The 72,089-nt window shown below is 41.7% G+C and overlaps 1 protein-coding gene across 2 annotated transcripts; it reads right to left on the reverse strand.

The window, feature by feature from the left end:
• Positions 1 to 7,729: 7,729 nt before the first annotated feature.
• Positions 7,730 to 41,759, reverse strand: LOC100766045 (carboxylesterase 1E). Of its 2 annotated transcripts, none has more exons than XM_035441412.1 (14): positions 41,715 to 41,759; positions 40,699 to 40,708; positions 38,515 to 38,719; positions 36,093 to 36,237; positions 33,886 to 34,019; positions 32,084 to 32,237; positions 31,022 to 31,126; positions 30,112 to 30,216; positions 17,673 to 17,813; positions 15,805 to 15,885; positions 15,406 to 15,553; positions 9,149 to 9,280; positions 8,150 to 8,222; positions 7,730 to 7,901 (listed from the first exon to the last, which is right to left on the reverse strand). In XM_035441412.1, the coding sequence occupies exons 1-14, from the start codon at positions 41,757 to 41,759 to the stop codon at positions 7,730 to 7,732; spliced, it is 1,650 nt and encodes a 549-aa protein (XP_035297303.1). The 2 variants fall into 2 exon arrangements, with proteins under 2 accessions (XP_035297303.1, XP_027261404.1); XM_027405603.2 differs by lacking the exon at positions 40,699 to 40,708 and adding an exon at positions 20,536 to 20,574 and having other exon boundaries at positions 41,708 to 41,759.
• Between the last annotated feature and the right edge of the window lie 30,330 nt (positions 41,760 to 72,089).

Here is a 72,089-nt window from a genome sequence, read left to right on the forward strand (position 1 = left end):
CTGTGTATTTGCAATCACTGATATTGTAGTGGGTGTGTGTACTTACCAGTATGTCTCTTCAGACACATTTTGTCATGAAGTCTGTTGAGTCGGGTTTTACTATAGCTTCTCTTGCTTGCTTTCAGATTCTGTTTGTTCGGATGTCATTTCTCCACTGTTTGTGGAAGTTTTTCATGGTGAGATGAGCAACAAACTGTTGAGTGCATTAGCAATCTAATCAGCTAGTCTGTGTCTTTTAATTGGGGAAATAAGAGTGCTTACATTCTTTGTTTTTAAGCAGTCTTCACTAGTTCTGCAGCTTTGTTGTTTTCTTCTAGTTGTTTTGAGTGGGCTCTGACTGCTTCTTTCTCTTCTATTTTCCAGAGGTTTGGCAGGTCACTGACATAATAAGTGCTTGAGATTTCATGATCCTTATTTGCTTATTTTCTCTTTTCTTTTGACTCAGTCTTTCTCCTGTTGTCACAGTTGATTTTATCTTACTTCTGTAATGCTGGTTTAGCACTTACAAATTTCATTACTTATGTGTTTTGGAAGGTTTTTGTTTGTTTGTTTTCTCCTTCAAGTTTGAAGGATGACTTTGTTAGTAATCTAGATGGGCTGTTATTTTTATTTGGCAATTGCAAACAAAGGGGAAAGTAACAGAATGTACTAAAATGTTAGAAATCAGTAAATGTTTACAAATAAGTAACTGTAATGAAATGCAGAACATATCTAAGAGAGACAACTGTTAAAGAAGGGAGGAAAAATTAAACAGCAAAATAAGGGCTTGTGGGATGGCTTGGTGAGTACAGGCCCTTGCTGCCTCACCATCTGCAAATTATCCTTGTTCCTGGAGACCCACACAGTGGAGGGTGAGAACAGACTCCTATAAATTGTATTTGTACTGTTCACCATGACCAGCAGGAGACCTTGTGAGTGGAGCCAATTTTAGCTCCTCAGATACTCTGATCACCAGAATGAGCTGGGGTGGGCAACGTCAGCTGAACTGATAGGTGGCATGCATGGCAGTTGCCAGCACACATTTGTTTTGCCTGCTGGGTTGAGTGGAGTGTGGGTAGTGATAAACTAAGGTGTTACCACATATACACTGAATGTTTGGACTGGAGTGGTAGACTGAAACTGTCCCCTCCCCCACCACTCAGGTAATGACGAAAAGCCTCCCACACAATCACATGATCACTTGCTTTCCCAGAGCAAAATAAGCTCTCAAGATTGACTTCTTGGCAGTCAACCAACAGAAAGTTACTGTGGGTTCCTGCAAACAAGAAAATGCAGGGAGTTATTTCTTCCAGAGAAACAATCTTAGTTAGACTCTGCTTCTTTGTTACAGGGACTGTGTGGTTGTTTAAAATCCCCAGTCTACTCAATTTTTTCTCCTGTATGATAGTTTCTGGTTTTTTTTTTCTTTTTTTAATTTTTTAAAACAAATTAGAAACAAGCTTGTTTTACCTGTCAATCCCAGTTCCCTCTCCTTCCTCTCCTCCCCTGCCCCCACTGACTACTATCCCATCCTCGTTCTGCCAAACCATGGAGCGTAAGGCCTTCCATGGGGAATCTTCAAAGTCTGTCAGATCATTTGGAGCAGGGCCTAGAGACTCCCCAGTGTGTCTAGGATGAGAGAGTATCCATCTATGTAGAATGGGCTCCCAAACTCCATTCCTGAAATAGGGATTAATACTGATCACTACATAGTTAAACTGCTGTCCTTGTTGTATCAATGCACTTCTTTTGGGTATATGCCTAAGAGTGGAATTGCTGGATCTTATGGTAGACTGATTGCCATTTTCCTGAGGAACCACCATACTTATTTTCAAAGTGGCTGTGCAAGTTTGCACTCCCAGCAGCAGTGGAAGAGTGTTCCCCTTTCTCTAAATCCTCTCCAGGATAAACTGTCATTGGTGTTTTTGATTTTAGCCAATCTGACAGGAGCAAGATGATATCTCAGAGTTGTTTTGATTTGCATTTACCTGATGGCTAAGCATGTTGAGCACTTTCTTATGTGTCTTTCAGCCATTTTAGATTCCTCTATTGAGAATACTCTATTTATCTGTACCACACTTTTTAATTGGATTATTTGGTGTTTTGGTGACTAGCTTCTTGAGTTCTTTGTATATTTTGGATATCAGCCCTCTGTCAGATGTGGGGTGGGTGAATATCTTTTCCCATTCTTTGGGCTGCAAATTTGTCTTGTTGACTGTATCTTTTGCCTTACAGAAGCTTCTCAGTTTCAGGAGGTTCCCATTTATTAATTGTCAATCTCAGTGTCTGTGCCACTGGTGTTATGTTCAGGAAGTGGTCTCCTGTACCAATTTGTTTGAGGGTACATCCAACTTTGTCTTCTAAGAGGTTCAGTGTTGCTGGATTTATGTTGAGATCTTTGATCCATTTGGACTTGTTTTGTGCATGGTGATAGATATGGATCTATCTGCAGTCTTCTACACACCAACATCCAGTGATGCCAGCACCATTTGTTGAAGATACGTTTTTTTTTCATTGTATAATTTTAGTTTCTTTGCCAAAATTCAGGTGTTCATAGATGTGTGGGTCCATATCAGAGTTTTCAATTCGATTCCATTGGTCTACCTATTTTTTGTGCCAATACCAAGCTGTTTTTAGGATTATAGCTCTATAATAGAGCCTGAAGTCAGGGATGGTGATGCCTCCGGATGTTCCTTTATTGTACAGGGTTGTTTTGGCTATCCTGGGGTTTTTCTTTTTCCATATAAAGTATTGTTCTTTCAAGGTCTATGAAGAATTGTGCCGGTATTTTGATAGGGATTGCATTGAATCTGTAGATTGGTTTTGGCAAGATTGCCATTTTTACTACTTTGATCCTACCTACCCAAGAGCATGGGAGATCTTTCCATTTTCTGGTATCTTCTTTAATTTTTTTCTTTAAAGACTCAAAGTTCTTGCTATACAGGTCTTTCATTTGTTTGGTTAGCATTACTCCTAGATATTTTATGTTGTTTGTGGCAATTGTAAATGGTGATGTTTCTCTGATTTCTTTGTCAGCCCATTTATTATCTATATATAGTAGGGTTACTGATTTTTTTTTTAGTTAATCTTGTATCCTGCCACTTTTCTGAAGGTGTTTATCATCTGTAGTTCCCTGGTAGAATTTTTCGGGTCACTTATGTAAACTATCATATCATCTGCAAATAATGAAAGTTTGACTTCTTCCTTTTCAATTTATATTCCCTTGATCTCCTTTTGTTTTCTTATTGCTGTAGCTAGAACTTCAAGGACAATATTGAAGAGGTATGGAGAGAATGGACAGCCTTGTCTTGTTCCTGATTTTAGAGGAATCACATTGGGTTTCACTCCATTTAGTTTGATGTTGGCTATTGGTTTGTTGTATATTGCTTTTATCATGTTTAGGTATGTTCCTGTTATTCCTGAATCTCTCCAAGACCTTTATCATAAAGGGATGTTGAATTTTCTCAAAGGCTTTTTCTGCATCTAGTGAGATGATTATGTGGTTTTCTTTTTCAGTTTGTTTATATGGTGGATTACATTGATGGATTTTCATATATTGAACCATCCCTGCATCCCTGGGATGAAGCCTACTTCATCATGGTAGATACTTTTTCTGATGTGTTCTTGGATAAGATTTGCTAGTATTTTATTGAGTATTTTTTTGCATCAATGTTCATGAGGGATATTGGTCTGTAGTTCTCTTTCTTAGTTGTGTATTTGTGTGGCTTGGGTACCAATGTTATTGAAGCCTCGTAAAAAGAGTTTGACAATGACCCTTCTGCTTCTATTGTGTGGAACACTTTGAGGAGAATTGGTATTAGCTATTCTTTGAATTTCTGGTAGAATTCTGCACTGAAGCCATCTGGCCCTGGCCTTTTTTGGGAGGGGGATATTTTGATAGCTGCTTCTATTTCATTAGGGGTTATAGCTCCATTTAGATTGCTTGTCTGTTCTTGATTTAATTTTGGTAAGTGGTATCTATCTAGTAAATTGTCCATTTCCTTTAGATTTTCAAATTTTGTGGAGTATAGGGTTTCAAAGTATGACCTGATGATTCTCTGGATTCCTCAGTTTCTGTTGTTATGCCCCCCTTTTCATTTCTGATTTTGTTAAAATCCATGTTTATTCTCTGCCATTTGGTAAGTTTGGATAAAGGTTTGTCTATCTTGTTGATTTTCTTGAAGAACCAACTATTCATTATATTGGCTATTTGTATTGTTTTCCTAGTTTCTACTTTATTGATTTCAGCCCTCAATTTGACTATTTCCTGGTGTCTACTCCTTCTGGGTAAGTTTGCTTCTTTTTGTTCTAGAGCTTTCAGTTGTGCTGTTAATTCTCTAGTGTGACTATTCTCCAGTTTCTTCATGTGGGCACTTAGTGCTATGAACTTTCCTCTTAGCAATGCTTTCAATGTGGTCCATGAGTTTGGATATGCTGTGTCTTCATACTCCTTGAAATCTAGGAGGTCTTTAATTTCTTTTTTTATTTCTTTCTTGACCCAGGAATGTTGCAATTCTGCATTGTTTAATTTCCATGAGTTTGTAGATTTTTTGCAATTTGTGTTGTTGTTGAATTCTAACTTTAAAGCATGCAATTTTTTGTACCTGTTGAGGTGTGCTATGTTGCCGAGTATGTGGTCGATTTTAGAGAAGGTTCCATGTGCCGCTGAGAAAAAGGTATATTCTTTTGTGTTTGGATGGAATGTTCTACAGATGTCTGTTAATTCCAATTGGGTCATAACTTCTATTAGTTCCCTTGTTTCTTTGTTAAGTTTCTCTCTGGTGGTCCTGTCTGGTGGTGAGAACAGGATGTTGAAGTCTCCCACTATTTAAGTGTGTGAGATTTTATGTGTGATTTGAGCTTTAGTAATGTTTCTTTTACCAATGTGGATGCCTTTGTATTTTGGGCATAGATGTTCAGAGTTGAGGCTTCATCTTGATGTATTTCTCCTGTGATGAATATGAAATGACCTCCTTAATTTCTTTTGACTGATTTTAGTTTAAAGTCTAATTTCTTAGATATTAGGATTGCTACACCTGCCTGTTTCTTGTGTTCATTTGATTGGAAATTTTTTTCCCAATCCTTAACTCTCAGGTATCATCTGTCTTTGAAGTTGAGGTGTGTTTTTTGTATGCAGCAGAAGTATAGATTCCATTTTTCGTATCCATTCTGTGATCCTGTGTCTTTTTATAGGCGAGTTAAGACCATTAATATTGAGGGATGTTAATGATCATTGATTGTTCATTCTTGTTTATTTGGGATTTATTGTTGGTGGTGGTATTGTGTTGGGATTTCCACCCCTTTTTGCTTTTGGTAAAGTGGGATTTGCTTTGGCTGTTGGTAAAGTGGTATTATCTTTTGCTTTTGTTTTTTGGGGGTATATTTAACTTATTTGGGTTGGAGTCTTTCTTCCAGAAGTTTCTGTAGGGTTAGGTTAGTGGATATGTATTGTTTAAACATTGTTTTGTCCTGGAATATCTTGTTTTCTCCATCTATAGTGATTTTAAGTTTTGCTGGTTCTAGTAGTCTGGGCTGGCACCTGTGGTCTCTTAGTGTTGGCAGAATATCTATCCAGGACCTTCTGGCTTTCAGGGTTTCCATCAAAAGTCGGGTGTTATTCTAATATGTTTGGTCTTTAAATGGTGTCCCATATTTCCTGGATATTTAGTGTTGGGGATTTGTTAGAGTTCAGATTTTCTTTGGTTGATGAATCTATTTATCCTAGTGTATCTTCAACACTTGAGATTTTCTCTTCCATCTCTTGTATTCTGTTGGTTATGCTTGCATCTGTAGTTCCTGATCCCAGCTTTTCTATTTCCAGCATTCCCTTATTTTGTGTTTTCTCTATTGTCCTTATTTCAGTTTTCAGGTCTTGAACTGTTTCCTTCATCTGTTTGATTATTTTTTTTCTTAGTTTTCCTTGCTTTCTTTAAGAGATTTGTTGATTTCTTTCATTTTTTGCTTTGTTTTTTTCTTCCATTTCTTTAAGAGATTTTTTCATAGCCACTTTGAGGGCATCTATCATTTTCATGAAGGTTTTTTTAATGTTATTCTCTTCTGCTTCATCTACACTGGGATGTTTGGGTCCCTAGACTCTGGTTGTGTCATATTGTTTTTTGTTTTGTTTTGTTTTTTAATGTCTTCCTCCCATCTCTTCTTCCAGTGGGTGCAGGTGGTTTCTCTTCCTCTCCTGGTGGGTGCGGGTCCAAGTTTCCCTTCCACTGGGTGCAAACATGTCCAATACTCTGATGGCTCTCCTATTCCTGAGGGTGGAGGTGGGACTAGTACTGGGACTTTGGCAGACCCTGGATGGGCTGACATGCTGTGTCAGGTTTCCCCATATGCATGCCCCAAACCTCAGGAGGCTCTGAGTAGGGCACCTTAAGGTGGGCTGAAACAGACCCACGCCTACCTCCTCCCATGGGTGGAGGACCAGGACACTGGCAGTTCCAGTCTATTCAATTTAACACCTGTGTTATTACTCAGTCCAGATAAGCTACTCATTTATTTTGTCTCTTGCTAAGTTGGCCTTCTTTTCTGTGGCTGCAATTTTTGCATTTAATATATAATGCCTACAAGGAAAGAAACTGAAGTAGATGGTATTTGTGAGTAAACAGGAGCACCCTTGTTTTTCTGTTAGTCTGAAGAAATCCTCGTTCTTGTGTGTGTGTGTGTGTGTGTGTGTGTGTGTGTGTGTTAAAGCACTTAAAGTTTTCTAGTATAGGGTATTAGTGAGGCTTTCGTTTTGTTGTTGTTCTCTCCTTAGCTACCACAGTCCACTAACCCCTGCAAACTATGCTAATGTTAGCAGTACTTGTTTACACTTATCTAAGGGCTGATTTTGAAGGACTTATATTATTTCTTGTTTGGTGCTTAGCTTTCAGCCTGACCTGTGCATACACCCTTCACAGGAATCTCTCCCATAGTGTCATTTTGTTCAGTCAAATTTCTCATATTTGGTACCCAGTAGCTGCTCACTTGAGACATCCAATCCAGTTTCAGAATTCTTAGAGGACTCATGGTCCTGGACATTGGAATGCAGATTTCTCTGTGACCTTGTCCTTCCTGAACATCAAAAGACTTCCAGTAGCACTACCCAGGACAGTTTCCCTCTGCTCTCCTGGGGTATGAATATATTTTCTTTTCTTCAGCCTCTTTACCATGCCTTTAGAGGATAGAAAGCCTTATACATTTCCCCTTACGGATGTCATTGATCAGGATAAGACAATCTGAGCAGGGCTTTATGCAGATGCTACCACCTGCACTTGATTGGAGAGTTATGTGTGTAACTCCTCCTTGGATTTCTAGTTCCAGGGACTTTATATTCTCCTATTACCCTCCACTTAGTATTCCACTAGACCCTTTAAAATCAGGTTCTTCAAGTGCTGATGATGTCATCACTCAGAAACAGATGGAAGGTGGGTGGGGATCCCCATTTCTTTTCCCCCAGGCCTGCTTTCCTCTATTTCTGGATCATCATTCCCTGAGTTTAGAGCCATGTCCTATGATGTTTCTCTCTCTGAGGAGCATAGATTCATCTCCAATCCATGGTACCAACCTTGATTTGATTTACAAATCAGTATTTATTTCCCAAATTGAGTCCACATGTACAAGTTCTCTCTCTCTCTTTTGCCTCTGCCTACTCCCACTGTACAATTCCTAGTCTCCCCAGTAACCCGTGATTACCCAAAATAATGGAGTAGGCTCATTTGGGTTCCCCTGGTCTTTTGAGATTGACAGAGCCTTCCATTCACAGTTCAGTGTGTCCTGTCAGTGGTGGCTTCTTAGCCAGGAGCTCAGTCCAAAAAGCTACTTCCTTGTCTTTTAACCTCTGGGCTTGTTGGATGGTAGCTCCAATCTGCAGGTAGCCTTCTTTCTGGTCATACTTTGGCCAATGTGGCATCCCCTTCCCATTGGGGTTCCTGGGAACAGAATCAAATAGAATTCCTTAAAGCTGATGTGTATTCCCCACATTCTCAACCTATAGGGATGTCTGGTTTATCTCCTCCAAAGACTCGAACACCAAAGAGATGGGAGCAGCGTTGACTCAACTCTGGGTCACAGGGTTAGAGCCAATTACTTAAAATTTTAAAGCCATCTCTTCCTATTGGGTACCCCTGTTGTCTCATCTCACCTACCAACCAGGATCCATTTGGGTCATCAGACTCACCCATTCCGAGCGAAGTTTGCCCAGAATTTCATCACTGTCTTGCTGAGATTGATCTCCTCTTCTGAGGTGCCATCTATGAGTGATAAAGATAATCTTTTTGAGTCAGTTCATGGACCATAAGCTCACTAGTAGTATCACATAGGAAATCTTTAGAGAAATAGGGTTTGGGCTTTCATACCAAAGCCCTAGGATCAAACTCTCCATTGCTAGAAGATTGAGTAGGGTTGGTACCCAATTTCAGTTTGAGAATGACTTATCTAGGACACCACAGGCAAGTAGTGCATTCTGATGTGGTGATTCATGCCCAATGCCACTGATCTCCTTGATATGGAAATGCTAAAGGCAAAGAATTCCAGTGGATCATGGGATTCACAGGATTTCTGAGCCTCACATCTTTTCTTACTATTCCTCACAAACCCACAATTAGATGTACAATAGCCCTAAGACATAATCTTGGGAGCTGTTGAAGGTGTGTCATAAATAGCCAAAGGGTGGCTCAAGGCCAGTCATTAATCACAGCAACTGCTGGAAGTAAAGACATTGAAAATATTCTGAAAGGTTTCTTTAGATATTGTATTATTAATTATGATCTAGGTAAAGTATCCCATGTGGCTAGGCATGCATATGGACAGACAGATGCACGTGACACCCGGCTCACGGTCAGGAACAGCTTTACCTCATCCTCACTCTCATTCTGATATGCCATTTTGAGTGGGAATCAAAGCAGCAATGGCAATCTTGTCTTTCATGAGACACTCAGGTGACCCCTTTCTCTTGGTCTAGATCTCAACACAGAGTATTGCTGGCTTCCCATGAGTATGAACTTTCCTATGCTGGAGTAGGACCAAGGCTTGCTACTTGGCAATTGAGCTCAGCTCTGTTACCCTGAATTGGGAAATGAACATCAAGAGAGGAGGAGAAATGTGCTCAAGGCCACATGAGCAAGACTGGAACTCAGACCTCCTAACTACAAGCTCACAAGCAGCAAAACACCATAACCTCTTAAAATCGGGGCACCGAAGACAGAGTAGACTTCATCTCCATGGTCTCCTATCACCGTCTTGGGTTTCATTTCTGGTGAGAAGCTTGGGCGATATTGAAACTCATACACATAGGTGGGAGCTCCAGCATCTGGGAAGACATGGATTCATGTACAGTTCATGAGGGCATTGGAATGCAAGAGACCTCTGCCTATTGGTGCAACAGAGAAATGGTTTAACGAAAGCTTCTTGATGTGTTTACCACTATGCAGATTGTGGAAGTACAAGCGATGTTCATGTGAGGAAATGATTTATGAATGCACTGCATCGATGGGCACATTGGACCCCGTTCGTTGATAACCTACCAGTGTTCATTTATTTCAGCATCACAACTTGCTGAGTGTCCTCCACTCGGTCCCATTTTAAGCATTCTATGTGTTTTTCTCTCCTATTCAGAAAAATATAAGGCACTTCCAAGATATTTGTCTGAAATGAGGGTTTTTAAAGACAAATATTTTCAGACATGGAACACTGGTCACTTTTGTCTCAGGAATACAACATTGGAGAACACTAACCTTCAGAAGTGAGGGAATGGCAGCTTTCTCAGACCAATCAGATTTTATGAAACTCACCACTCTAGAAGTGCTTTACAGAAACCCTTAGAGTTTTTATAATTTAAGCACAAAGATAATGGTGGATAACATAAGACAAATAAAAGCATGAAAGTCAATGACACGGAACAACAAACAATATTCAGAACATCTAGCATGGCCATGACAATCCTGGTTCCTAGTACAGAGACAAAAGTATTATAAAAACAAATTAAATCATGATAGCTACAACCAAAATATTTTCATTACAAAGTGATGTACATTCTGACCTCAAAGACATAAAAGTGTATAGTAGAGGAGTGTGAAGTGGAGAGTTGTTCTAGCCATCAAAATTGTTCCTGACATCCTACACCAGAGCATCTAAGTATATAAATCAAGTGTTAGAAGATCCGAAGTGCCAGATTTTCAGATATAAAATTCCTAAGGAAACACAGATCTTGATCAGTATTTTGAAAAATCAATCTAATAGCATTGTACAAATATTCCACTCAATACCAACACAACACCTATTAGTTTCCAGTACTCACAGGACATTCTGTGGAACAGATCCCATGTGAGGACAAAACACAAATATCAGCTAATACAAGAAGACTGGAATTAGAGCAAGTATCATTTCTGATCACAATGGACTGAAACTAGCCATCAACAACAGGAGGAATTTTGGAAAATTCATTGACTCCTGAAAAGAAACATGGTCCTGAGCTACTAATATGTCTGTTATGAAACCAAGTGAAAAAAATAAATTATGTTGAAACAGGGCTGGAAAGAAGGCTCAGTGGGGAAGCTGTTGCCACACAAGAGTGAGGACAAGTGTTTGGATGTCCAACATGCATGGAAATACAGTCCACCTGTGGCATTACAGACTGATGTAATCCCAGTGGACTGCAGGCAGAGCCGGGGGATCTCCACATCAAGCTGACTAGTTAGATAAGCCTGAAGTGTCCAGGCCTGAGTTCAAGCCAAAGGCCCTGTCTCAATATGTAAGATGGAGAGCAACAGAGTTCTGGTCTTTACACACACACACACACACACACACACACACACACACACACACACACACAACAAATAGGTTGCATTAGTGATAAGCCTCCTACCATGAATAAACATCCTACTTTCTGATGACTTCATAGATGGGTGATACCAATCATAGATAAAACTAGTATCAGCCCAAACATTCTCCCCAAATTTACTTGAAAATAAAGAAAGTGGGAGTAGTTCCAGGACAGGATTACCTTCAAAATGAAATAAGACAAAGACATTGTAAGAACAACTCAATAGCAAATACACCATATCTTGAATAAGTATAGATATAAAGCACCCAAGAAAATACTAGTAATGAAATATAACAGCACATTTAAAGGCTAATCCACTTTGATGCAGTAAGATTTATCACACAGCTATGAAAATGATTCATTTTTGTGATGTGTAGCGTTACAGAATGATGGACAAAAACCAGGTGGTTATTAAGGCCAGCCTGGTATATATAGTGAGTTCCAGACCAGACTATATAGTGAGACTATGTCTTAAAAAATAAAAACAAAAGTAGACAAAAATGCCCACATTACACAAAGTGTACAATTGGTTCTGTGCAATTCCTATCAAAGTTCCAGTGACAATAGTCACAGATACAGAAAATAATTCCACATTCATATGAAATCACAAGGATGAGAGTAAACATGCGCGCACACACACACACACACACACACACACACACACACACACACACTCAAGCACACAAATGCACATACCCATGTACATACTAAATCAAGGCAATCATGAATAATAAGAATAATGCCTAATGTCTGATCCAGTACTTTCATGCTGTACTAAAACTTGAAATAAACTTGTACTAAAACTTAGACTAACCAAGTACTTGCAACAACAACAAAAAGAAAAAAGAAAAGACAAATATACTGATCAATGAAACCCTATAAGGAACTCAAAATGAAGCCAAGAGCACACAGCCAATTGTGGTTAGAATATGGCAAGACTTTTCATTTCATGAGAAAAAGCTGCGTGTGCTGTATCTTTCACCTAGAATAAACATAGTCTCTAGTTATGATGAATTCCTTATTGTTGTTATACGTTAGAAGAAAGCAAACTTAGAGTAAAGAAAGTCACTTCAGTAGTAGCTGCTCACAAAAGTGGATTTCCATATGCAGAAATGTTGGACATTTATCTCATATGATTTACAAAAGAAAAACTAAAAAAATGGATTATAGTCTAATTAACAACCAGAAACTAAAACAATAAGAAAACATACAGGAAGAAAAAATGATTACATTAGTTGGAACATGGCTGTCTGTGTTTGACATCAAAAGTGGAGATAACCCAGGCAAAAATTATGAAATGAGATGGATATCCCATTGCAAAGCAAAGGGAAAATAATGAACATTCTACACAGACAACCCATTTCTGATTATGTGTGTGTATTTGCATTTGTGCAAGTTGGGAAGTTTTTTCAAATGAATACATGCTGTAAAGGGTTGCTATAGAAATTATCTAAGGAATGTGAGTAATTCAATAACAAGCAAAAAAAAAAAAAAAAAAAAAGCAAGCAACCCATTTGTTCCAGTAAGGATCCAAACCTGGGGGAGTGTGACTGAAATCTTAGCAGTTAAGACACAGAGTCAGGAGGAGATGAAGTGAAGGGCCAGGCAGGGTTAACCTTGTCTAAATAGAGAGACTTCGTCTTACAACGAAAATAAAATGACAAGGACTTGAATAGACATTTTTTTAAAGCGGCATAAAAGTAAAAAGAGATGACAGATCAATCAAAAATTTTAACATCTAAGATCACTGAGAATTACAATGAGATAGTGTCTTTCCCAGTCTGAATATATTTTATAAAAAGCTACTAATAACAAGTAGTGATGGCAAGGATGAGGAGAAAAGGAATCTCATTCATACAATGTGCGTGCTACAAAACAAGAGGACAGTGTGTAAAGTAAGTTAAAAATGGAGTGGACATGTGACAGAGCAATCCCAGTTTTTGCATATACCTCCCCCCCCAAAAATCTGAAACTAGTGTGTTGAAAATGCAACTGTTTAGCTGTGGGTGCCTGCTTCTGCTTCGATCAGCTACAGAATTCAGTTGTAGAGAGGGAGGAGGGAGGAGCAAAACAGCCAAGTCCGTGCTGAAGAAACCCACAGAAACAGTTGACCTGCCCTAGCCATAAAGCTGGAGAACCAGCATTGGACCAAACTAAGCCCTCTTAATGTGGGTGCCAGCTAGAAGGCCTGGCCAGTCTACGGAACCTCTAACAGTGGAGCCAGTGTTTATCCCTAGTGCACAAATGGACTTTGGGAGCCCATTCCCTATGGGGGTTACTATTGCAGCCCAGATACACGAAAGAGGGCCTAGGCTCTCCCGTCAAAATGATGTGACAGACTTTGATGATCCCCCGTGGAAGGCTTTGCTATCCTTGAGGAGTGGGTGGGGTGTGGGTTGGGGGAGTCGGTGAGGGTCATGGGAGGGTGAGGGAATGGGAGGATATGTAAAATAAGATGCTTTCAAAAAAACCAAAAGAAAATGCAGTTGCTCCATGATTGCATTGCTCACCAAAGTCAAGTTATGGAGTTACTATGTGTCCATCAATAGCCAACTCCATAAAGACAGTGGGAAATACTGCAGATGGAATAATGCATGCTTTTAAAAAAGAAGATGTACTGTCATTATGACATCATATATAAAGATAGAGAATATGTTAAATGGACTAAGTCAGATCTACATAGACAAATACACACATATGACTCACCTATGACAAAAGATCTCAAACTTGCAAAGAGTGAAAGGGTCACAGGCTGGAGGTGAGAGGTGGGTGGATTGTTGGATAGTCAGAATCATTGTATTCATCTTTAAAGTGTTTTGGTATACTTGTCTATGTATTTTGTATTGGATGGGCAGGCCACAGTGCATGTGTGGCTAGAGGATGATGATGTGAGTCCCAGGCATTGAACTCAGGTCATCAGGCTTGGCAGCAAGAATGTTATCTGCTGAGCCATCTCACTGGTCCCTCCACTTTTCATTTTTGAGTAACATTGTACAATATGATAAGTGCTGTTAATAAACAGTATTTAAAAATGATGAGAGGAAATGTCAGGTTTTCACTAAGCAAAACTTGCTGAGGTAGCAAAGTTACAGTAATTATTTTACATTGAACACATAAACTGTGATAACTTTGTATTTTTATTATTTATATTATATATATATTTATTACTATTATGTATTATTGCATTTGCTGTAGATATGTATTTATATGTATATTGTCCATCAATATTCTTACATAGCCACCTTCTGTCTGTCTGTGTCTCTTCAATATAGCACTGTGTTCACCCCTTTTCTTTTTACCTGCTGCTGGGGGAACTGAAGTAGTAGCAGGTGGCTACTATAGCTAGTTTACATCATGGTTGCAAACATAATTTTAAAAACCCTCTTGGAGGACTGCATAGAGGGCTCGGTGGCTAAGGGAACTTACTTGTCTTCTAGAGGACCCAAGTTTGGTTCCCATGACCTTCTTCTGGCCTCTTTAGGGAACATAAGAAATATTTCTCTCTCTTTCTCTTTCTCTCTCTCACACACACTTACTTGGACATGCATAAAACATAAAATAAAAATTTTGAATCATCCCAGAAAGCTAGGGAGGGTAATCTAGAACAGAGAATTATTCACTGGCTTGCAGATTATGCGAGTGAAATCTTGGAGAGAAGAAGGGCTCCACAAATGGTGACCATGGAGGTCACACCACCCCTAGGGTAAGCTCATTGCCCCAGCCTCAGCCATGCCCAGCACTGAGTCACATAGGAAGGTCCTGTGGCAGACATCAGTCTGCATGCATTGGCACACTTAGATGGATAGAAGCTAGCAAAGAACACTGAGAGTGTCTATATTCCTATCCTACACAGGTCTTTCCCCTCATTGGCCTCCTTGGTGACAAGCAGCCTTCCTGATTCTTTACCTCATTCGACTCTTCCCCAATTCCATTGCTAATACTCTAAAACTAGATATGACCTCGAACCCCTTCTCAAACCTTATCTAGTAGTTGACCTCTAACTCCATATACCAGTATAATTTCAGTTAAGGAGCCCTGTGACAGAAGGTGTGTCACTTGTTCCTGTTTGCAGCCTGAATTATGTCTGCCTCCAACATCTTCTACTCTACCTGAGGGCTCTTCATCTGGCTACTACACGCTATTCTGCCTACTTGCACATTAGCCCAGCACTCAACAGAAACAGTATCTATTTGGACCAGGCTTAGCCTAACAGCAAGTGGTCACTGATGATAAATACCCTAATTCCCTACTACCTAGGTGGGATCATCCTGTGATATGAGTTCTACTTGTTTCCCAGCCCTCCCCAGATCCAGGAATTGATGCTTAGTCAGGCATCATTCATTATCCTCCGTTTCTTTTCTGAGTCACCTCCTCATCTCCCAACTCATATTTTCTGGGATCAATAACCTTTTCCTCCCTTGCATTTCAATTCTTTCCTCAGATAATGTTGTTGGCACAAATCACAGACGCCAGTGCCGAGATAAGGCCAAGAAGTCTGTTTTAGAGACTTGGTGTCCATAGTTTTCACATGTGCAGATGCCAGGAGGTATGACAGTCAGAGAGACAAGTGGTAAAATAAAGGGTCCATCTCCTGTCCAACCTCTGGGACTCACCTCTATGTCCACGGGACACAATCACAGATGGGACACCAAATGCCACATCTCCGATCAGCTCCAGAAGCTGGTGTTTATTTCTGTCTGGGTCTTCTGTGTCACCTAAGTACTTTTTGATGGCAACTGGAATCTCATCCTCAGGGAGGTTCTAGAAAAGATGAGGGAAGTGACCACTAGCATGGGATTTGTGTGGCTTCTCCGGTTCATTGACTATGAACTGCTTGAGCCCTGGACAAATCCCTCCTGGGTGGTGATGTAGGAAAGCCAGAAAAAAATGGGGACAGAAGGAAGACCCTTGTCATTTCATGTCAATCTGTCTGTTTGTATTCTGGACAAGTTCACATCTTTTCTTTGTTTCAAAGAAGTTGATATAATTGACAAATTGACCTGAGTGCTTACAAGAATAAAAGAGGACTTCTTCAACAGTGATGTAGCCATCTTCTGGTCCAATTTCACTTCAGAGGGTGGATAGTCCATCATCTGTTTAAAAACATGTTGAAACACCTGTGAATCCTCAGGAGTTAGCAGAATGAACTCAATAAGTCAAATGTACTGGGTGGTTTTGTGTCAACTTGACACAATCTAGAGTCACCAGAGAAGAAGGAACCTCAGTTGAGGAAATGGCTCAAGGGATTCCAGCTGTAATGCATTTTTCCAATTAGTGATCAGTGGAAGCAGGCTCAGTCCATGGAATATGGTGCCATCCCTGAGCTGGTTCTATAAGAAAGCAGGCTGAGCAAACCAGGTAAAGCAAGCCAGTAAGCAGCACTCCTCCATGGCCTCTGTATTGGCTCCTGCTTCCAGGCTCCTGTCCTGACTTTCTTCCATGGTGAACAGCAATATGGAAGTGTAAGATGAATAAACCCTTTCCTCCACAACTTACTTTTGAGTCATGGTGTTTTGTTGGACAATAAAAACTCTAAATAACTAAGACACCAAGCAATTAAGGCAAAGCAGAATAACATTATTGTGTTGGACAGCCATGGTCATGGCAGTTTGTGGGTTTTAAAACAGTCAGTGAAACAGATGGACTTATACAGAAATGCAGGCATGAAAAAGATTCTCTAAATATGTGCATTGATCAGGCCAAGGGCACAATGACCCTCAAAGCAGATGGGAAACACTACCTCACAGACATAACAGGAAAATCAAAAATCCTTCTGCAATGAGAGCCATGGAAAATCTCAGCCTGTCTCAGTCCTATGCAGTGACTTGATTTAATTCCAGTATAGCTTCTAGCAAGTGAAAAACCACACAACAATGTGACCTGAGTCTCCCTATGACTTTTGGAAAAGCCTGCTTCTTTCAGGAGAAATCACTCTTCTCCAGCTAAAATGTGGTTGTAGATAGACAGCCCCTGACATCTGCCTCAGAGAACTTGCTATAGAAACCTAGAGATATCCTCACTTCTCTAGCTATGAAAACCTCACACCCAAGGATCCCAACATTTGAGAATAAATATCATTAATCTTTTTGTAACATATTTGGAATGTAAACACATGGACAACCATTCTTGTTCTATCTTCCAGTCTCCAATGTTCTAACTACAGTGGTAGCTTTACTCCATCTTGACCTTCTATCTGCCATGAAAGGTGAAGTTTGAATAAGGAGCCCAATGTCTGACTATACAGATTCTCCCCTCACTCCAAAGTTTCTCTCCAAGCTCCCCCAGCCTTGAAACCTCGTCAGGTTTAGAGATGTTTATATCTAGGACTTGAGTTCAGGTCATGTTTGAGCGTCTCCCTTTTGCCACCCTCTTTTACCTAATGTTTGTATTTTGTTTTTAATCTTTGAAAAGGAAAAAAAAACCTCTTCCCTTTTAAAAGTGTATGGGGGAGTGACTCTGAATCTTTCAATGATGTGTAATGAGAGCATATGTGGAGATTTATGTCAAGCATGTTCAAGTCCTTTGTGGAAGCAGTGGTTCCTCAGGCTGACTCACTTGAACTTACAGCCATTTCCTGTTTAGAGACACCCCTTGTTTGTCTGATTGTCTGAATCTTATCTCTATAAGCTCTCTCAGCCTGGACACTTCAAGCCCCTAATTTTAATGGAATGACAAAGTGTTTGTTGAGATAGAATTTCCAGGACTGGACAATCCAGGGTTAAAGTTAGCTTGGGAAGAAAATGTCTCAATGGAAGTACCCATGGGTAAGAAGAGACAGATGCCCTAGATACAAGCAGAGGTTGGGGAAGAAACAACTCATTTGCAATAATGATGGGCAGGCAATGGGGATGTTTTATCTAAGAGGTCTGTTTATGCTCACAGTTGGCAGAATCCAGCCAAATTCTTGCTTGTTGATTCCCACAATGTAGGGCACAGTGTTGAAATTTTTCTCAGCCAGGATCTCTTCAGGCATCTTTGGCAGCAGCACTCCATCAATCACAGTGGGAATGAAGGGATGGCTCTGAGAAAGAGAGCATACATTGTCAGGAATAACCTGTTTCTCTCTCTGAGCTCCTAAGGGAGTATCTAGAATATAAACTCCATGGCTTGGGCAGGAGACACAGGAATTTGGGGTCTTAAGAAGGAAATTAAGGGACTATATGCCACTAAGGCCTAATTTGGGGTATCTCTCAGTGACAAGTTGAGGGGGGCAAGGAAGGCTCAGAGGGGCCCTTAGCTGAAATTAAACATGTATCATTGTAGAATATGTATTTCTACATCCAAAATGATTCTCTCTATTCCTGATAGTTATGCCTGTTAAAGTTGCCACAAATGCTGCATTAGTGACTCCTGAGCTAGCACTGCTGGGGAATTCCAGAGGTAGGTTCCTGGGACCCTCTACTCACAGCAATTGTCATCATATGTGGGTCCCAGTTTTAAAGACACATATATGTATATGTATGTGTCTTTAAACATGTATAACACAAATTTGTTACAAAGAATTAGCATACGTAGAATTTATTATAATAAAACACCAGATTAATAGGGCTTAACATTTCCCCAATCATGGGTCACATAAGAAGAAATTTCTTTGGCTTTGTGATTGTGATTGTGATGAGTCACAATCATGGAATCTACTATAATTTTTAAATGTACTGTCTCATGAATCCACTACCTAATAATCCATTACCTAATTTTCTGTCTATTCCTGACTTTGTCACACACTGAAGGTATCACATGACTAATCTTTAGTATGGATTCCCCAAGAGCTAGGCAATTCTCCCCTCCCCTTTTTGCGTGTATTGTCATGTTGACTCATCAATATTGACTTCAACGTTGAGAAGCACTATAACTCAAGCATGACAGAAGCCTGCCATCAGGAATGTTTCCTCCACAAGGCTCCTCACAACCTGTCTTGCCTGGGGACCCTGGACATATCAGCATCACTAGGTTCTACAGCATCTTAATCAGAGAAATCACTTAACGCAGCAAACACTGAAACTGTTTTTGTGGCTGTAACAGCCCACAAAGCTGCACATGTGTGATTATGAATGATGAGATGATAAGATAAGGCTCTGTTGCAAATAGGATGCTAGGACCACATGACTGACACTTGGCTCAAACCTCTCATTCCTCTGTGAGGGTGCTGCAGATGACCACAGTAATCCCACACCTGCAGACTTAGGGCTTATATATTCACTTTTGCAAGTAACTAAATTCATAGTTTATAGGATCTGTGATTGATGGTGAGCTCCATGTCTGTATTTATATTCTAAATTAGTTATTCTTGAGAAACAATTGGACTTTAACTGGTTGGGATATCACTAAACCATGCAATTGTTAAAAAGTAACTATAGAGAACAGAGACAAAATACTGCTGAAAGAGAGAACGACAAACTACATAAACACCATGTCCACTGCCAAGTCATGCCAAATACCTCTTCAAGACTGTCCAGACCTCAAATACTGCTCTAGGCTGGTGTAACCCACCAAAACCCTCTGCCTGTATTACTGCCATGTACAGGCCTCCCAGGTAGGCTCAGCATCTTCCCTGGCTCTTTCCTACACATCACACTATTCCCACACTGCAGCTGAGCCCTCTGGACATGCGCTGCTTCATGTGGGGTCACAAGCCAAGTCCTGTCTGCCATGTCCCCCTTCCCACATCCATGGCCAATTTAGCTTCAGACCTCTTTCTTCATCCTTGCCTTCACCCAAGCACACAAGCACCCCCCCCCCAGCAGGTCTTGGCATCTGCCCTTCCCTCTGCCTGCAGCATTCTTCCTCCAGGGTTCCCAACAGCTGGCTTCCTTGACCCCTCCAGAGCTTTATTGGTGAACTTCAGCCACAAACACTGAAAGACACCTCCTCTGACCCTGCTATCTACAGAAAACCACTGGCCGACCCTTGCCATCTCTTCCAGTTTTTAAATTTAATTCTAGTTGATAGAAACACACACACACACACACACACACACACACACACACACACACACATATATCATGTAATATATGTATTACATGTTGTTATGCACATTCTTTTGTCTTCTGCTACACACCTTGCCTATTAGGACAGAAGTCTCCAAGAAAGCAGGAGATTGTATATACTTCACTTTCATACCCAGCTGTAAAATCAGCCCCTGACACAAAGCAAGTCCTCAGTAAATCATTTCTGGATGACTGAAAGAATCTCATTTCACTCTTAAGACCCTTAAGGGAAATTCTGGGATTCCCCAGGATTTAAACAGAGAGGTCAGGACCATAGCTGGCAACAGCTGGACATTGGAAAGGTGGGAGGGAGGAGACGGAGGGTGATGTTGGACTATCTTAGGCCACAGGCAAACAGAAGTCTAGGCTCCTCTCTATACAGCTTCAATTTTGTTCCTCCCATGAAACCCTTAGCTAGGCATCTCTGACTCTGGAGAGCAGAGAGTTCTAGTGGGGCCTCTCCCTGCAGGCTCATCTTGGGAGTGAGGAATATGAACAAGAAGGGGAAGACTAGGCCCAGGGCACTGAGTTGTGGACCAGGAGCAACCTACAGAGATTTGAGGGTAAGTTCAATTCCTGCCTCTGATCACTCTGTCTGTGCTAACTGACAAGTGAATGATTTCCATCTCTCGGCCTCAGCAATGCACACACAGGATGACCAGACTTATACAAACAGAAGGATTATTCATCCTTATTTGGAGTAAAAGCACTGTTAAGACTCAAAAGAAGTCTAACCCAGAAAGCAATGGTCCTTACCTGTCTGGTGTCTTCATGCAAATCCATCTTAAAAAGATTCTGTGAAGATAAAACAGAGGCTGTGTTAAGAAGCTTTCCCTGATACTCCCTGAGCCAAGATACACTGGGGTGTGCCTAGGCCCTATCCCAAAGGATATGATAGACTCTGATGACCCCCCCCATGGAAAGCCTCACCCTCCCTGGGGAGCAGAAAGAATATGTGATAGGTAGGATTTTAGTTGAGGGGGGAATGAGTGGTAGGGGAGTAGAGGAGGGAGAGGGAACTGGGATTGACATGTAAAACAATCTTGTTTCTAATTCAAATAAAAAAAAAATCTGAAAAAAAAAGAATCTTTCCCTGCATGATATGTCACAATCAGCCTTTCCTTCCTGATTCCTCCAGTGTCCTCTGTGTTTGGGCACTGTGTGTGTGTGTGTGTGTGTGTGTATGTGTGTGTGGTAGGAGCAGCAGAGTCAGGGTCATTGGTGCTCTGGAAAGGCAGTTTCCATGAGTGCCTGTCCTTCTCTTTCCTCCTACTTGTTCTTTCTCACAACAATACCCCAAATTCCTCCACAGGAACAGTGAAAACAAAGTGATTGATATGGTAATTTGAAGGACGTTGGGGCTGAGATAAGCTAGAGTGTCAGGAGAAAACACTTTCCCAGCCCTCACTTTCTTCTTCCTTAACCTCATAATAGAGCTGCTTTCTATATGTGGGTCAGATCCATTATCTAAGATTTGAACATGGTGAATGTACAAGACGGAATGTACGGAGTGGGATGAATTACAGTGAACATAGGTTTTAGAGTCCCCAACACAAAACTAGAGCTCTCACTTCAGGAATGTGCACTGACAGAATCATGAGAGTTTAGACAACTACATGTGACATTGGGGTTACCATGAGCCCAAATATAAATAACGGTTCAAATATACCTGCCAGACAGCATAGAGTTTACACCAAATATACTGATAAAATTTGGAGAGGGTTGGCTTCCGAAAAGGTTTCATATAGCTCTTGTGTACTACTGTCTTCAACCTCCCAGGGAACAACCCTCCTGCTTATAACGTCATCCAGAAATGATGGCAAACAGAGGGAGAGAGATTGGTAGATTGGCAGATACCAAACGTGCTCTCAGCACCTGGATCTAGCTGCATTGTGAGCCCTCTGCTCCTGAATGTCTCTGGCCTTAGTTATCTGAGGATTCCTATGGGTGGAAGAAATTTTTTTTCCCATTCTGGGTATACTAACACATCTGTGAAACAGAAACCAAGGGGAAAACCTATAATCCCACTACTGTAGATGGTGATTCAGGAGAATTTAGAGGCCATCCATGCCTCTCATGAGAGTGAGGCCCTCTCATAAATCCAAAGAGAAAAGGAAAGCAGCTGTTCTTAACTGCAAAAGGCTTGAATTTCATTATTTATTGAGTCTGATGGACCAGAATCCAACACCCAAGGCCATATTGGATTCAACGCATGGATATACAAGAAGAACAGAATGCAAGAGGTGGTCTATGAGGATCCAGGATTGTCTTCTAGTGTGCAAAGTCTGTATGAAGAGACCAGGCTCTCAGCTAAATCCTGAGACATCATCTGTACTTGTCCCCTATATCCTCTATTTTTCAATTATTTGTCCTGTGAGTTTCTGTTATAATAAACTGTCAAAAGCATCAATTAGTCCTCAAATGTCACCTTTTTGAATAGGGTAACTCTAATGAATTTGTCTCCTCACTGTATTACCAACACATGTACCCATTTGATATATGATTGTTTTTTGCTTTGGATTGTCCTGACAAGCAGAGATAATGTTTACTTTATTCTTGCATCTCCTACCCTGACACCAAGCTTTCAAAATTATCATAGTTGGATTGATGTAGTTGGTCAATATATGAGCCAATGGTGAGTTGGAAAGATATACCAACAACTGTCTAAGGGATTAGGTGAAAAGTTGCAATTGCTGACTGAATGACTCATAGATTATGGAAAAGTTGAATGTAAGTTATTAACAAGTTCTGATGGCCCTATGCTAGACTAACAATGATTTCAATGAATTGGATGGAGGGATGGATAGATGGAAGACAATAAATAGGTAGGCAGCTGATTATCCTTAACTCTTCACAGAAATACTCTCTGAAAACAGAAAAATAGGTAGGGACTCTTATAATTTCAAAAGCTTATAAATCTGCCAGATAAGTTATAATTCCTTTCATAAAATATTTGTACTCAATGTCCCTATTCTCAATATTCAGAATGGTGATGTGGAAATGTAGAATTCTAAATTCTTCAGATACATTTGGAAATAAGACTACCACATATTAAAATTTGAAAGAACTAGAGCATTGTTATATGGCTTTTTATCATACTTTTATCAAATGTTTTGTGACATTTGATATTTTTCATTATAAAAGAGAGAGATTAGCCCTTTCCGTGGACTCATCGCAGACCAGGTGAGCCACCCCCTGCTTTTACCCAATTCTTGTCCTAAGTGCCATCCACCCAGATCCCTCCAGGCTCGTCCCTGCTTGAAACAGACACGCCCAGGCAGGGTGGAGCTTCCTGAATCTGGCTTGGTTCAGGACACTCTTCCTTCCCTTTCCGTGGACTCATCGCAGACCAGGTGAGCCACCCCCTGCTTTTACCCAATTCTTGTCCTAAGCGCCATCCACCCAGATCCCTCCAGGCTCGTCCCTGCTTGAAACAGACACGCCCAGGCAGGGTGGAGCTTCCTGAATCTGGCTTGGTTCAGGACACTCTTCCTTCCCTTTCCGTGGACTCATCGCAGACCAGGTGAGCCACCCCCTGCTTTTACCCAATTCTTGTCCTAAGCGCCATCCACCCAGATCCCTCCAGGCTCGTCCCTGCTTGAAACAGACACGCCCAGGCAGGGTGGAGCTTCCTGAATCTGGCTTGGTTCAGGACACTCTTCCTTCCCTTTCCGTGGACTCATCGCAGACCAGGTGAGCCACCCCCTGCTTTTACCCAATTCTTGTCCTAAGCGCCATCCACCCAGATCCCTCCAGGCTCGTCCCTGCTTGAAACAGACACGCCCAGGCAGGGTGGAGCTTCCTGAATCTGGCTTGGTTCAGGACACTCTTCCTTCCCTTTCCGTGGACTCATCGCAGACCAGGTGAGCCACCCCCTGCTTTTACCCAATTCTTGTCCTAAGCGCCATCCACCCAGATCCCTCCAGGCTCGTCCCTGCTTGAAACAGACACGTCCAGGCAGGGAGGAGCTCCCCGAATCTGGGTACAGGCCACTCTTCATTCCATTCCCGGCGACCGATCCACCAAGAGGCCTAACGCCATCAGAGTGAGGAGGCTACGAGGAGAGGCAAAACCATCCAGAGCTTCGGACATTGAATTCCTGGCCCACACACACTACAGAGTAACAAGAGGAGATAGAGAGATCCTACCTGCACTCACTGGAAAAAGATATGGGAAGAAGACAGAATAAGAACCCGCTCAACAACAGAAAGACCAATATGACACCACCAGAATCTAGGGACTCCACTCCAGCAAGATCTGAAAAGCCCAACACAGTGCATGAAGAAGAGATGGACCTCAAAAATTATCTGAGCAAGATGATAGAGACCTTCAAAGAGGAAACAAGAAAATCCCTTAAAGAAATAGAAGAAAAAGTAAGCAAAAAATTACACGATATGGAGGAAAAGACAAACCAAAATATTCAAGAAATAAACAAATCTCTTAAAGAAGCTAAAGAAACCCAAGATAAAACAACCAAACAAGTGAAGGAAGCTCTTGAAACAGTTCAAAACATGAAAGCTGAATTAGACACATTAAAGAAAACACAGAATGAAGCGATGCTGGAAATGGAAAGGTTGGATAAACGATCAGGATCTAAAGATGTGAGTATAACTAATAGAATCCAAGAGACAGAAGAGAGAATCTCAGCTATTGAAGACTCGCTAGAGGATATACATTCATCAACCAAAGAAAACCTCAAGACCAACAAATCCCTAACACAAAATATACAGGAAATATGGGACACCGTGAAAAGACCAAACCTAAGAATAATAGGTGTAGAAGAAGGTGAAGAAACACTGCTCAAAGGTACAGAAAACATATTCAATAAAATCATAGAAGAAAACTTCCCCAACCTACAGAAAGATATGCCTATGAAAGTACAAGAAGCTTATAGGACACCAAACAGACTGGACCACAAAAAGAAGTCCCCCCGACACATAATAATCAAAACTCCAAATCTACAGAATAAAGAAAAAATATTAAGAGCTGCAAAGGAAAAAGGCCAAGTAACATATAAAGGCAAACCAATCAGAATCACACCCGACTTCTCAATGGAAACTCTGAAAGCCAGAAGGTCTTGGATAGATACCCTACAAGCACTAAGGGAGCATGGATGTCAACCCAGACTACTGTACCCAGCAAAACTTTCAATCACTATAGATGGAGAAAACAAGATTTTCCATGACAAAAACAGATTTAAACAATACATATCCACAAATCCAGCACTACAGAAGGTTCTGGAAGGAAAACTCCAACCCAAGGAACATAACTACATGCACAAAAACACAGGCAATAGATAATCTAATATTGCCAAACACAAAAAGAAGCAGGAGAGCAAAATCCACACACAATGACACCACCAACAATAAATCCAAACCAAACAAGAACCAACGAACAATGGACATTAATATCCCTAAATGTCAATGGCCTTAACTTACCCGTAAAAAGATATAGGCTAACAGAATGGATACGAAGACAGAATCCATCTTTCTGCTGTTTACAAGAAACACACCTCAACTTCAAAGACAGGCGATACCTCAGAGTAAAAGGATGGGAAAAGATTTTCCAATCAAATGGCCTCAAGAAACAAGCAGGTGTAGCAATCCTAATATCTAACAAAATGGACTTTAAACTAAAATCAATCAAAAGAGATGAAGAAGGGCATTTCATACTCATCACAGGAAAAGTCCATCAAGATGAAATCTCAATCCTGAACATCTATGCTCCAAATACGAAGGCACCCACATTTGTGAAAGAAACATTACTAAAGCTCAAACCACACATAAAACCACACACACTTATAGTAGGAGACTTCAACACCCCCCTTACACCACTAGACAGGACCACCAGACAAAAACTTAACAAAGAAACAGAGGATCTGAAAGAAGTCATGGCCCAACTGGGGTTAACGGATATCTATAGAGCATTCCATCCAAACTCAAAAGAATATACCTTCTTCTCAGCACCACATGGCACCTTCTCCAAAATTGACCACATAGTAGGCAACAAAGCAAACCTCCACAATTACAAAAGAATTGAAATAACCCCCTGTATCTTATCAGACCACCATGCATTAAAGCTAGAATTCAGCAACAATACAAATGGCAGGAAACCTGCAAACTTTTGGAAAATGAATAACACCCAATTGCACCATTCCTGGGTTGAGGAAGAAATAAAAAAACAAATTAAAGACTTCCTAGATTCTAATGAAAATGCAGACACAACATACCCAAACTTATGGGACACTCTGAAAGCAGTCCTAAGAGGGAAGTTCATAGCACTAAGTGCCCACATGAAGAAACTAGAAAAAAGTCACATTAGAGAACTGACAGAACAACTGAAAACACTAGAGCAAAAAGAAGCAAACTCACCAAGGAGGAGTAGACGCCAGGAAATAATCAACCTGAGAGCTGAAATCAATAAAGTAGAAACTAGGAAAACATTACAAAGAATCAATGAAACAAAGAGTTGGTTCTTTGAGAAGATCAACAAGATAGACAAACCTCTAGCCAAACTAACCAAAAGGCAGAGAGAGAGCACACTAATTAACAAAATCAGAAACGAAAAGGGGGATATAACAACGGACACTGTGGAAATCCAGAGAATCTTTAGGTCATACTTTGAAAATCTGTACTCCACAAAATTCGAAAATCTAATGGAAATGGACAGTTTCCTGGATAAATATCACTTACCAAAATTAAATCAAGATCAGATAAACAATTTAAATCGACCCATAACCCCTAATGAAATAGAAGCAGTCATCAAAAGCCTCCCAACCAAAAAAAGCCCAGGACCAGATGGCTTCACTGCAGAATTCTACCAGAAATTCAAACAAGAGCTGATACCAATACTCCTCAAACTGTTCCGCACAATAGAAGCAGATGGGATATTGCCAAACTCCTTCTATGAGGCTACAATCACTTTGATACCCAAGCCACACAAAGATAAGAATAAGAAAGAGAACTACAGACCAATATCTCTCATGAACATTGATGCTAAAATACTCAATAAAATATTGGCTAATCGAATCCAAGAACATATCAGAAAAATCATCCACCACGATCAAGTGGGCTTCATCCCAGGGATGCAAGGATGGTTCAATATACGAAAAACCATCAATGTAATCCACCATATAAACAAACTGAAAAAGAAAAACCACATGATCATCTCACTAGATGCTGAAAAGGCCTTTGACAAAATCCAACATCCCTTCATGACAAAGATCTTGGAGAGAACAGGAATAACAGGAACATATCTAAACATGATAAATGCGATATACACCAAACCAATAGCCAACATCAAACTAAATGGAGAGAAACTCAAAGCATTTCCTCTAAAATCAGGAACAAGACAAGGATGTCCACTCTCTCCATATCTCTTCAATATTGTTCTTGAAGTTCTAGCTAGAGCAATAAGACAAGATCAGGATATCAAAGGGATACAAATTGGAAAGGACGAAGTCAAACTTTCACTATTTGCAGATGACATGATAGTCTACATAAGTGACCCGAAAAACTCTACCAGGAAACTCCTACAGCTGATAAACACCTTCAGCAAGGTAGCAGGATACAAAATTAACTTAAATAAATCTGTAGCCCTACTGTATACAGATGATAAACTCAATGAGAAAGAAATCATGGAAACATCACCTTTCACAATATCCACAAGCAACATTAAATATCTGGGGGTAACACTAACCAAAAAAGTGAAAGACCTGTACAATAAGAACTTTGAGACTTTAAAGAAAGAAATTAAAGAAGATACCAGAAAGTGGAAAGATCTCCCATGCTCTTGGATAGGCAGAATTAACATAGTAAAAATGGCAATTCTACCAAAAGCAATCTACAGATTTAATGCAATCCCCATCAAAATCCCAACACAGTTTTTCACAGACATTGAAAGAACAATACTCAACTTTATATGGAAAAATAAAAAACCTAGGATAGCCAAAACAACTCTTTACAATAAAAGATCCTCTGGAGGCATCACCATCCCTGACTTCAAGGTCTACTATAGAGCCATAGTTCTGAAAACAGCTTGGTATTGGCACAAGAATAGACAGATAGACCAATGGAATCGAATTGAAGACCCAGATATTAACCCACGCACCTACGAACACCTTATTTTTGACAAAGGTGCTAAATCCATACAATGGAAAAAAGATAGCATCTTCAACAAATGGTGCTGGCACAATTGGATTCGAACATGCAGAAAATTGCAGATAGATCCATACTTGTCACCATGCACGAAACTTAAGTGCAAATGGATCAAAGATCTCTCCATAAACCCAGCCACACTGAATCTTTTAGAAGAGAAAGTGGGAACAACCCTTGAACAAATTGGCACAGGAGAACGATTCCTGAACATCACGCCAGAAGCACAGACACTGAGGTCTGCAATTAATAAATGGGACCTCTTGAAACTGAGAAGCTTCTGTAAGGCAAAGGACACAGTCAGTAAGACAAAACGACCACCCACAGAATGGGAAAAAATCTTCACCAGCCCCACATCTGACAGAGGACTGATTTCCAAAATATACAAGGAGCTCAAGAAGCTAGCCACCAAAACACCATACAATGAAATTAAAAAGTGGGGTGCAGAACTAAACAGAGATTTTTCAACAGAGGAATCTGAAATGGCTGAAAGACACTTAAGAAAGTGCTCAAAATCCTTGGCCATCAGAGAAATGCAACTCAAAACAACTCTGAGATACCACCTCACACCTGTCAGAATGGCTAAAATCAAAAATACCAATGACAACCTATGCTGGAGAGGTTGTGGAGAAGAAGGAACACTCCTCCATTGCTGGTGGGAGTGTGAACTTGTAAGACCACTTTGGAAATCAGTATGGCGGTTGCTCAGAAAAATGGGAATCAATCTACCTCAAGATCCAGCCATTCCTCTCTTGGGTATATACCCAAATACTGCTTGTCCATACAACAAGGACATATGTTCAACCATGTTCATAGCAGCATTGTTTGTAATAGCCAGAACCTGGAAACAACCTAGATGCCCCTCAACTGAAGAATGGAAAGAGAAAATGTGGTACATTTATACAATGGAGTACTACTCAGCAGAAAAAAGCAATGGAATCTTGAAATTCGCAGGCAAATGGATGGAACTAGAAGAAACCATCCTGAGTGAGGTAACCCAATCACAAAAAGACAAACATGGTATGTACTCACTCATATATGATTTTTAGACATAGAGCAAAGGTTTACCAGCCTATAATCCTCTACCCCAAGGAAACTAGAAATCATGAATGACTCTAAGGGATAAATGGACCCCAGGAATGGGAAATGGCATGAACTCCCGAGCTAATTGAGAGCATGAGGGTAGGGAAGTGGGTGTGCCACAATAAGAGCACAAGATGAAGAGTAGAGGAGAAGAAATGGAGGAGCAGATATATTGAGTTGGGGGAAGAATAGAGGAGAGAGAGCAGGATGAGAGATACCATATCAGAGGGAGTCACTATAGGTCCGAGAAGAGATCTGGAACTAGGAAGATCTCCAGAGACCTATAAGGATGACACGATCTGACAGTCTGGGCAGTGGAGGAGAAGTTGGCCTAGAAACCCTTCCCCTAGAATGAGATTGATGAATACTCTCTATGCTATTCTAGAGTCCTCATCCAGTGGCTGATGAGAGCAGAGACAGACATCCACAGAAATACACTGAGCTGAAATCTGGAACTCAGTTGAAGAGAGGGAGGAATGAAGAACGAAGGGGTCTGTACCTGGTTGGAGAAACCCACAGAAACAGTTGGCCTGAAAAAGGGAAAGCATATCGACCCCAGATGCTCTTTGGGAGGACTAATCCAGCCCCCTGATCATGGATGCCAATGGGGAGGCCCCTGCACTCCTGGGAGCCTCTGGAGGTGGACTGGCGTTTTGCCCTGGTGGGTGGGAGGGACTTCGAGAGCCCATCCCACTTGAAGGGATTCGCTCTGTCTCTGAACACATGGGGAGGGGCCTAGGCCCAGCACAGGAAGATTTGGTGGACTTGGTGGAGCCCTGGTTGGGGGCCCTACCCTGCCTGGGGAGTGGCGGGTGGATGGGGTGGGGGGTAGGTTGGAGGTGGGGGAGAAGGAATGGGGGTGGGGGGAGGGAGAGGGAGAGGGAAAGTACATGTGAAAATATTAATAATTTAATAAAAAAAAAGAAAAAAAAGAGAGAGATTAAACTAATCATTATAATATTCAAAGACTAACACTATTGTCAAGAGGCAAGAAAATGTACTGGATAGATAGCTTCTCTAAAATTACAGGAGAGAAGAAGTGATGGCATCTGGGGTAAAGTACAAAGTTTGGGGACACTAGGACAGGAACACCTACCAATTTCAGCGTGGTCTCCAACAGTTCTTCCTCTGTCTTCTGGCGAAGGCAGTGAACCATGGCAGCTGATGTGGTATTTTTGCAACCAGCTGTAACTGCAATTTTCTTCAATAGATCACAGGCACAGCAAAGGTCAAGAGTAGTATTTATATCTCTGTCAATAAAGCCCAGGGTTCTGTCCAATACCCACATTCTAAAGATGGTACATCATTGCCCAAAAGATGCAATACAGCAGGTATGGGTTCTGGGTCCCTCCGAATGTTGCCTCTGTTACTAATTGAAATTTGATACTGACTATTTAAATATTGGAGACTGTGTTAACTTAATAATTTGTTAAGTGGAGTTAGGCATGTTGGCACACACCTTTAGTCCCAGCAGTTAGGAGGCAGAGGCAGGCAGATCTCTGTGAGTTTTATGCCAGTCTTGTCGACAGGGTAAGTTTCAGGACAGTTGGGGTTACAGAGTAAGACCAGGTCTTAAAAATCAGAAGCAAATAATTTGTTAAATGAGCACCCTACTGTGAATGTGGCTGAGTTAAAGGAAGCCATGTACAGTATGGTGACAAAAAAGAACCCAGAATGCTACTGTCTGGTGTAGATCCACTTCCTCCATGCTCTGGACAGATGGCTTCTACCACCCACATATGAATTGCATCTCTCCTTAATAAGAAGGAATACATGCAATGTGCTCAGGAGGGTAACCCTTCCTGTCACACCAAAACTTGTATTGGATTGCAGTGCATCTAAGAAACAGGATTCACACAAAATCACTCAGGAACTTGAAGAGCTCAGCCTAGATGTGAGCCCAAAACAAGCTCTACCCAGTAACCATGCCAACTTCATCCCAGGGCAAAAGGATTCATGAGGAGAGAGGATAAAAGGGCCCAGGAACTGCCCAGCATGGAATTTACCTCAGCCAAGGGCCTGGTGTTCTTCTTGACCAGGCCTGCAGTGAGGGCCACTCCACTTTCAGAAATGGCCCTGTGGAAGAGATTCTTGGCCAAGGGAGACAATACCTGGCAGAGGAAAGTAGTAAAAGAGACTTTATACTCTCAGTGACTCAGAGACCTCTGTGGGACCAGGGTTTGGACTCCATTTGATCACCTTCAAGCCAGATGCTAGATATATGTAGAGATTGATAAAAATTGTAGGAATACTACAGAAATACCTGTCATAATGTCCTCCTTGGATTTACCTGCACTTTTCCTTATCTCTAAAGAAAATACAAACATTTTCCTCTAAATATTCAGCTAGTGACTAATACATGTTTGAAAATATGGTGATATGTTGTCATTCCGATCAATACTCAGGGATTTTGAAGGCCACTCATTACTCTCAGAAGTTTCCATAGATTTCCTTGGTTTTTCCTGCTCCTCATCTCCATACCAAGAAGATTCCTCAGATCATCAGAATGTGTCTGTGACCTACATTTTTTGTCCTACCTCTCCCTGTTGCAGTGTCTGTCCATCCTTCCTCACAACCATCTCTCCTTTCTCACTCTGCTTTCTCAACTGGACCCTTAGTCCCAGATACTGTTGCCCTTCTTTTTGGGTTTTCAAAGCCAGGAGACCACCTCTGATGAGCTCCCAGTGTTTCTGTTCCCTCGAAGTGTAGATCTATCCTGGAGCCAAATAGTGATGCCTTCCCTTTTACTATCTGTAGTTTACTGCCAACACTCCTTTCCAAGAGAGAATTCTATGCTGACGTGATGAGCCAAGAGAAAGAGAATTCTATTACATGAGAAAAGAAATGATATACAACAGGTACTTTTTATAGTGGGGCATAAAAGTAGCCCCTAATAGCCAAGGAGGGTTTGGTTTTTAGTCTTCCACCATCTAATGCTGAGCAATAAAAGTATCAACACTGAATCCAGACACTGAGAGCAAAGTTCCCACAGCTGGACTGGCTGGTCTCCAAGGGATCCTATCAGCAGCTGCTGTGCCTGGATAAGGCCCTGTGCCGGGGACACTTACAAGGACAGAGACACTTTCACCTCCTGCTGACTCTCCAAAGATGGTCACGGAGCCTGGGTCTCCTCCAAAATTGGCAATGTTGTCCTGGACCCAGCTCAGTGCAGCCACCTGGTCCAAGTGACCCCAGTTCCCCCAGCTGTGTTCATCCCCTGTGCTGAAAGAAAACAGGTTGAAGGTAGACACATGGTGGCTGAATTCTCAGAGCTAGAGACAAGGCTGGGGCTCTTAGTGAAGTAAGTGAACCCTGAATTCCTGGCACATGCTTTTGCTGCCTTTCATCTCTCTAGAAATGGTCTATCTGGGACTCTACACTCATCTTCCAGAAACTATGTAGCCTAAGAACTAGTGAGGAAACAAGACAGACAAAATCTCCAACTTCTGAGTATATTCAGTTCACACTTCTGAGCACAGTAAGCAGGAATGAAGAAATCTTAGTATGAAGTAATGAAAGTGCTTTGAAGAAAAATAAAACTAGCTTACAAAAGATGAAGGGATGGGGGTTGCCACTTCAGGTGGTATTTTCTGATTTCAGGACCAAGAGAGGCCTCTTGGAAGCAGTGGTTAATAGGTTAATAGGGACCTGAATAAAATGAGCACGTGGGCTTATGAATATCATAAGATATTATTCCTGTTAAAATAAGCAGCAGGTGCAAAGACTTCTGGGATTAAAAATGTGGGTGTAGCTAGCAGCAAATACAGGCAGAGCAGGTACTGTGAGCCTTGGCAGAGAGTTCTTTGTTGTTATAGGTGGGTGGGAACTGTCTACAGAAATGAGATAAGTTTCAACCCGTATCTCTCACAGCACTCTGGCCACTCTGTAGAAAATACATGCCTTAAAGGTAACAGGTTTACTAAAAAAAACAAAATAGAGGTGATAACAATAATCCAGTTCTAAACTGTAAGAGTGGAAGCCCAGGAGTAGATGGGAAATAGATGGAATCAGTTTGTTTGGAAGGTGTAGCCAAAAGGATTGGTTGGTTGGTTAGATGTTGAGTGTAAGAAAAAGAGGAGTCCCAAATGTCCCTGAGGCTTTTATGTTGAACAATCAAGAGGTGGGACAGCACCTGTGTAAAGGAAATGGAAGGTGGTGTTCTTTCTGCTTGGAATATCAGAAGCTTGGCATGACTGAATCCACCTCCTAGAGCACTGTGACAACTCAGCAAAACGTGCTTTAAAATCAACTGTTACCTATGTCTGGGATATCAGAGAGAACAGCACAGAAATCTGTTCAGAAGCAAGTGTAGAGAGTGGAGAACTAATAGACAGGTGAGGCCTGGTACTGAAGCAAAGGAATGCATTGTGGAGGAGCTTCACAGAGGTTAGGATTACTGGAGCTGGATCCTTGCATCTTTGACCTAGCAGATGTTACATTTTGGATGTGATCATGTGACAGGATTATATAGTAACAGAACCTGCAAAATGTGAGGTCCAGTGAAATCTCATTAAGCCACTGTGCACACTGCCCTTGGAGGTGTTGAGCTCACTGGGCCAAGGTTAGTTTTCTAGTGAGCTAGTTATAAAGAGAGCAAGACTTCCCAACTGCCCCATACAGCTTTGTGCCTCATCATGTGATCTCTTCCACTTGCTGCAGATTCCATTTCTGTCCCTCTACTGTACTGACCTCAATAAGGACCCTCACCAGACTTCAACCAGAAGAAACATATCCTGGATGTTAAGCCTCTTAAATTCGAAACTCAATAAATATTTTCCTTATAAATATCACAAGATCTGGGGTTCTGTTACATAATGAGAAAACAGATTAATATGAGGGCTTGTGTGTAGAGAAGAGTTCAAAACTCTACCTGAAGAATCCCCAGATGCCCAGACGGTATTGAATGGCCACCACCACCACATTTTCATGGGTAGACAGGGCCAGGCCATCATAGGTGGATGCCCCACCCAACACTAGTCCACCTCCATGGATCCACACCATCACCTTGAAAAGGACACAACAACACATATCATTAGAAGCCTCCTGGAGGGCCATAGAGATTGTCTAGCTTGGTTTCCTATATCTAGGTTGACACAAGGAGAGCATCACCCAAGCCACAGTAGTACCTGCTGCAGCCTTGCCTCCCCAGTTCCCTCAGCTGGGGTGAGTTGTCCCACACATCATTTCTCACCTATCTTCTAAGACTCATGGGCCCTGTCTTTACAGGTCTCCTTAAACTGAAAACACAATCATGGCCACTAGTGTTATGTTCGCCCCAACACCCCATCCTCCTCATGTGAGGACTTTGTGTGAATAGCTTATATTAAGCTTTCTTAGACTTTATGTCTAACTGCATATATGGTGACACTGGGTGAAACAACAGGATAAATGAATGACAGTCCTATCCTGTGCCTTTACATTAGACCCAATAAAAGGGCTCTCTTCTTCCCTTCCTCCTCCTCCTCTCTCCTTCCCCTTCGCCAACCTCTTCTTCCCTTCTCCTCCCTCTCTTTTGCTCTCAGATAAGGGTTTGATTTTTTTAAAGATAGTGTAATCATGGCTGGCCTGGTGCTTTCTATATAGACCAAGCTGACATCAAACTTGCTCAAATTACTTTTGCCTCAGCCTCTTCAATGCTGAGGCCGCATATGTGAACCAAAGGCTTCTCTTGAGTGGCCTTTTTTTGACTAGTGGTTTTTCCTTCTGATGCAGAGGATCAAACTCAAGGCCTTGAGCATCTAGACAGCTACTTTACCATTAAGCTACACTGTTGTCCCTATTGCCTATCTTGATATCCATTAGTCCAGCAGGCTGAGGAGAAGAATCAATGACAGTGGAAACAACAGCATCAGAACCAGAGGAGCATCCTGAAACTAATACAGTAGTAGAGGCAGGGACTATGGAGGTTGGGAAACCACAGCTGTGTCAGCAGAATAGCAAAGTTGACAGCAGCATCCGAAGCCAACAGCACAGCAGTAACAGCCAGCAGCAACAGAGGCCATGACTTTAGCAATGGCAGCAGAAGCATCAATAGTAGTAAAATGCAGTGATAGCTACCATCCTAGAAATGGCAGCCATGTTAGTGGCTAGAGCTGTGAGAGGCAGTTAGTTACTCTCAGAGAGTAGCAAGTACAGACACAAGAGGAATGGTAGAAGTTAAGAGGAGAGAGGGTGGGGAGCCGAGGTTCATAGAGGAATAGGGCTACAAAAGCCAAAGAAGAGAAACTACAGGTCTCGGCTCCAGAAGAGCTCCAGAGAGCTGCTCTATCTTAAGGACCCAGAGTCTCAGCAACCCTTGTTCCTGACTGGAGTTGAACAATAGCTATTGTCAGAGGCTGGAGGATCCTGATATTCAGGCCTGAAAGCTAATGCTTGCAGTGGTGTAGTGCTGGGGGATCCCAATGTCTAGTTAAAATTGGAATCTGCAATTCTAGTCCCTGCCCAGAGCAGGGAGTGCAGCCTTGAAGCTACTCTAAGGGGCAAGGAGACCCCAACTTCTATGACTGCCAAAGAACTACAACATTTGTCACCATAGGGTTAAGATCTTCAGTTCTAGATGACTTCCCAACATCTGCAGCACAACAGGACACAACCTACTGTGTCAGCAGTGGGCCACTGCCATGGAGGCTGCAGAAGTAGTTGCACTTCTCTGTGACCCCAGGATTCCTAGGGTAAGGAACTGCAATGTGATGTCCAGTAATACTATAGTTATTCAGTTTTCCCTGTCAGAAAACCAGGGAAAATTAAATTCTAACTGTATGGCCATATTCCCCAAGCACCAGTTTCATAGATAAGGAAATAAAGGCACAGGGGATTGGAGAAGCTACTCAATGTTTCCCTGCTTTGAAGACTCATGCAAAAAGAGTACATCTCCAGCAACATTCCCAGATCTCAGTGCGCCCAAAAGGCAAGCACCACTGCCTGATGTCTCTGGGGGAAAATCAAGGAAAGTATCCTCTATGATGGGCAGAATCACTTCATGCCTGTGATACCCCTCTAGTTGTCCTCAAGCCCTTCTGTTTGCACAGAGGAACTAGATGCGGAAACTCAGAAGGTTGGAGAAGTCCCACAACTTACCGGCAGCCTGTCACTCCTTGTTAAGTCAGAAGGAGTGTAAATATTTAGGTAGAGACAGTCTTCAGAAAACTGGAGAGGAATGTTCTCCTTTCTGTTGGTTAGGAGATCATTGACTATCTGCCCTGTCACTGGGTCTTGAGAGCACCTGGGAGGGGAGAAAGAACATTTGAGGTTCCACCAGGTGCAACCTGGAAACATTACCTGGCACTGACCTTGCACGGGGAGATGTAATTCTGTAGGTAGGTTGCTATCACCTGATGGGTGATATTGGAATGGAGATACCCCAGGATGCCACAAGAACTCCAGGACTGCAGTCTTCTTGTCCTATAGCAGGAAAGTGATTTATTGTGTCTCCTTTCCTGGAATCTTAGCTCTACCCTGGCCAACAGCATGGATGCTCATATGTTGGCTTGCCCTTGGAGATGAACTCCCTGCACTCTGCTAGGCTTTGTACAGTGGGTGCAAAGTAGACTGAATTTCTCTACCAGGTGAACATGCTCTAGTCTTTGAGTGACTGCCATCAACCACAGAAATGCCCTCAAGTGGTAGAGCTGTATACCAACCAGCGTCTTATCAGTAACCTCAGGAGACCTGCTTTCCTGGTCAGTTTCACCCACTGATAGGCTAAGTGACCTTGGGCCATTTCCTGATCTGGGCTCCAATCTGCCAGGTCTCAATAAGGACACTGCTATGTCAATCTAAGAGCTCTGCAACCCTGGCCTGCTAAGGTTCTACCATCAGTTGCGAAGCCATCACTGTTACACTCATACAAGGCCTCAAAGGCCATTCAAGATTAGAATTACCAATGTTATTGAAGTCTTCCATTGAGCCAGGCACTGGTTATATTATATGCTCACTCATTAATGCCTGAGGTCAGCTCCAGGGGTAGGCTCCAGTTTCATGATCATTTTGTAGTTGAGAAAACAAGGCACAGGGAAACCACAACACAGATTAAACATCTCACCATATCAGCAACCCAGCTGTGCAGTGCTTATATTCCCAGTGCATCACAAGCCTTGCCCCCAGATCTCCATGGACCCAGGAGCCCAGTATTGCCTCTGGTGTTTAGAGGCAGCAGCTGAGGCCATCAAATGTCAGGATGACACAGGTAGCAGAAGTAGGCAACAAAAAGTTCATTCTGGTAACTTTTCCTACATTATGGAGGGTAAGGAGTAATAGTCATAAAAGCAGTAACTCAAATGTCAGAAGAGGAATTGGTTCATTTCAACAGTATTTCAACAGAAAATTAAGATTACATTTATTTATTATTTTATCACATTATATCATTTCTGAGATAGGGTTTCCAGTGAAAACCAAAGCTCATATACATGCCCAGTACTTCTTTTTCTGCTGCAGTGACATAGCCTGGGTGCTTTTTTTATTTTTTGGTTTTGAAGACAGGGTTTCTCTGTATAGCCTTGGCTGTCCTGGAACTCACTCTGTAGACCAGGCTGCTCCCAAACTCGCAGAAATCCACCTGCCTCTGCCTCCTGAGTGCTGGGATTAACGGCATGTGCCACCACCTCCTGGCTGAACTTACATTTATCATTGCTGTGATTATTATATATTATTTGTTTCCCCAAATGAAGGATAAAATTATTTCAATAAGCCTAAGGTTTAGGCAGAGTTTATTGATGGATACTTTTTTTGGAGAAAATTTAAGAATAGGTTTATAGCATTTGATTAAATAATACTACTTCTTGGGACTCATCCTAAAGAACTCATGAATGTATGGCATAATTTAGTTTCAATACATGATCATATGTGTACATCAACTATACCAAAGCCACCCTTGTCACCAGATGTTAAAGACTGAGTGAGTGTAATGCAGTGCGATGCTGAAATTAAGACAATTGAAAGTAACACTGTGCTATTCAAAGGCAGAAGTTAATGTCAGCATATTCATAAGTGAAACAGGCTCTTACCAGAGCTGCAGACTGTTGCCTGCGAAAGACAAGGGACTGTACACGTGTCAGATGGTGGTAACAGTTGTCTTTTGTAGCATCCCGTGTGGGTTTACTTTCCTCTGCTTTGCATTGCATTGTGTGTTTCCTAACTTTCCTGTACGAAGTAGTCGTTACATAAATAACCAAACTGTAAAACAGTGGAGTTAAATAGTGCCTGGTGGAGAAAGGGATCTAGAAAGCTCATCAGTTCTAAATGTTTCAAGTTTTCATGGTGTCCATTTTTGTTTTTGCTCTCCAACAGTTGAAAGGCTTTTGTTAGGGGTCAGGAAACACACACATGCTACAGGCACACAGAGAAAAAGACCCTCTGCAAAGCAGAGTGGAGACTTGGGAAGCTGAAGTCCTCCACAGTGCTTTTGACTCCAGAACAAAGAGAGTACTGTGTTGACTCTTTCCTATGTCACTCCAGGACAGCTTTCCTCCAAAAGAGACCCAGGCCCACCCCAGAGGCTTACATAGGTGGGTAGGAGGTGGCATTCTTCACAAAGTTCCAGGGCTCTGGAGGCTGTGGTGGAGCAAACCTCAGGGATCCAAGAGGAGGCTTGGCAAAGGGGACTCCCAGGAAGACGGCCACAGGCTGTGCGAATCCTTCTAAGCTCACATACTTCCCCAGGACTTTGCCATGAACAGTGTCCACCACAGGAGGTGAGGGTGTGTGTCCTGTGGAAGATGGAGAAAATGAGGACACATCAGAGGGAAAGATCAGAACTGAATATTTATTTAAAGGGCTTCTCCACTTTCTAAGTATGAGGCCTGAATATATTGGCACAACCCTGTAGGCCTCAGTATCTTCTCACCTCAGACAATGATGAAGAAAACAGTCTTATTTTAGAAGGCTAACTAGGATGCCTGTGGATCTTGGCAGTGTGAAGTTCTTTGTACTAGACACTGATTATTTTTTATAACTAGGAGAAACATGAAATAGGTAAATACAGATATATAAATAAGAAAGGAAGAACTGATCCCTGCCCAGTGTGGAAGTCATGGGAAAGGAAGAAGACTTGGTACTAGTTCAAGGCAGGTGCTATTGGGAAGCTGGTAAGATGTCATAAGATGATGTTATAAGACAGGAGCACTAAGAAATGCAAGTCAGTAAAAGGCAGCTGAAGGTCAGCATATGTGGCTGTGTGTGTGTGTGTGTGTGTGTGTGTGTGTGTGTGTGTGTGTGTGTGTGTGTAAGACTACTCTGCCAGGGCCACTGTGAAGTGATGGGAGTGCTGAATGTGAACACACAGATGGCCACAGCTGGGGGTAAGAATGTCTACTATAGGGCAAGAGGATGAGGGCACAGCCCTGAAGAAATGCAAGGAGAAGGGGAACAGGTTGATAAAGATGCTGAGTGCTTCAAAGACGTGAAGGAAGTCTGTACAGATTTCGGTGTGGCCTCCATTAAGCCAATATCAACCCTGCACTGAGACAGAATGTGTGGAAACCAAATGACTCAGCAAAAATTTTTGGCTAAGATGGGAGTTGTGAACAAGGCTACTTATAATAGTTCCCATTTATATTATGTGGAATGTGCACGTATCGACACCATGAGCAGTCACTGTGTGCCCAAGCTGCATTCCACTTCCTTCAAATTATTTCTCAAGGAAATTTTACTAGTTGATTTTAAATGTGCTCACTTAACAGGAGAGCAACATGGACTTGCAAACAGCTTATGCAATCCTAAGATGGAAATGGGTGACCAGCAGCAAAGAATGCCCCACTCAAAACTGGGTCCTTTCTTTGCTTTGCTCTTAGCTCTTGGCTTCTCACAGTGTCACGTGTCTAGAGAGAAGATAAAATCTAAACAGATTCTAGGCCGTCATAGCCAAACACCAGCTCTGAATTCAGGAGCCCCAGATAGACTAAGGTGGTGTTAGGAGAATGCATGACTTCATGAATCTCACTTTCTCATTTGGTAAGATGTTACAGATAAACACTGAGATCTAAAATAGTCTTGTATCAACCATGGATTTAATCTGTTCATTTGGTGCTTTGACACATATGACTTTCATGACCCCGTGGGAACTGTGGTTCCTAGGGTGCACAAAATCCAGAACCACTACGGCACCAACCTCCTTTCTTTATATCTTATATCTTGTGCTACCATCTTATCTATTGTAGTCACTTATGATCACACAGAAGACAGTTAAGATAGTCTGAGACCAAGAATCCTTTGAAATTTTTCTTTTTGTATTATTTAAAACATTTTAATTGAAATATATTTTGACCCTATTCTTCCCTTTTCCCAAGTCCTTGTAGTTCCTCACCCCTTCCTTTCTGCTTAACTTCGAGTTCTTTCTCAAAAAGCCAAAGCCCAATACAACAATGAATCCCCCCAAACCAAGAAAACAAAGTAAACTACACATAAAAGGAAACAATAACAACAACAAAAACTTGCAACCAAATAAAAGCACACACAAGAACCTGTGGAGTACATTATATGCTGGTCCTTAAAATGTTTTAAATTAGTGTTTCACCCATGCCTACAGAAGATACCTCTAGGAAGCACCTGTCTATAGTTTGCCCATTCTTCCACCTCCTGACGCTGCTGCTTTTCTCTGGTCACACCCCACCCAGATGGTGAACCCTTCCTTTGGGAGCCAAGATTATCAATGTGTCATTTCACTGGGCATTATCTCTAATGTGTTGACCTGACCACACCTCCAATTAATGCGATGCATTTTATTAACATTTTAAAGTGTGAATATGTATGATATATGTGCATGCATGTGCACAAGTGTGTGTGTGTAAGTGAAGGTGTGTGTGTGTGTGTGTGTGTGTGTGTGTGTGTGTGTGTGTGTGTGCTATTGTGCACATGTGGAGGTCAGAGGATCGATCATCTTAGGCATTGTTCCTCACCTTCTAGCCTGTATGAAAAATGGTTCCTTTGGTTTGCCATGGTGTACAGTAGGCTACTTGGCCCATGAGCTTCGGGGAATTCTCCTGTCTCTACATGCCATCTTGGCATAGGATCCCTGGGATTGCAGATGCATGCTACCACTGCTGGCTACATGTGGATTCTGGGGCTTCAAAATCAAGTTCTTGTGTTTGCACAGCAAGTGCTTTGCAAGTGAGCCTGCTCCTCAGCCAGATACACTTCATTTTAAATCCCTGCCTCATTATCTACCCCCCTCCCACACCTCCTCTAGCCTAGTCCCATCAAAGTACTGTGGAAAGAACCCCCTAAGGCATCCTCCCAGTGACCCAGTGGGAAAGGTACAAGTGTCAACACTTCTTCAGAGATGGGCTAACACAAGTTTACCTAGCTGAGGACTTTGCCTGAAGACGAAGGGTTTAGAAGTACTGAGCTGAGATTCAGAATTCTCTACTAAGCTTTGTTCCATGATCAGGCAAAATGTAGACTAATAATTAAAGAGAAAACAAACAGCTTTCCTAATCCCCTTTGTAATACATGGGGCTATCTCATTGCCCTCTGTACCTGTCATGTGATCCTAGGTCTCAGAGTGTTTGCCTTCTCTCACTCAGCATGTCCACTCCCTTCAGTAGTTGGTTTGGGCTACTTGTCTAAAGGGTGAAAATTGCTACAGAAAGAGGTCTGTTACAGCTTCGCACTATGCTCGCCTCTGCCCACCTCTACCAGGTATTAGTGGTTTGAAATGTGCCCTCACTACCCCAATATCTGTATTAAAAAAGACTCACCCTCTGCTGTGAAAGTTGCAAGAGATACCAGGATCAGAGTATAGAGGCACATAGTAGAAGGCTACAGGCTTGGGGGACAGCAGGGTCTCCAGCCTGTGATAAAGGGGTCTACACGGATCCTGCCCCAGTCCTGTAGACTTCTTGAAAATTCCTCCCAGTTAACTGTATAATCCCAGAAAAGGATACTCTTTCTATTCCAAAGAGCTCTGAAAGTTTACCAGGAGATCACCCAGAGTTTACACTTCTTTATCTAAATTGTCTGGACTCTACACTTAGATTGCAAGAGCCCACAAACTGGTTAAACAACTTCTTGCATAAGCATTTCTCCCTGTAGCACTCTGGCCTCAGAGTTCTCTTATTTCCCAAACCCAGGCACCAGCTCTGCAGACAGCTTCAGGCAGAGGACTTTCAGGTCTTGGGTCCTCACATCAAGCTGGAGTGGTTCAGAGTCCCTCACAGTCACACAGTTGATCACTAGGGAGGTGAGGATGCACAGTAGAGGTAGAGATTTAGGGTATCATTTTGGTAAAAATCTTAAATTTCATCATTTTTCCTTCCACTCAAATTATCTTTGGGAGGTTCCTGTCAAGTGGTCTAGCTTTCTGTCATATACCGTCATGGTCAGAGAACCCACAACCTTTCAGAGGAGAGGTTTGGGGATAGGTGTTTTTATATATGTGAACAATATACTTTTGTTTTAGTAGCACTCAAGTTAGCCTCCATAGCACTGGGTTTTGTTATGATGCCTGATGCAGACTTGTTATTATTGGTCTTTTTCTATTCTTCTTCATCCCTCTGCTCCTATCAGATCATCCTTTTTCCACTAAGAGTCCCCCTTTGGACTTCATTCTTCTTTTTTCTCTCATCACTGACTTCTGTCATGTACTTTTCTAGTTTCAAGACCAATTGGCAGCTCCCCCCATCCATTCATCCTTCACTGTTTTTCTTCAGATACAGGTAGGCCTCCTATGGATATCAGTCAGCTATGGTATATCAAGTTGCAGTAAGATTAGGACCTCCTCTTCTATTAAGACTAGATGAAGAAATATAGTAGGAGGAATGGGTGCCAAAAGTAGGTAACATAGAGACAACCCCTGTTCTTGCTGTTAGGAATCTTACACAATGACCAAGCTACATAACTGTAACATATATGCAGTGGCCCTAGGTCAGTTCCATGTAGGCTCTCTGGTTGTCCAAGAGTCTATCTTACACTTATCAGAATGGCTAAGATAAAAACACAAGTGACAGCTCATGCTGTGTGGGTCTATCAGGAGGGCGACTAGACAGGAACCCTAGTCAGTGAAGAGGCAATGACTAGGTGACAGGAAACCTCTCAATATTCCTGTTCTCTGTCTCCCAGCATAGACTTTTTGCTGGGGAAAGCTTTAGAAGCCAGGACTCACCTGGCTCAATCTTTCATATACTTAACTGGAGATATAAGATGGGGTAGGAGTTACAACCAGTGTCAGGTTGTCTTCAGGCTAGTGAAGTGATGCGATAACTCATCCTTCTCCATACCAGACTTTCCCTACAACAAACCAGAGGCAATGTTTCTAAGTCTCTAAGGGAGAAGACATGGACCCTGATTTCCTGATCTGTGTCTGGAGAATAGGTACTCCATGATCTATAACCACATTTTTTACTTCCTGTGAGCAAGAACTAAACATCTGCTTCAGTAATTATAATTTTGGGGGCAGTTATCCCTAACAAAAGCATATAGGACACAAATGATTTGTATACAGTACCATAAAGGACTTTGTCAATGTGATCTCCAGCCTCTCTCTCTCCTAAGCACATATACAGATATTCTCACAGGGTTCTTTCCTAGAACCCAGAATGAGAAGCTATGGTAGATGGTATCGGTGATTGGCTGGCACCCTGGAGCCATATAATTCCATGACTCTCAGAATACTTCCTCCTGCCAGGAACTCCTCCCCTCTTGAGGGTTTTCCTTAATGTAAAATCATTTCATGTATGATGGTAGGGGATGAGTAGTTCCTCCACCCACTATAGCATCTCTCAGACATTGACTGCTTGGAATTGGACTATCAACCTCCATTCCCCCTACCTTGGCTACAGTACTGAAATTACATGCTTTTTCCCCTGAATTTTCTGCCAGCATTAACTCTGGTCATACATTAGGCTAACTGATATCATAATGAACTCTTCATTGACTATCTCATTGACTCTTCAATGACTCTATCTCATTATTATCCCACAACTGTCCATCTTTCAAAATGGACATGAATGCTTATGTTAGAGATGCCTTTGGAGAAACTTATAGTAAGGCAGTGAGTCTATAGTTCCTTAGTTAATTCACTCTTGTATTTGATATGGATGTAAGTCACTACCACTTAGAATTTACATGCTGAAGCTTTGCTCCCAAATATTATAATGTGGCTGCAACTGGATATAAACCCTTTAAAGAAGCTATAGCAATAACATGAGGTTTTAGGATGGATCCCAATCCAATTTGACTGGTGCCATTTTATCATAAGAGGAAATGTGAACATAAAGGACAGCAAGGGTAAACTCTTATAGGAGGCCTACTGTGTGTAGAGGTAATGAAAAGGTTGTGTACTCTATCCAAAAGAAACAGATTGGACAAAAATTAACCCTTTTGCCTTGTGATCTTGGACAGCCAGCTTCTAGAAATGTGGGAAAATCTGTGTCTCTTTTGTACCCACCCAGTGTGTAATGCATCTCTCACGAAGCCCAGTAGACTAGTGTCAGAACTGCTTAGTGGAATCTATGGATGAGCCTCAAATGGGAATGTTTAACATCCCACTCCAGATCAAAGGCAGGAACATGACCAGAGACAGTCAACTTTCACTCTGTATGGCTGCTAGCCACTTCTCTTTCTTAATATACTAAGAAGATGTCCTAACAGACAGCCTTATCATAAGAAAAAGAGATGGGTATTGCAAACAATTACAGCATCAGTTCAACTGGCCATAAGTTGGGGGGAGAGGGCTGAGGGCTTAAGAGAGGTAGCTGGAAGAGGCAGGATGTGTTCTTCTCACCAAGGTCATTTGACAAGTCTGCTCTTGTCCTGACCAGACCAATGTCAACACCAAAAACAGAGCTGGGTACTAACACCCAAATACCCCACCACAATCCCCAGGGGTCACAAGTTCTTCCCCAAGACCAAAGTTTTGCCTGCAATGGAATTTCTGGAGACCCAAAATTAATAAAGGGATCTCCATTAGCATTCATTTGCTAAGTGGCAGGGTGTTGAGCCTTATACCGAGGACAAGGAATTTGGGGCAGAATTGGAATCAGATCAAGGGAATGATATACCCTGAAAAATATTGACTAGATTTTAGGGTCCTCCTTTTTATCAGGAAAGACTTTTGTTCTTTAGAGAAAAACTAAAATTCTCTCCCCGATCTCTGTCCTCATAGAGTAATGTCAGTGTTGTCCTAAGAAGTCAGGACAGTGTCCAATTATTTAGCAACACACACATACACTTACTAACAATGCTGCCTTTGCCATAGCTGGCTGACTTTAAAACCTGGAAAACATCTCTGGCATTTGGATTGTGAAGACTATCTCGAGTTTCCTTAAGGAAACATGAAACATAGGAATGGATTGTGACCAGTACATGTTAAATTTAACCCCTGTTTGAGAATCAGGCAAAGAGATGAGGCCACATCTAAAACTTGCCTATTCCTGGTAACAACTTCTGCTGCTGTCCCTGCTTTCTATTGACTTTGTAGAAAGGGTGGTCAGTGAAGCTCAATCTACCAAAACCCCATGGCAGACCTTAGAGCTGCCCCATAATCCCAGTGTGTCTGGAAGGGCTCATCACTTAAAGTTTATGTGTCAGGAGTTGATTAGCATTGTTCCCCCCTTGGATTTTTCTATGTGGAAAGCAAAATTCTAAGAGGTGACCTGAAGTCCTAAGAAGTTGGCAGGACACGGCAGCATAGATTTCTCTGGAGGCTTTAAGCAACCCACCACAGGCCAGCTCATATCCATTAGTTTCAATGGTTGTTAAGAACTAGACACATTAAAACAGGCTTCAGACAAAGGTAAGCAATATACCACTGACCTTCTCCCCAGTGTCGTCTGTTATTCTGTGACTACTTAGGGGTGGACTGAGGAGAACATTGCACTGGCCTGGACTCCTCCAATTATTTTTGTTAATCTTTTCTAGGAAGGGGTTAAGTCATGGGTGGTTCCAGATGAGGAACTGGTTCACACACTATGCACTATGGCTCACCATACACAGAGTCTAAAAGGCAACTTCCAATATACTCTGGACATACACTAAAGTTGTTAAACTGTGTGTTTATTTATTTTAATGTGATCCTAACTTTTATTTTCTGAGAGTTATCAGAATCTGAATGAGATTCCCATGTGAAGTTTAGGCACACACAATAATAAAAAGCTTGGAGATAAAGGAAAGGATATTGTGTCTCTCAGGCCAACAGGCCTGTAACTGACTATTCCATCTTGGATTAGAGCCGCCTTAGCCATTGACCTTGGAACTCTGCTATGGACCAATGTAGTCACAGATTTCTAGTTCAAAGAGTTTTAATGACCCTCTGGCTGCCTTTAAGCTTCTGTGTTCCAGCAACAAAAGATGGGCATGCCACCTAGCATATCTTTGCTCTTCAGTTAATTCTCTTTTTTCCCATGTAAATACTAATGCATTTCCTTTCTCTCTCAGGTGATCCCCATTTCTACATACATTAAAATGTTTGACTTCTACAAATTTATTCAAAAGAGGGCTTTTATATATACTCATAAATGGGGAAATGTATTAATATGCAATAAATGCAAGGTAAACATCCATAATGTGTCACTGTATTTTATAAGGGTAAAATAATAGCAAAAATAAAGAGACACTGTGATACATGACAAACATTCTGGTTTATAATAGTGTATTATGAAACCTAAGTCACTCAGTGTGGAAACTGATTAATGATGGTTATTCAGTAACTTCGGCATCTCCTTTGATCTATCTTCATCCTCAGAGCTTCAAAAGAGTTCAGTGCAGACCTTGACCTCCTGGGGTCAATATCTGTGCTGTATTTCACATACATTTTTGCAAGTCAATCATTGGAGCACAAAAGAGGAGGGATTTCCAGCGGCCTCTCTTTAAGATGTATATACTACATGAAGGGGATTTATCTTCAAAAGGTCAGGACAATGATTAAGCAGATTAAGATGAGATGTCCTAGTTTCATTTCTATTGCTGTGATAAAATATCATGACCAAAAGCAATTTTGTGAAGAAAGCGTTTATTTCATCTTATACTTTATAGTCTGTCATGAAGAGAAGTCAGGGCAAGAGCTCAAGGCAGAATCCTGGAGGCAGGAATTGAAGCAAAGACCATGAAGTAATGCTGCTTACTGGCTTGCCCTCCATGGTTTGCTCAGCCTGATTTCTTTCTTTCCTTTGAATTTAACTTAGAAACAAGCTTGTTTTACATGTCAATACAAGTTCCATCTCCCTCCCCTCCTCCCCTGCCCACCCCCCACTAGTCCCCTATCCCATCCCTTTTATGCTCCCCAGGGAGGGTGAGGCCTTCTATGGGGGATTTTTTTTCAAAGTCTGCCATATCATTTGGAGCTGGGCCTAGACCCTCCCCCATGTGTCTAGGCTGAGAAAGTATCCCTCCTTGTAGAATGGGCTCCCAAAGTTCATTCCTGAACTAGGGATAAATATTGATCTGCTGCCAGAGGACCCATAGACTGCCCAGGTTTCCTAAGTTCAGGGGTTCTGGGTCGGTCCTATGCTGGTTTCCCAGCTATCAGTCTGGGGTCCATGAACTCCCCCTTGTTCAGGTCAGCTGTTTTTGTGGGTTTCTCCACCCTGGTCTTACCCCCTTTGCTTATCACACCACCCTCTCTGCAACTGGATTCCAGGAGTTCAGCTCAGTGTTTAGCTGTGGGTGTCTGCTTCTGCTTCTATCAGCTGCTGGATGAAAGCTCGAGGATGGCAAAGAAGGTAGTCATCAATACCACTATAGGGGAAGGGCATTTAAGATAGCCTCTCCACTATTGCTTAGATTGCCTGATTTCTTATTCAACTCAGGATCACCTGCCCAAGGGTGGTATTGCCCACAGTGGGCTGGCCTTCCTACATCAATCATTAATCAAGACTGATTTCAGGCCAAACTGACAAAGAGAATTGAGAGTCCCTCTTTCTAGATGTGTTGGGGTTTGTATCAAGTTGATAAAACCTAATCAGCACAGGAGGTAGAAGCAGTCTGTTAATGGCCCCATGCAGGGTCTCTTAGCAGACAATGTCTGGTGGCATCTACACCAACATTTCTCTTGATGCTTGTGGTTAAGAGACTTTGCATGGTCATCCTACCTCAGACACAGACAAAATATCCACCCACCGTTTGTCTCCTTCCTCAATGTAAAGTGTGTGTGTGTGTGTGTGTGTGTGTGTGTGTGTGTGTGTGTGTGTGTGTGTTGATTGGAAGAGATTCTAGATCTCATGCATTTTAGTCAAGTGCTTGATCACTGAGCTACCAGCCCCATAAAGACACTCTTGATTTAGAGCCAGTTTTAATCTTTCTCCCCAGATGGCTTCAGTTTGTGGCACCTGCCATGTACATACCGCCAATCCAATACTGGAGGAACAGCACAGAATGTGGTCACTCTGCCTCCCTCTCTTCCCAACCTGTTCAGGACCTTCTTTGAGTCTTTAACTGTATGAATACTCTGAGATCATAGTTACAGACATTAGAAGAAATGCTCTTGCAGAGAAGGGCAGATGCCATTTGACATTCCTATAGAGAAGTTAAAGCTGCATTTACATACAGTCTCCTTCTAAGAGACAGACCTGTTATGCTAAATGTCCTGATCTTTGTCCTAAGCATTCCAGTTCCTCTTAGGAAAAGGGAAGAGAGAACTTACGCCGCATGACTCTCTTCACCTCTATCTTTACTTCTGAGAAATCTTCTGTCATTCAAGAATGTATTAGAGAAAAAAAGAGAATACCCTGAAATTAGATTTTTTGAGTCAGGGAAATCCATCCATACCTTAGCCCTGTCTCTAATTCACCATTTGAGACAGGAAACCATCCCACACTTTGATCTCAACTTTCAGTCACCCTCTGAGGTAGGCAGTGCACTGAGACTTCAGTCATCATTTCAGGCCACCCTATGAGCTCCAGGAGTCCACTGATAATCAGTCCCACAGCCAGTCTCCAAGCAGCTTTTGTTCCTCTCTACATCTCCTGTTTATATAAGGTCATTGCACCAGGTCGCCTTGATTCCCCTAGTTTTTGTGCTTATTTTCCCCTTTCCTTTATTCCCCTCTGTCTATATTTTACCTCTCCCAAAGAACGTAAACTGCCTTGGTTTATGAAATTTCAGTGTTCAACCTCCTGAGAAATGAGATTGTTCTATGTTATCTGAGTTCATCTACCTCATTTCAATCTGTTTTTTACAAAAGCTCCCATACCCCCACACTTTCAGTTTTGCTTCTGCTATCCCTACTTTCCTGTATGACCCTTCCTCTACCAGCTGTTGAGCAAATTAGTACTAGTGACTAATTCTACTATGGATGCTGAAAATGTGGTACACTTTGGAATACTCTTTAACTATAAAGAAAAATGAATTCATGAACTTTGCAGGTAAATTGATGGAAGTAGAAAAGATGATATTGAAAGAGGTAACCTAGACCCACAAAGGCAAATGTCACATGTTTTCTCTCATTGGAGGTTTGTAGCTCCAAATCTTCAAATGTGCATGCAAAACCTTTATAAACTATAGAAACCAGGAAAGTACAATGGGGCCATGGTCAGGATAGAGGGTTGGGGGGTAATCGAGAGGGGAAAAGCAGAATACAAGTGATCTGATAGGGGAAGTAGGAAATTGGGTTCCTTAGGGAGCGGGGGAGAGTAGATACAGAAAGTGGGAAGCAGTTAAAGGAGAACGATAGAGTGCAAGTTATCTGATAGAGAGTGTGGAGGGAGGGAAATACAAGGAAAGGATGGAGGTAGGTGAAATAGCAGTATGGATGACTGAAAAAAAAAACCACAAGAAATCATACTACTATCTATATTAAAACAACTTAGAATGTGCATGCTTCAGTGTATAAATATACATAAATAGTTTTAATGAACTTTTCTCATCTGGGATGATGGCGTTACCTCCAAGAGCCAAAAACCACTTAACAGAAAGCCCAGACAGGAGAAATCCTCTTTTGAGTTGTTGTCCAGTGCTGTCTAAGAAACTCCCCAAACATGTAACCTGTTACTGTTGCCATTTGTTAACCCAAAGGGGTGGAAGGTAAGTCCCTATTGCAGAAGGCACCAGGCACTTCAGAAACTGAGACCAGAAACTCCTGAGTTGGAAGTGACCTGTGTGCCTGCTCCCTGAGGAGTAGTTTTCATAGTACCAGAAGCTGCCACACAGGCTTCCAAAGGAGGTAAGCAACCAAACTTCCTACCCAGCTATCATGCCTATGAATCACATCAACAAACACAGCCCCCCACCCCAAGAGTCCAGTAGTGGCATATATACCTTGGCAATAATCAACAGCTCTCTAATTGGACTCTCTAATGACTACATGCTCAACAAGAGGAAGACCATGCCTGGTACTAGAAACCTAAATAACTACTCAGTGCTAGTGAAGTCATGGTTTTTTGGAGGAAAATTTATGACCACTAATTTACTAAACTAGCATAACCACTAACAACATTCTCTGAACATTTGTCCTTATACCCACAGATAAATGTTGTCTTTATCCCTCCTCAAGCTAATGTATCTTGCACTAGATAGAGACCACACCAGAAAACCACAACCAGTAAAACTACAGAGTTATAGAGAGACCCATCCTAGTGGATACATCTACTTAACACTCCCATACATCTAAAGAGGCTATGAATTTGAAAAAGAACAAGATGGAGTTCGAGAAGGTGGTTTCAGAGGGAAGGCAGGGGAGTGAGTAATTATATTATAATCTCAAAAGTAAAAATATTTAAAAAATTAAATCTCTCCAACTAATCCATTTTAGAAAAAGTTTGTGAACTGGTAAAATGATGAATGTTCTTCAGGTTTGGGGTGGACTGGTTTGTAAATTTGGTACATATTTAATTCTTTTAAAAATGTGGGCACTCATAGATTAAATTCCCTTTTAGTTCTACTTTTCTTCTACCACACATGTCCTGTCTGCTGTATTTCCATTTTCAGATTATTTCAATCTCTTCCTCAACCCCACCCCGATTTCTCCAGTGAACATCTGGTCATTCCAAAGTGTACTGTTCAATCTTTTGATATACTTTGTTTTCCTTTATGCTGTTGATTTCTAGTTTTATTTCATCATGATCTGATAAGATATATTAGATTAATTTTGGGGGAGGTTTACTAGGATTTGCATTATTGTTTAAAATGTGGTCTATTTTGGAAAACTTTTTAAGCTAATAAAGTGAACGTATATGCTGCAAACGTATATTATGCAAATTCTATGAACACAATATGAAGTATAATGTGATTTAATTTTATATTTATGTACTTTTGAGGATGACTTATAGTAAGAGTGGGGTATTAAATCACCCATGTACTACTGTTTACTGTGTTGATGTTCCTGACAATACTGCTCATGTGTTGGTACACTAATATTCTGTGAACAAGTATTTGCAAGCATTGTATTTTTGTGTTGGTTTCTGTCTTTATCAATAAGTCTTTATCTCTTCTGATCATTTTGCCTTGAAGTCCGTTGAGTTAGGTATGACTATAGCTTCCCTTGTCTACTTTAAGATTCGGTTTGTTTGGGCATATCACTTCCCAACCTTTCCTCTATGCTTTTGGTTATCTGTCACAGTCAGGCCAGTTTCTTGAAAGTAGCAATAAATTGTTGGGTCCAATTTTAAAAACACAATCAGCTAGTGTGTGTGTCTTTTTATTGGAGAATTAAGACTTTTTACACTCAGGATTGTTTTTAAGCAGTCTGTGCTGGTTCTGCTGCCTTTTTTTTCTAATTGTTTTGAATGGTCTATGTCTCTTTCTTTCTCTTCTACTCACCCAGCGGTTTGACTACTCACTGATTTAACAATTCTCAATTTTTCATGATTTTCAATTGCTCTTCTCTTTCAATTTTAATCTTCATATTGTTGTCAGGATTTATTTCATCTCACTTCTGAAATGCCAGTTTTACTGCTCATGAATACTTTAGCTGCATATGTTTTGGAGAAATGTTATAACTAAAGCTTTTAGATCCCCGAAAACTCAAGTATCCGGGGTCCCAGGCCACATTCTCGGTCACCCCAATCACCAGGCGGATTCGAGAGCTTGCTGCAAACTGCACGAGGCTTTATTGTAATTTAACGAGCTAACCCCATGTTAGCTCGGTCTTTCACCCACCCGCCATGGCGGATGGCCAGAAAAGACGGCTCCTAGGGGCTCCCGAAAGATCTTATAGGGCAGCATAAGGGGAGTGTCTAGGGGTACGCACAGGCTCACGATTGGTGTGCCTCCAGGCTTGGAGGACTTGCCCTGTATTGATTGGTCAATTGGTTGTTATGGCCCACAGGCCCTCCCAGGGTGGTTACTATGCTCTCTACGTCATTGCTGTGCACTTGTCCGTAAAGCACACCCAGGGTCGTAAAGCATAGCGCCACCAGCTAACTTCTGATTGTTTCCTTGTCACGAGGCAGGCATCTGACTTTCTAGTGACTAACTTCTGATGGGTTCCTTGTCACGAGACAGGCATCTGACCTCTAAGTGACCAAGGCAGGTTTATGGCAAGCACGTATTCGGCTGTTATGGCTGCCGAAAGGGAAGCTGGTCCCTTCAAAGCCATCTGAAAAACTAAAGGAATGGAACAAAATAAGTAAGCAAAAGATCAAACTATCATACAGTTGGACTAGATGAAGGATATCTGATACAGGTTAAAGTACAAAAAGTCAAATAAGCAAGATACTAGTGACAAAATGCCTGAATCTTGGGAAACACATGAACAATTGCAAAAAGAGAGAAGCATTACAATTCCAAAAAGACAGGGGCAGCAGAAAAAGCCCTCCAAAACACATCATAGTTAAATTGCTGAAGCACAAATCACAGAAATAATTCTTTGAGATGCAGGAGATAATAGGGCAAACCCATAAATAGAAACCTACTGGTATAATAGATTTCTCAGAAGCCTTGGTACAGAGAGGAGGAGCTTGATCCTGCCCCAACTTGATAGCCATGCTTTGCTGATTCCCAAGTAAGGCCTTACCCCGTATGAATGGAGCCACAGGAGGAGTGGATGGGAGAGGGGCAGTAGAAGGGCCATAGAGGGAGAGAATGAGAGGAGAAAAAGTAGAGGAAACTGTGGTTGGTATGTAAAATAAATTTTAAAATGATAAATAAAAAAATCCTCCCACGCTGGTGAAACCCACAGAAACAGCTGAACTGAACAAGAGGGAGCTCTTGGCCCCCAGACTGATCCCTGGGAAACCAGCATGGAACTGATCCAGACCCCGTAAACGTGGGTGCCAGTGAAGAGGCCTCAGAAATATATGGGGCCTCTTGTAGTAGATCAGTACTTATCCCTAGCATAGGAATGGACTTTGGGAGCCCATTTCATATAGAGGGATACTTCCTCAGCCTAGACACACGAGGGAGGGCCTAGACCCTATCCTAAAGGATATGACAGACTCTGGAGACCCCCATGGAAGACCTGGGGTATTGGATAGGTAGAGTGTTAGTGGGGGGCAGGGGAGGAAGGGAGGGAGAGGGAACTGGGATTGACATGTAAAACAATCTTGTTTCTAATTTAAATAAAAAAAATTAAAAATTCTTACTTCTGGGGAATGAAACCAATGTGATTTTGTTGTATGACCTTTTAAGGTTTGAATTGCAAACCTCAAATTGAAATTAATTGTCTGTATGTAAACATTTTTAAGTTCAAAAAGAGAGGAAAATCTTAAGAACATAGAATTAACATGCAAAAAATCAATAGCTAATCTACAAAATAACCCAATAATTAGTATAACCAAGGAAATAAACAAACTTTACAGAGAAAATCATAAAACACCCAAGAAAAATTTTATGAAGATACTAGAAAATACAGAGACTTCTCATGTTCATGGACAGAGAGAACTGGTGTTTCTTTAAAGGTTGTACTATCCAAAACAGAAGGTACAGATTCAGGGCAGTCCCCAAACAAATCCCAGTGACATTATTCAGAAATCTACAAAATGTATTCCTAAAAGTCATATGAAAACAGAAAGGACACTGAATGCTAGAGGAGTGAAAAAGCCAGATTTTTAATACATACTACATACCCTTAATAACAAAACCAGCATGGTCCCAGCATGAAATTGAGTATCTCAACTAACCGAATGTAATCGAGAACCCAGAAACAAATTCATACATCTATAACTGATTCATTAAATTATAAAAATGACACTATCTTCAATAGGTGGGGCTAAGGAAACTTGAAAATGATTTGAAGATTAAAACTAGATACCCGCCTCTGCCTTGTATGAAAATCAACTTAAAATTGGTGTGTGTGTGTGTGTGTGTGTGTGTGTGTGTGTGTGTGTGTGTGTAGGAATACCTGAAAGCATTAACCACAGCAAGGAAACAGCAGAAAAGATTCAAGACTTGGTAGGAAATAGCAGCAGGAATTGGAGCACAGGAATGTTTACAAGAGCTCTGCACAACAAAGGAGACAACTAACACAGCAAAGAGGTCACTAAGAATACTGGAAAATTGTTGCCATTCCTTTACTGGAGAGAGGACAAGGAATCTGAATTGTGATGGTTAGTGCTAATTGTCAACCTGATTGGTTGGACTGAGTAAATCCCAGGAGATTAGTAAAACATATCTCTGGTTTTTCTATGAAAGAACTTTCAAAGTGGACTAAATAAGAGGGAATAACACTTCCTAAATGAAGGTGTTAGTATCCCACAGACTGGGACCCCAGATGAAATACAAGAAAAGGAAGAGCCAAGTCTCACTGGCATTCTCTGTGATCCTGACCACTATGGTATGTACTGCTCCGCTGGACCCTCTCCTCCACACAATGATGGACTGAGACTGCAGAAACCACTGACAAAAATAAGTGTTCTTTCTCCTAAGTCCTTTATTTTTATGTATCTATCACAATGACTGAAGTTGTGAGTAAAGTCATTCATACCAGGAACAAGCTTTTCATAGGGTGTATTTTTCAGTCATTTTTTAAAATTTTAAACAATCTTTTCTCATGTTACATATCAATCCCAGTTTCCACTTCTTCCTCAACTCCTGCTCCCTACCTTCCCCCAGCCCATCCCCATCCACTCTTCAGAGAGGGTAAAGCTTCCCATGGGGAGTCAAAGAAGTCTGGCACATCTCTTTCAGGCAGGACCAACCCCCCTCCCCCATATCTAGACCAAAAAAGATATCCCTTCAAAGAGAATGGGCTTCAAAAAAAGCCAGTTCAGGCACTAGGGATAAATCCTAGTTCCACTGCCAATGACCCCACAAACTACCCAAGCCACACAACTGTAACCCACATTCAGAGGGCCTAGTTTGGTCCTGTAGGTTCCCACAGTCAGCCCAGAGTCAGTGAGCACCCACTATGTCAGATCAACTGTTTCTGTGAGTATCCCCAAAATGATCTTTCCTCATATTGTCACTCCTCCCTCTCTTCAACTGGACTCTAGGAGCTTGGCCCAGTACTTAGCTGTGGCTCTCTGCATCTGTTTCCATCAGTTGCTGGCTGAAGGTTCTATGATGATAATTCAGGTAGTCATCAATTTGATTTCCAGGGCAAGGCTGGTTCAGGCATCCTTTCCACTACTGCTTAGGGTCTTAGCTGGAGTCATCCTTGTGGATTTCTGGGAATTTCCTTAGTGCCACATTTCTCACCAGCCCCATAATGGCTCCCTCAATCAAGATATCTTTTTCCTTGCTCCCTGTCTCTGTCCTTTCCCCATCACCACCACCCTGTTCCCTCATGGTTTCTCTCCTCCCTCCCTTTCTACCCCTTCCTCCACTTCCTCCTTCCAATCTCCCCCTCCCATGCTCCCAATTTTCTCAGGAGGTCTTCTCTATTTCCCCTTGCCAGGGGATCCATGTATGTCTCTCTTAGGGTTCCCCTTGTTACCTAGCTTCTCTTGGGTTGTGGACTATATGCTGGTTGTCCTTTGCTTTATGTCTAATATCCACTTATGAGTAAGTACATACTGTGTTTGTCTATCTGGGTCTGGGTTACCTCACTCAAGATGTTTTTTTTTTTTTTCTAATTCCATTCATTTGCCTACAAATTTCATGATGTCATTTTTTTTTTTTTTGCCACACTCCATTGTGTAAATGTGCCACATTTTCTTTATCCATTTTGTGGTTAAGGGGCATCTAGGTGGTTTCCAGATTCTGGCTATTACAAATAATGCTATTTATGAACACAGCTGAGATAATGTCCTTGTGGTATGAGAGTACATCCTTTGGGTATATGCCAAGTAGTATTTCTGGGTCTTGAGACAGATTGATTCCAAATTTTCTGAGAAACTGCCATACTAATTTTCATGGGACTGTATTTTATCAAAAACCACTGGAAGTGGCTTGCTGGAGGAATGCCAGGTTCTCTGGCAGGTAGAGCTGGGGAAGGGCAGGTCCAGCTGGGGTTGAGCAGGATGGTGAGTGTTGAATGACTCAGACCCTCCCTGCTACTAGTTACAGGAGAGAAAATACACACTGAGTTGGGAGACTTGTGGAAGCAGTATCTCAAGTTATTCCAACAGGCAGGAACTTATATAACGCTGAGGTAGGGGATGGGAATCTTAGGATGGGGTAAGGTGATGTGAGTAGTAAGGGCCAATAATATTCCACCAAGCTGGCAGGTAGCTAGGCAGGGGGCAGCCCTACATCAGGCCTTGCTGAGTCAGAGACAGGGCCCCAAACTCTAGCCAGGCTCAGGAAATTACACTGGGCTTCGAATCTGAGCCTTTTTAGGCCCAACAGAGGAATTTGGTGGAAACTGGAAATATAAAATAGAGAATTTGGTGAAACTGTTTTTTCATAGCATCAGAAAAGAAAGGTAGGGTAGAAGTTGGTACTAGGAGTATTACAGTGGACTTGACTATTTTATTTTGAGCAGGTTGTTCAAAGTGTTTGGAACTTTGATCTGGGGAAAAAAATAGAATTCTCAGAACTTAATGGTTTTCTGTGGAATCTTGGGAGATAGCAAAACTGACAGAAGTGTAGTGATGGGTGGGCAGAGTCATTAGACCCAACAAAGAAAATAGTTTCTCTGGCCCAGCAAGCTGCTTCCTCTCAGTACTTGTCCTGTAGCATTTCCCAGTGAAAGATGAATAGGTCACTGATACAAGTACTATTGGTGAGTTAGATAGACACACTGTATATTAGCTTGCTCTTCTATTGATGTAATAAAACCATGAGGAATAGCAACCCTGGAGGAAAGGACTTATTATATCTTACAAATTAGAGTCTATCATCAAGAGAATCTAGAGCAGGAGCTCAAGCAGGAACCTGAAGACAAGAGTCGAAGCAGAGACAATGGGGAAATGCTGCTTACTGGCTTGATCTCTGGGTTGCTCATCTACCTTTCTGACACAGCTCAAGTCCACCTGCCTAGACATTGCGCCACCAACAGAGAAATCCTACATCAATTGGCCATAAAGAAAAAGTCCTACGAACATGCCAATCTGATTGAGGCAATTCCTCAGTCATTGTTCCCTCTTCACAGATGACTTGGTTTGTGTCAAGATGACAAAACTATCAGCATACATCCACAGAGATAGAGATGAAATTAGCAGGTAGGTGAAGGATGAACCATTGATTGGCTGAAACAATGTAGATACTGGTTAGTCAGATAATTTATGAATGGTAGATAGATTGAAATTAGGTGAATTAAAAGTTATTATCTATTCCTACTAAATTGTTGAAAGTTTAATGAATAGGATGGTAGAAAAGATAATAGATGAATAAATAGGGAGATATATGCCAATTTGTCATCATATTTTTTACATATCTGTTTCATAATAAAAAGGATCATATCAATTTAAATTAGAATGCTGACACTATTTCTAAAATGGGAAAATGTTTATAGGATATATGCATAAATGAAGCCTTGGGTCAAGTATACAAGGAGGGAATCATGAGGAAGAGCACACCTGCCATTCTCAGTGAGATCCCAAGAGCTTATCTTATGTCTTATGTCTCAGGAAGTGAACTATAATGGCTGGCTGATGTGGCATTTTTATGGCCAGGAAGAGCAGCCACTCTCTGTACGAGATCACAGGCAAAGTTCCTTCTCTCCCTCCATTAGGCAGCAGATTCTTCCCTTCTTTCATTTATAAAAACATTAAGAAGGATGCTGCATTACTCTAGACCAGAGAGTGTAGGGGTTGTGTCCGAGAGTGGAACCTCTTTCACCTTGGGATAGTGACATGAGCTAGTTAGTTACTCTATATCTGTGTCTCAAAGTTAAATGCCTTTAAGGAGGCTTTTTGAAGTGGAGATTAATGACTTAAATCTAGGGTTTCACTGGTTTCAGATCCCACATCCGTCACTTACTATATCATGTCAAAGACTATATCATTCAGTCTCTTTGTGCCTCATTTTCCCTACTTACAGATGAGGGTGACAGATACAATGTGCACAGAAGGTGACAATCTCTCATCCACTAAGATGTGTGCAGAGTGTCTGAATATGCATATAACATGTTCTATGTGAAGATTCATTAGGACATGCATACTGGGGGTTATGTTTGGGCCTTCCATCTGCCCATCCTACTCAGCCATTTATTTCACTCAGGGATCCCTTGAACACCTCAACTGAGTTCCATAGCAGTAAAGACCCCCGATGACTCAGGAGAAAAAAGGCTCAGGAACTGTCCATGGTGACACCTACCTTAGCTTTGGACCAGGCCTCTTTCCCATACTATAGGGATTAAGAACCACATTGCTTCTATTCTTCCCCCGACTCAACCTTTCTGCTCCCTCATGTCCTCCTCACCTCCTCTCTTCTCCCCTTCTCATTATACCATAACAGAGGGAGACATTTTAGGCTTAAAGAGAAATCAGGCACTAGGGAAAGGTCTGGAGATATACAAAGATGACACCAACTAACAATCCAAGCAACAGAGGAGAGGCTAACTGATAATGAGATTGATGACTGTCTTTTTTTTTATTTTTTATTTTTTGGTTTTTCAAGACAGGGTTTCTCTGTGTAGCTTTGGAGCCTATCCTGGCACTCACGCTGGAGACCAGGCTGGCCTCGAACTCACAGAGATCCACCTGCCTCTGCCTCCTGAGTGCTGGGATTAAAGGCGTGCTCCACCAATGCCCGGCTGATGACTGTCTTATATGTTATCCTATAGCCTCCATCCAGCATCTGGTGGAAGTAGAAGCAGACACCCATAACTAATCACTGAACTGAACTGGAATCCAGTTGCAGAGAAGAATGAATGATGGGCAAGGGAGTCCAGACCAGGCTGATGAAACCCACAGAAAAGCTGACCTGAACAATGGGGAGCTCTTGGTCCCCAGACTGATAGCTGTGATACCAGCATGGGACTGATCCAGACACCATGAATGTGGGTTTCAGTGAGGAGACCTCGGAAATCTAGGGGGCCTCCTGTAGTAGTTCAGTACTTATCCCTAGCATAGTTAATGGACTTTGGGAGCCCATCCCACAAAGAGGAATAGTCCCTGAGCCAAGACATACGGGTTGGGCCTAGGCCCTATCCCAAAGGATACGATAGACTCTAATCTCCCCCCCCCATGAAAGGCCTCACCCTCTCTGGGGAGGAGAAAGGATATGTGATAGATAGGGTTTTACTTGCAGGGGGTGGGGAGGAGGGGAGGAAGTGGGAACAAGGATTGACATGTAAAACAATCTTGTTTATAATAATAATAATAATAATAATAATAATAATAATAATAATAAAAAGAACCACACTGCTCTGGGAAATAGCCCTGTGGAATAGGTTCTTGACCAGAGAAGACAACACCTGTAAGGGGAAGAGGAGAGAATCATGGGGGCTTTGAAGGGGTAGCCATGACTCATTTGTTTACTTCTCACTTTATCTGCTTCTTTGCCTGGTCATTCACATGGGGACTGTTACTCTGTGGACTTCTCATCTTTCCCAGAGTGCACTGAAGGTCCCCCTAGATCTCCCTTCCCTAAGAACCCCACATAAAGATTGTGCCAGAGCACAGGGTACAAAACACAACAGGAAGTACATGGCAAGTGCCAATTATTATAATAAAAACAACTGTTGCAGACAGTTTGTAAGTTTCTAACCACTAATTCTGTTTCAGAATTCCAGTTACTTTCCTAAGAAAAGAGATGTGGAGGGCATAATAATTTTTATAATGTTAAAAACCAAAACCAGGCAAGTTTCCAATGAGATTAATTGGGTGAAAATGTTTCATTCTTCCCATAGAATAGTATTACAGAAGACAATTTACTATTCAAGGAAATACTTGTTAACAAATTAGATAAGGGACAATTAGCAATAGAGAGGAATTTTGAATAAATGAATGGAAGAATGGATTATAGATAATATAGACAGAGAAATACACATAAATTTGAGAGAACACTAGAGAAAATTATGTCACACTGTACACAATGACTATTACTGGTTAGTGGGATAATTGATGCATTTCTTTCCTTTGCATTTTTTATCGTATGTTTCATTACTTCTTAGTCAGGGTTTTACTGTATAGCTCAGGCTTGAGTTGTCTTGAAAGCCAAGGCTTGTTTTAACCCTATGGTTCTTCTATATCAGGTTCCTAATTAATGGGGCTGTAGCATGCACCATCATATCCAACCAAACTCTTTGGGATTTTTAATGTTTTTCCTTTGTCTGTGTTTTAAAAAAATACATGAACATTCCCTTTGAGAATCAAACTGTGAAACCAATAAATATTTAAAATACATAATGATAGGGCTGATTCTTCAATTCTAACAGAGCTAGGGAGTCACAATGCCTACCTTAGCTTCCTTCAGTGTGATCTAGTTCTATACTTTATAGCATGAAGGTATTTTGTATTTCCAGGGTGTACTTAGACCCCTTTCTGCATTCTGGTTTTAGTCACTTTTTTACCCCTACTTTGTTCAGCCTAACTTGTCTCTCATTCTCAGCTACAGCTTTCTCTCTTCCTGACGATGGAAAAGAAACTGGGATTCTTCAACAGACATTCCTGCCTGTTCTTTACACATGTGTTCCCTCAATGTATAGGTCTATCCTAAGCAGTGACACCTGATCCAACTTATGCCTTTCCATTTTGTACTTATACTTTACACCTAACAGTCTTTCCCAAGAGAAGTAATTCTAATTACTAAGTAAAAGAATTAACTAAGCGATAGTGTAGAAATGGCATGGTATAGAATATATCTGGTGTTTGTTATAGCTCACCACAAAGTTGAGCTCTGAACCCTCTAGACACCAAGGAGAGTTTAGTTTTTAGCTCTTCGCCATACAATCTGAACAGTGAGATGTCAACCTGAATCCAGTTATTGAAAGCATAGCTGCTCATGTCTGGGTGGTTTTAAGAAGTCTCATCAACAGACATCAAGCCCAGGCAAGGAGCCCAGTGCTAGCAACACTTAGAAGAACAGGGTCACCAAAATCTCCTGCTGACTCTCCAAAGATGGTCACAGAGCCTGGGTCCCTTCCAAAGTTGAAAATGTTGTCCTGGGATCATGGCAGTGCAGTCACCTGGTCCAAGTGAACCCAGTTCCCTTGGCCATATCCTCTGTTCTGTAAGATAAAGGTGGGTGGGAGCAGAGGTGTTATGGCTGTGTTCCCAGAGTGAGGGATATGCTGTAACTCTTGATGAAGCTTCTGAAATGAGGCTGAGTTCTCTATTCCTGAAGTGGCTCTTCATTTGCCACTCATCCCACAGCAGTGTTCTACACTCATTGTCCATGAGCTATGTGCTGGGGATCCAGGATATATGACTCAGGTCTAAGAAAAAAACACATCTGAGAATAGAAGAGACAAATTCTCGACTACAATTGGCTCATTTTGCAGACCACAAACAAACACATGAAAGGAGAATATAATGTTAGATGTGAAAAAAAGAGACAGGTGTAGGGCTGGGGCTTTAGTGCAGAGGGTTGTGGGACTGTATAGCAGTGACAACTAGCACTTAACAAGTCTACCCAGTAGACATTTTGAGGGAGACACTTGGTAGAGCTGGTAGGACTATTGACAATGAATGACTGGTTGTTCCTGTCTGTAACACTGAATGCTTTTACTTACCTCCCTAATAAGAACAGCTGTGGAGTCTTTTCCACAGTCTTTCAGTGGTGTGTTTTATACTTGCTGGACACAAATGTAACTGTGGATAGTCAGTAATACGACCATTGGATGACCAGGAAGATGGACATAGGATTCTCAGTCACAAAGACAACCTTTCACAGAGACAAGCTAACTGTAGACTTCAGAGAAAATTCAAAGTAGGCTGCTTCCCCCTGGAGAAAATATCTGGTTGTCCTGAGAGACAAATGCACAAAGTCATTCTCTCAGGCATTGCTCTGCTAATTCAAAGTCAGAACTTGAAACAACTTTAGTCTGCACTGTAGTCCCAGTCTCGGGCATGGGCCATTGTGACATTTCTAGCCTGAGAGAAACTATGTGACTTAACTTATGTTTCACATTGGGATAGGACCTTGTAAAACAACCTATAATGACCCGTCCCGTGGGTTAGTCATTCACGGTTCTGAAAGAGTCATGGGCAAGAGAAGGGAAGGAGACCAAGTGCGCAAAAGAGGGGACCAGAGTCCATCTGTGCAATTGTCAAGGTCTCGATTTATTGGGGCTCAGAGTGGGCTTATATAGCCCTGCAACAAGGAAATTAGGTAAGAGGGGGGATAGCAGGAAGGAACGTCTAGTATTTGCTGGGGCTGGGACATTCTTGCGGTATCTTCGAAACAGCAGGCAGAAAGGCCCACGCCTTTTCTCAGAACGCAGTCGTTAGCAGTCCCACTTGGCCAAACTTATCTAATTATGGGTCACATGAGGCTCACAGAGTCGGCTTTAAGCAGAAAACTTAAAGGTCATAAAAGGACTTACAAAGATGGGCTTTAAACCCATAGTTTAGGACCCATGGCCCTTAACACTATAATTGTCCAGAGTTTGGCTGAAAGAGAAGCAATAGCATATGCCTCCATTTCCCCCCATGTACACAAGTTGCTGCACAGACAGATGGCCATCTCTCTGTTCTCTAGCTCCCTGTCTCACCATGAGATCTGTTTGCCTGTTCATATTCTGTTTTTATCTCTGCACTGTATTATAACACTATCAAGGGTTCTCAATAACAGCTAATCTGATGAAACCACAGTCTTGGGCATTTAGCCTCTAAGACTCTGAACTAAATAAATTAAATTCTGAGTAATCATCTGGGACAAATTGCAATATAACAAAAGAATACAGGCTAATGCAAGGACTAATATGCAGAATAGAGCCTAGTATCCCACCTGTAGAAGCCCCAGATGCCCAGGTGATGTTGAATGGCCATTACAGCCACATTTTGATGAGCAGAGAGGGGCAATCCACCATACTTGTCCACTTCCATGGATCCACACCATCACTTGCACAGGATAACACAATCACATAGGTCATAGGTAGCAAAATTGGTGAAAATCTGATGTTATTTATGTAATTTGGTCACTTACATCTAGGCTATGACATGAAAAGGATAACACCAACCACACATTAGTTCCCAGCAAGGCTTCAGCAAGTGTTCTGTCTCCTTTCCAACTCTCCTAACTTGGGGTGTAATGTAACTCAGTGCATCTGCTGTTCTCACTTCTTCATCCTTCCAAGCCTCTTCAAATTGAGAACAAGAGAACAACAAAAGCCAATGATATGTTTTCTCCAATCGATTTGTGACTAGAGTATGGGCAGGCCTGCATTTCCATTAGCTTCATCTCATCTTAGGCATATATTTAGAGGAAAATTAAAATTCTCTCTGTATGAGTGGTTAGTCAGAAAGACATGCACTGCCCTCAGATTGCTGCTTCCTAATGTGTCTCCTATGTGCATCAAATTCCCCCACTGCTAAGCTCAACTCACATACACGTTCTCCAGAAGCCTTCATCATTTCCCCAACATTATCTCAGAACCTAATGTGTGCCTGATGAGACTAGAAGATGCAAGGAATACAACAATTCATTGTTTGTGGTGTTTTTAATTGAAGAGCACATGGATCAGGGAAGAATGAGAGGGTATAAAATTACATGGTCAGAATCTTGTTAAAAAATGAAACCATAGTAAGTACGATGAAACAATAATTAGTCCAAGCACTAGGAACAACCTCTCTGTGAGGTAGGGCATGATACTTCCCTACTGAAGTCTGCCAAGACCCCACTGCTTAGAAGTAAAGGTAGGGCTTGACTCGGGCCATCTAGTTTATCCGCCCCAAACCTGAAGCCCGTGGGCATAGAATAATGCACAGGTTGTTGAAAGAGGATTCAGAGCATCCTGAAAATCCAAATAATGCATGTGTATTGCTATTGGTGCTGAGCCAGGGACAGTAGGCATGTTGCTTGCTCCAGAAAACTGAGATGTATCTTGACAGTCACTGAGCATTTACGTGTGATGATCCCCATTTGAAGAAACAGGGGTTATAAAGAAAGAAATGGCCCCAGTCTGCCATTTCCTCAAGTGTACACTCAGGGTTTAAGCCTGGACCTATGGCTCTAAGACCTATGTCCAGATCTGGAGAATTTCCAGGATAGAGTCCCTGTTTTTCCTGCCTCCTGGGTTCCTTACTACCTTCACAGAGTGACAGAGTGAAGGTCATCTCAGAGTGACAACTCAGTTCAAGGGCTACTGGGAATCCTGAAGAGGTTATGATTTTTTTCTGCTGAAAAGATGGCAATGTTTCTGAGGCAGGGCCATATGTGAATGGTTTCTCTTCTTTCTTTCCTTGATTCTCAAGTCTGGGTGTGCCCAGGAACACTGAATTCACAATAGACGCATGAGGAAATCTGGTTGAGTGAATGAACATTTGTCCTCACCTCCTTGTCTAATGTTAGAAATCATGTATAGGGACCTTATTAGTCTAAAGTTCAAAATCTCGTTCTGTACACCTTGACTCCAATCCATGGTGCTCCTGGGAGACAGGCAGACTTCCACACTCAAGGTGGTATATTTCCCAGCAGCCCCATGATACAAATGGAAGCTTGCTCTATCTTGGCCCCTTCATTTATATAGGAAATGCTGACTCATTGAGTTATGAATAAGTGCTAAAAGCAGTTACTGATGTAAATGACCAACAATAAAATAAAGAAATGTTGACAGAAGAAAGGTGCAACTGAGATTGCCCCAGGCTCTTCCCCTCACACCTTTATCATAGGTCAGAAGGTCTTATCACAGTATTATGGATAAAAGATCGGTACACTGCCATGATTAGCCCATATCAAAAAGCACAAGTTCAAAGATCAAAAGACTCAGACTATTGCCCTGTATATTGGCTGCATGCCCCAGCTTTCCCCATCAGAGTCCAGTTTCTCCTTATGTAAATAATGATATGGGTTGTTAGGTTTTCTGTGTTTTTACAGCTTATTGAAATTATGACTTAGGTGCTCTGGGATCAGGTTCTCACTCTAGTAACTGAGATTAGAAATAATTGTCTTTGTTAGTATGAGAGATCTTGGAAGAGAAAGATGTGTATCTCAGATGCAAGGCAGTTTCCACCCACATCAGCTCCAGACATCTACTGTAACTGCACACATGAGGAAATGAGACACATTGAGGATACACAACTAGCCAAAGATATATCCAGGAAGATAGTGCTCATAATTCCATGTCCATTATAAGCAGCATTCCAGATCCTTCATCACTGAGAAGTCCAAGCATCATTGGACCTGTCGTGCAGAAGAGGAAACCCCAGTCTCAAGTGCCAGGAGGAAACAGCAGTGTAGTGGAAAAAATTGCAGCTAGCAAGGATGACTTCCACATCTCCATTCTGAGCAAAGTTTCTAAGATCAGAAAGGATAGGAGAAGTAACATTTATCAAACTAGAAATAGAAAATTCAAAGTCCTAAATGTGGAAAGTCTACACTTTTACCAGTATTTACAGGCATGCCAAGAACAGAGCAAGTTACTGATATCTATGTTATGACTGTTATATGATCATTTTGCTTGTTCAATAAACAAATTCAAATAGGGTCAAGAAGTAGGGATGGTCTGCTGGGTGGGTCTTGTCATATTCTTATGGAAATAATATATACAGTTGGGAATTCTGGAGACAAAGTTAGTAATAGTTAGTACTCTGTCTCAGAAATGTCATTGCTTTTTACTTATCCTAAATTGTCTGTGATTGTGTGTAATTACTCAGCTACAATTTCATTGAAGGGACTCTAGCCAGCCCCAACATGGCAAATATGACTCTGGCAGGTCTTACCTTTCTTCCCCATTCATTCTCTCTGTCTTGCTGAAAACCACTAGATTACACTCTTAAACCTAGCCCGAAGGTCCATTTCCTTATTTAACCAATCCCTCCCCCTGAGGCTGACTACCAAGGTCCAGTTATCAAAATATTGAAATCCAGCAATCAAATGGCCCCATTTGGCTCACCTAATTAACATGCTTAATTTTAACTAAACACAATTAAAATCCTAACACAGGATTTCTCCTTTTACATTTTGTTGTAGTTTGAATATAATTGGCCCCCATAAGCTCATAGGAAGTGACACTATTAAGTGTGGCTTTGTTGGAGTGGGTATCACCTTGTTAGAGGAAACATGTTGCTATGGCTATAAGCCCCTTAAACCTCTCCAGTGGCCAGGTCCCTCCTCTGAGGACCTTCAGCTGCACTCTAACTGCCCTAGCTGCTGGACCCAGTCTCTACCCCATAGAGGATAAAGAAAGCACAATTTTTGGACATGAAATCCTACCAATCACCACCCTTGAAATCTCTACCCTAAAAGCTCTGTATCCTGTTCAGTTGCTGCTGTTTCTCCCTGAAGTGAAGGCAGCTACCCTCCTGTTTTGTTTTGTTTTGTTTTGTTTTGTTTTGTTTTGTTTTGTTTTTCCTTCCAATAAATCTCTTGTCTGAGGTTTGTTGTGCAGTGTGTCTTTGTAGTATTCCTTGGTTCCCAACTGCCAGGATCCCTTTCCATCCAAGCTGTAATGCTTACAGTGGGGGTAGTCTTTCAAGTTTCCTATGCTCTGGATACTGCCCAGTGTCTCAGTCGACTCCCTGTTACCCACAACATGTGGGATTCTCAGCTACTTCTCCAGCTCCATGTTTGCCTGCACACTGCTGTGCTCTGTGATAACAACGAACTGAACCTCTGAAACTGTAAGCAATTAGCTGTGGCCCTGGTGCTTTTTCACAGCAATAGAAACCCTAAGACACCTTTATAAACTGCCATTTGACTATGGGCCATGTCTGCCTCCTCTCTATCCCAAGATGGTTCCTTGTCCCCTAGGTACAAATATCCCTTCCCTCTCTCCCTTGCCCTTTTTCTCCCATCCCCCTTGTTCCTTTCCCCTTCTCCCTTGTCCTCTGTCTCCTGTCTTTGTCTCTTATTCCCCGCCCTTTGTCCCTCTGGAGCAAATAAATCTCCGTTGTGCTGAGAACTCAGTCTTGGAGTGTCTTGAACTGATGTCAAGTTTCCTATATTTACCACAGCATTTGTAGTATCAAAAACATTTAAAAAATTAATGCACCCAAATAAGAGACTAGATAAATAAATTGAAGTCATATACAAAATTTAAAAATAATTAATGCCACAGAATAATATTGATGTCGTGAGTGATCAAGGCAGTTGCACAGACTTTCCACATTTATGACCTATTTGAAAGAAGACATGAAAAACATAATTTCAAATGTTAGCAACACTTTAGAATGTGTGAACTACAAATGATCTTAATTTGCTCTGAACTTTTCTGCAATATGTATGTATTACATTTGAAGTCAGAATGTAAACACACACACACACTACCTTTGAAAGTAATGAAATAGTAAGAAGATGGACAGAAGCAGTAACTTGAGAACAGCAGAAGTACTCTGGTGGGAAGATGATGACTGTCTGAGCTGACACTTGCAAGTGTCTGAGGTGTGCAGCATCTGGGAGGCCACCTGAATTTCGTTGGGCACCTGCACTAAGCCTACTGAAATGACAACAGCAACCAGAATAATTCTCAGATTGTATAGGAATGAGCTAGACACATACAATGTCAAGATTCAAAACATGACAATAGATAGCATGAGTAAATATTACCTCAACTTGAGTGAATGAACATTTTCAAAACACTGATCCTATTCCAGCAATGTATATAATTGCTTTATTAATTAATGTACAGTAAGTCATACTTTCCTGTTAGGATATGAGGGACGGTATCATTATTTTATTCCTTAATAGGATTTTGGAACCTAAAACATGCATATTGTAGGTACTCAATTTATACACGCTAAGTAAAGGACTCTGGAAAGCTATGCCCATCCCAGAATACTTTTATAGTATTCTTGAGAATTACAGAATAAAGTATAACTGATGAGAAGATTGCCTTGTCTCCTTCTGCATCGCACTAGACATCTCTACCTAAAGAGGCCCAGGTCAACCCCAACGGCTTACAAAGGAAGCTAGGAGGTGACATTTTTTTATGAATCTCCAAGGCTCTGTGGACCATGTGGATCCTCATGGATCCAAGAGGGGGCTTGTCAAAGGGGACTCCCATGAAAATGACCACAGGCTATGTGAATCTTTCTAAGATGACATAAATTCCCCAAGACTTTGCCATGCATGGAGTTCACCACAGACAGTGTGGAGAAGTGCCCTACTGAACAAGAGAAAATAAAGAAGCTTTAGAGGGGAAGGGGCAGACCAAGATTCCAGGTATGTTTTGTCAGTTTCCATGCATGTGACATTGAACAACACATTTCAATCCTCTAGACCTCAGCTTCATCTCTTGTAAAATAAAAGTAATGAAACCTGATCTTCCAATGATGAGGATGAGGAATAAACTGGAGTTGGAGATAGAAATTCCAAATATAACTATATATAACTAAAATATATATATATATATATATATATATATATATATATATTTACAAAAATACTGTTGGGAATGAACAAGACCTGTGGTTCTTTCACAGCCTCTGGAAACATTTATCCATTAAAATACTGATGTTGAGCTACATGTTGGGTGAAGCAATGGACAAGATGTGTTCCCTAGTCTCCGGAGGGCTGCCCTTGTACAAGAAGGGCCACAGGCATACTTGACCTATTTCTGAGAAGGGAGTTGTGAACCAGGAGAGGGAAATGGAGGGGATACAGAAATTGGAAGGAATGAGATCCTCTATAGGTGTTATTGTTGAGGACCCCTGACTTGTATCTGAGGCAGGATTAGTGAAGGGAAATGAAAGGGGGATATTAAGAATAGCAGTCAGTGCAAAGGCCTAGAGACTACATAACACAGGGCAATTGTGGGAAGGGTAAATGGCATGTGAATACCACCAGGTGCAGTCCAAGGGAAATGAACGATAATCTTGGGTTATCAAGTGTGTTTTAGGAAGGACACTAAATGCCAGGCTAGGGGACTAGGATTTATTTACTGTGCATATAAACAGGATAAATAGCTATCAGATCAAGAATCCAGTAAGATTCTAAGATAATCTTCTCACGACTCTGAACATTGTCATCCAGAGAGAAAGAGACTGGGCATCAGGCTCTGATGTAAATGTTGACTCCATTCTTGCTCAGCAGACAGTCCTTCCTCATCTCCCTGCAGCTTCAGACATGTCTGCATTCTATCTGCTGTGAAACCTGAGTGAATCAAACTGGCCCTCCTTCAAGAGGCAGGAGGCTATCCACACATTAGCTCATGGCTGCTATTGATACACCTTGTTTGCTCTCAAAACTACATTTTGAACGCAATCCTGATCTCTAATTCTCCAACCCTTTGCAGCAAGCAATCTTACCCAACATAAATGGGCAGAATAGGAGAAACTAACGTAGGTTTCTCTGCCAGAAAAAAATGCCAATAAAACACCAGAGCCTATGTCTCTTTGTAGCAATAACCAGTTCTACACTTTGTATACTTAGGCTGCTTCTGTTATTGTTTCAAATAACACCAAGGTGGCTTTATAAAAATTATGCATAGATGGCCTCCATATTTTGATGTGATTTTATTTTACTTTAAGATCATGAACTTGCCCCTGAAGTTACTGAAGTAACTCCATCATAATTTGGGTAGTATTTGTATATCAAGAATAGATAATAACACTATGAAGTCTGTGGAAAGACACATGACAAACCTTTTCCACTTTTTGACTAATTAAGGGCAAACCTTCTGCTCTTTCTTTTCCTTTACTCTTACCATTCCCACTGGGATACCTTTCCTGAGAAGCATTTTGTTTGTTTGTTTTTTGTTTTTGCTTTTTAAATTTAAATCAGAAACAAGCTTGTTTTACATGTCAATCCCAGTTCCCTCACCCTCCCCTCCTCCCCTGCCCTCCACCAATCCCCCATCCCATCCCCTTTCTGCTCCCCAGGGATGGTGGGGCCTTCCATGGGGGATCTTTAAAGTCTGTCATATCATTTGGAGCAGGACCTAGACCTTCCCCAGTATGTCTAGGCAGAGAGAGTATCCCTCTATGTGGAATGGATTCCCAAAGTCCATTCATGTACTAGGGATAAATACTGATCCACTACCAGAGGCCCCATAGATTAACCAAACCTCCAAACTGACATCCTTGTTTAGAGGGTCTGGAACAGTCCTATGCTGGTTTCCTAGCTGTCAGTCTGGGATCCATGAGCAACCCCTTGTTCAGGTCAGCTGTTTCTGTTACATTTATTCTGTTGCCATACTCTAGGCCCTGAATCTAAGGGAAAATACATGCCTATCAGTGCCTTTAAAAAAACTCTTTATTTTTTTCAATTTCATTTTACATTTCAACCAAAATTTTCTCTTATCCCTCCTCATGCCCCTCTTGCCTCCCCCTCAGCCCACTCTCCATCCATTCCTCCTAACAGGTAAGGGATCCCATGGGGAGTTGACAAAGTTTGGCACATTAAGTTGGGGCAGGATCAAGCCCCTCCCCTATGCATTAAGGCTGAGCATGGTATCCCCTCATAATGAATGGGCTCCAACAAGCTAGTTCATGCACAGGGATAGATTCACACCTGTTTCACAACTGTTTCCCACATATGGAGGGCCCAGTTTGGTCTCATGGAAGTTTCACAGCTGTGGGTCCAGAGTTCATTAGTTTCCATGATCTTGGCTCAGCGGTCTCTGTAGGTTTTTCTCCATTATGATCTTGACCTCGCTTGCTCATGCATTCCCTTCTCCCTCTGGATCCTGGAATAATGCCTGGTGCTTGGTTGTGGATATCTGCATCTGATTACATCAATTACTGGATAAAGGCTCTTTGATGAGAGTTGGGGTTTTCACAAATCTGATTACAGGGGAAAGCTAGCTTGGGTACCCTCTCAACTATTGCTAGGAGTCTTATCTGGGGTTATCCCTGTCCATTCTTGGGAATTTCCCTAGCACCAGGTTTCTCCCTAATCCCACTGTGGCTCTCTCTGTTAAGGTGTCTCTTTCCGTGTTCTCCCTCTCTATCCCTCTCCCCCCTCAACCATCCAGTTCCCTCATTTTCTCATTTTCCATCCTCCTGCCATTAAAACCAACTCATCCCCAGTTTACCCAGAAAAATCTCATCTAGTTCCTTTTCTCAGGGGGATCCATGTGCCCCCCCTTTTTTTACTTTTTTAATTTAAATTCTTTAATTACTACCCATATTTACATATCCATCCCCCCATTTCCCTTACCTTCCCATCCTCCTATGTTTCCCACCAGTCCCTCCCAACCCATCCCCTCACTCCTACCCAGGGATAGTGAAGCCCTCTACCAGGGACCTTCAAAGTCTGTCATATCTTTGGGGGAGGGCCTAGGCCCTCCTTGCTGTATCTGGGCTGCAATAGTATCCCTCCATAGGGAATGGGCTCCCAAAGTCCATTTGTGTTCCAGGGTTAAAGACTGGTTCCACTGTTAGAGGTCCCATAGACTGTCTTGGCCTCCTAGCTGGCACCCACATTCAGAGGGCTTGGTTCAGTCCAATGATGTTTCCCCAGCTTTATGACTAGGGTCTCCATGCTCTCAGCAGGTCAGGTCAACTGTTTCTTTGGGTTTCTGCAGCACCATCTTGGCTCCTCTCCTCATTCCTCCTCCCTCTCCACAACTGGATTCCAGTAGTATGGTTTAGTGCTTAGCTGTGGGTGCCTGTTTCTTCTTCAAACAGCTACTGGATGAAGGCTCTAGGAATGGTAACCCAGGTAGACACAAATCTCATTATAGGGGAAGGGTATCAATGGCATTTTCTCCACCACTGCTTGGATTCTTAGTTGGGGTCATCCCTGTGGATCCCCTAAGATTTCCCATGTGCCAGACCTCTCTCCATACCTGTACTGTCTCCCTCTATCAAGTCATCTTCTTCTTGCCCTCCTATATTCCCC

Source organism: Cricetulus griseus, chromosome 3, assembly GCF_003668045.3.
Source record: "Cricetulus griseus strain 17A/GY chromosome 3, alternate assembly CriGri-PICRH-1.0, whole genome shotgun sequence".
Lineage (NCBI taxonomy): Eukaryota > Metazoa > Chordata > Mammalia > Rodentia > Cricetidae > Cricetulus > Cricetulus griseus.

Bases quoted from the DNA above. Each gene is read 5' to 3' on its own strand.
- LOC100766045 (XM_027405603.2), bottom strand. From the start codon at position 41,759: ATGTGCCTCTATACTCTGATCCTGGTATCTCTTGCAACTTTCACAGCA. The intron at 32,238-33,885 runs GTAGAGTTTTGA...GTTTTCTTTCAG, and splicing joins GGCATCTGGGGATTCTTCAG to CACAGGGGATGAACACAGCT. The intron at 31,127-32,083 runs GTAAGTGTCCCC...TTCCTCTGCCAG, and splicing joins GTGAAAGTGTCTCTGTCCTT to GTATTGTCTCCCTTGGCCAA.